This window comes from Perognathus longimembris, chromosome 17 (genome assembly GCF_023159225.1).
Source record: "Perognathus longimembris pacificus isolate PPM17 chromosome 17, ASM2315922v1, whole genome shotgun sequence".
In the NCBI taxonomy this organism is placed as follows: Eukaryota; Metazoa; Chordata; class Mammalia; order Rodentia; family Heteromyidae; genus Perognathus; species Perognathus longimembris.
In genome coordinates, this window is record NC_063177.1 from 5,261,812 (window position 1) to 5,333,900 (window position 72,089).

General features: G+C 45.5%; 1 protein-coding gene across 2 annotated transcripts; it reads right to left on the minus strand.

The window, feature by feature from the left end:
• Nucleotides 1-2,825: 2,825 nt before the first annotated feature.
• Nucleotides 2,826-34,984, minus strand: Pmp22 (peripheral myelin protein 22). 2 transcript variants are annotated; one of them, XM_048366083.1, is made up of 5 exons: nucleotides 34,852-34,984; nucleotides 29,715-29,828; nucleotides 27,727-27,826; nucleotides 11,368-11,508; nucleotides 2,826-4,158 (listed from the first exon to the last, which is right to left on the minus strand). In XM_048366083.1, exons 2-5 carry the CDS (start codon nucleotides 29,790-29,792, stop codon nucleotides 3,995-3,997), a joined length of 483 nt encoding a protein of 160 aa, XP_048222040.1. In that variant the 5' UTR covers nucleotides 29,793-29,828; nucleotides 34,852-34,984; the 3' UTR covers nucleotides 2,826-3,994. The 2 variants fall into 2 exon arrangements, with proteins under 2 accessions (XP_048222040.1, XP_048222039.1); XM_048366082.1 differs by lacking the exon at nucleotides 34,852-34,984 and adding an exon at nucleotides 31,445-31,571.
• Nucleotides 34,985-72,089: the final 37,105 nt, after the last annotated feature.

Consider the following 72,089-nt stretch of genomic DNA (forward strand, 5'->3'; position numbering starts at 1 on the left):
AGAAAGATTTACTATTCTCTGGAGAGGCACAGCTTGAAAGCGCCTCCCATGACACAAGATGACTGTGTGGACTAGAACCTTGTTGCTCTCTTTCCCTAAGCACACCCAGCTGTTAAACTACACTAATTTCCTACCCATGGCTCTGTTATTCTTGACAAGGCCCAGGTCACAAATGGCTTACTCCTTTAAAGGAATACTTTTCCTGGTGAATTCTTGATGTGGGCTCAGAACCCAGAGGCCTCCCACTGGATATACCATGATCTTCTCCTGCAAACATACCTAGAGTTTAGCTCACATCTGGAGTTTTCTCCCAGTTGTGCTTCACCATGACTTCCATTCTCTCTTCAATAGTGCCTTTAGTCTTGGATTTCCCCCACTTTGCTGCAAATGAAGTGAGTTTCTTGGAAAGTGATTAGGAGCTATCAGTCATACAGCCATCAGCTGTCAATCCGTGGGATGAAAGTGTAGGCTTTCAACACAGTCTTTATTGGAGTGAGCATTACTTATCCTCCCCCTGCATTGCCTGGCCATGTATGTCACCTTAACCCACCTGCCTGAGTCCAAAGCACAGCAGCACAGGTATTCAGAGAGAAGGAGAGCACCCGGCACCTACAGGAGGCCTCCTTCCTCCCTGAAGCATGCTCCATGCCCTAGAAGTGGCAGCGGCATCAACTAACTGGACATGCTGAATCTCAGGTCCCACTCAGCATTGGGAGGCTGCACTATCCAAGCTCCTGGTGAGTCAGGACCATGACAAATATGAGAAGCCCTGGACTAGCATTGAGGCACATTCCCAGCCATGTGCTACAACCACCATCACAGATGATTAGAATTCCAATATTTGGGATGGGCTCTTCATGAGCTACAGCCAGCAATAGAGGATCCTGGATGATGATCCCTATCTCCCTCTTCCATGCTCCTCCTAATTTTCCGCCATGGTAACCTCCGTGAGGAACACTATAACTCCCTGGGTTGGGGGGCTTTCGAGTTTCCCCATACCATCCTAAGCACTTTCTCCTCACCTGCTCCTTTAATCCCACCACCCTTAACCTTGGCTCCGGAATCCTCATGTTACAGATACGGATCTAGAGCTTCCTCCAGCTGGGACGTGATAGAGGGCAGGTCCCCACCCAGGCTGCCCTGCTTCTGTCTTCTTAACTTTTTTTCTGGATCTTTTTCACTAAAATCTAGCTCTCTATGTTGGGAATTTTATCATTCTTAATTGATCTCTTGAAATGCTGAAGGCTAAGCAATCCCTGGAAGGATGTAACGCATCACCAGCTCAAGACATTGTAGACCCTCAAAACAAAGGTGATGTGTAGACATTATGAAGGAAATCGCAGGGTGGGATGACAGGATGACCGGACCCTGTCTCCGGATAGTATTAGGAGCTCAGCTGGTGCTCAGCCATGTTTTCTTTCACCATATAGGCCTACATCTCCCTCACTCATGCCTTTCACCATGGCACATGTCAGCATTAGGGGTATGTGCTACTCTGTGAATCAGGGAAGTTCAGGCCATGCCTTTGTGCTCCTCTTGTGGGTCATCATGTAAGAGAGGCAACAGAAAAGCTGCTTTTACTCTGCTTGTGACTTAACTATGCTGGACACCCAGCTCCTCAAGTTTGCATTTGTGTTCTTTGACCTGAGTTCTTCTCTCCTGAGGTCACCTTGGGCTCCAGGAAAGACAGGATCCATCCATAAGCACCTTGTAACTAAAGGCAAAACTGTCACTCCTCAGGCAATACCTTCTTCTTACCACCTCAAAGAGAAAAGTCAAAAGCTATAATCTAGGCTGTGGGAAAGTCAAAGACAGCAAACAGTCCACCAGACTTGTGTCTTTGGACTGTGTTAATGATGCATTCCTTTCTCACCCAAAGAAGGTTGAAGATGAACTGAAGTGTGTCTTCTTCCCATGACAGCCATGAACTACATATCCTTTCTTTGCCTTCCTCCCTATCTCTTTGCTTGGGGTTTGGGAGTGAGTGGCCGAATCCAACATGGGACTCCCAGTCTTGGAGCCTGGTGGGCGTCTAAAAACCCAGTTTCCATCACAGAACATAACACAAGGGAAAAGGTGAGCTGAATCCACTCTCTCAGGTTCCTTCCAGTCTGTCCACAGCTATGATTGGCTACTTTATCTAACTGGTAGACATGGTACCATGGGGCTAGTTGGCTGTGAAGGGGGGAATGAAGAGTTAAAGTAAACCCCATTTTCAGGCAGCCCCCGTTTTGTTGTCTGTTTAAACTATGAGCAAACCCAGGGCAAGCTTATTAGGGCCCAGCCAGTCAAGAACTCTAATTGCCTGGGAATGCTTAACTCTAACCGTCCCCAGAATGTCTTGAGCCCTGAGCCAATCAGATTTGTACCCGTGTCCTAATCTTGCTTGCTTGAACACCTGATTGCTGTAACTTTGTTTTTTGTCTTGCTTGAACACCTGATTGCTGTAACTTTGTTTTTTGCCTTTATAAGCCCTGTGCAATCGCAGCTCGGGGCTTCCTCCTAACCTCCGCTGTGTCGGTGGGTAGGATGAGGCCCGGGCCGCGGCCCGCTTGAATAAAGCCTTGCCTTGCTTTTGCATTTCGGAACATCTGAGTCTCGGTGGTCTTCTTGGTGGTCGTTTCGCGACTTGGCATAACAGGCTGAAGGTATCATGGCATCCTGCCCTTTAACACAGCCATGAGCCTGTTCTCTTAACATCATCTGCCAATTCAAATCACCACTTCTACCCTCGTCGCTTTCTTTCACCTCACCTTGTGCCTCTACCCAGGTCCCACCAAAAAACAGAAACAAAAACAGACAAACAAAAAACCAAGAGAGATCAGTGAGTTACTCTGATGTTTATTTCCATGCATCTTAGTCCACACAGTTGGTATAAAATCAGATAAAGCAAAAGCAGCAGCATATAAAGGTCTGGAGTCTTAGCATCACAAGGCACCGTATATACATCTACAGTTGGTGGCCAATAGAAGTCATCGCCAGACAGTCCTTGAAGCCACAGAACATTCTAGACCCAGCCAAGCCTGGGATCTCAAGGGTCCCAAGGGTCTAGACATTTGTCCTGGTGCTCTGACCGTTAAGCAACATATGGAAGTGACTGGGGCTTTAAGATGTATTTATGATAGTAACAAAAGCAGCCTAGCTGGGAACAAAAGCGGTTATAAGTCATTTACACGACACAGAATTCTGCACGTCCCCATTCTGCTTTTCTGTGGTAAGATGGTTAATTGAATTTCCAGTGAGTCGTTTAGAGGATTAGTGAGAATAAGGAATGGTAAATCCATAGCACCATTTCACAGATTTCTTGCCACCCATGACTTCTTGTTTTAAATATGTGACCGAGCTATTCCGCCTGGAAGGGCAAATATTCCAAAGCCACAAGCCATGTTTCCACTGAGAGCTCAAGTCTGGGCATTTGGTTGGCTGCTGAGGGCCTCACAATGAGATTTAGGCAATGAATACCCTGGGCCCCAGGGCCTGCCCCCCAACACAAAGTATAAGGCTTTGGAAGGCTCTTGGGGTAAGTCCCTCACACTTTGGTTTACTACAGGGTGGCGTGGAGGGAGGTGTTTTCTTTCAGATGAAAGGGGGAGGGGTAAATTTATTTCTGGGCAAAAATAAGAGATTGAAAAACAAAAACAATACTGAGCTTGATTATACTGTTAGGATGTAAAAGTTCCTTAGCTTCTTCTTTAGGGTTCAACACGAAGGCTGATGGTCAACACACAAAGCAAACAATACTATGTACATATATGTAAAAAGTGTTATAAATAGGTTTTATAAACCGTAGATATTATATACATCTTCAATCGACAGCAATGCCCATTCCCCCCACCTTCTCAACTGCTTTGCGTTTGGTTTGGCTTTGAGTTGGGGTTTGGGGCTAGCTCAGATTTTGGTTTTTGTTGGTTTTCTTCTCCTGGTTTCCCTCTTCCCTCTCTCCCTGGCCACGCTCAGTGCCTCCCACGGACCCTCTGGGCCCTGTGGAGGTGCCTCATTCGCGTTTCCGCAAGATCACATAGATGACGCCACTGAGCAGGGCCAGCGGGAAAGCCACCCAGGCCAGGATGTAGGCAAAGCCATAGGAGTACTCGGTGTTGAGGTGCCACTCGGAGTGTCTCACCGTATAGATGGCGGCCGCGCTCATCACACACAGACCTGGGAGAGAGGACAGCAACAGTCAGTGAGGAAGGTCCTGGTGGGTGGTCCCTCAATACCATCCCCAGGGACAGTGTTGGGCAGGAAGCACATTTGGTTTTGTTTTGTCAGTCCTGGGGCTTGAACTCAGGGCCTGAGCACTGTCCCTGAGCTTCTTTTGCTCAAGGCTAGCACTCTACCACTTGCACCACAGCACCACTTCTGGCTTTTTCTGTTTATGGGTATTAAGGAATCAAACCCAGGGCTTCATGCATGCTAGGCAAGCACTCTACCACTAAGCCACATTCCCAGCCCAGGAAGCACATTCTAACCCCGGAAAGAACCTGCTTCTGGGTTTAAACCAGAGAGGAGTCTGCTGAAAACTATGAGAAAACAAGGCTGCCTCCCACTTCCAAACTCCAGCCACCTAAGCCATGACTCTGAGGGTCTTGACAGGTTCTCTGCCCCATTCCATTTCATTCCCCTCCATTCCTTCATTTCATTTCACTATCAGCAACCCCCAAACTACGCAAGGGGGCCAGTGAGTATGATAAGCCTGCTTACCTCCTTCCAAAAATGATCAGATATGGAACTTTCTAGAAACCACTCTATAGATGTGCAGCGGCATGACCAACACAGGGGGCCAGGCCCTCCCTGGCCCACCAAGGCTGCCCCTTAATGTAGAAAGTGGAAAGAACGTCCACATGACAGTCAGTCCCTCCATAGGGAGGGGTCTGGTGACATCAACAGCCCATCCTGGAACCACACACAAAGCCCAACTGTTCCCTCCTGAAAACAGGGTCTTTGAACAGCTCTGAGAGACTCTATTATACACCCAGAGGGCCGCGTGGGATGCGTGTGTTTCCAGAGCTCGCCATGCCTGGACCACCTACATCTAACCTCACTGCTATTCAGGCTAGTGTACAACGGACACTGCAACTTTGTTTGAACAAAGTGCAGAAGTGGGACTGTGTCACACCAGCTACCCTGATATGATGGTGCGTCTGCACCTCAGAACACAGAGAACTCCCACTCACCCGCCCCCCCTTAGGAAAAGCCACACAATTGTCTTAGAACAACAGTAGGATGGGATTTAGGACATGCTGCTACCTATAGAAAATGTCTGTTTGGAGAAAAATAGCAAGTTGAGCTGCTGGGAGATACTTGAGGCTAGACTCGAGGTCTAGCCAAACTCCCTGGCACACGCCATTCAAAAGCATTCCTTACTTTCTAAGAAATATTGAGAGCTGTTTGGGGAAGAGGGGAGGGGCTAGCATGCTCAAGGTTCTAGGTTTCATCCCCAGCACCCCCATAAAATTAAGAAAGCTGGGAGTTGTGGTACACATCTGTAATCCCAGCATTCAGGAGGCTGAGACAGGAAGATTTCAAGTTTGAGGCCAGTCTGTGCTACAGATGAGACCTCTCCTGCCCCAATCTCACAAAACAGATCAAAGTGAAGTTGTCTTTTGAGCTATGTCTCACTTATTTAATGAAGGCAGGACCTTAACGAAACTTCATGGTGCTAACAAGAAGGCAGAAAGGGCAGGACAAGGTCAGTGGTGTGGGCCGCCTTGAACCTCAGAAATGAATGAATCTCTATGAGTTTTGATCAATACCATCAAAAAACTTTTTCATTTGACATGCTATAAATTTTATCGACTGCCTATATCGGTGTCAGTACCTGCCTAAGGAGAATTACATTCCTGGTTCTGTGAGAAGGGTGTATAAAGCAACATGAAACATTTGCCCTTATTTTGTTTATAATTGCAAACTGATGTTCTCAGAACTGGATTTTCTTTCTCTCAAAATTAGAACTTTTTGTTGTTTTGGATTTAATGAAGTATTGCTAGCTGAAGCCAGTTTGACATAGAAGCAATGTCAGACTGATGAGAGGTGTGCAGCCTGATTAAAACCAAACCCTGAACCCTTATAAAGAACAATAAAACATATTTTACATGCAAAAAAAAGAGAAATGAATGAATCTAAACTCCTCTGTGATATACTCTGAGCTCAAGTGCTCACAAAGAAAGTGAAGAAACACACTTTCTAATTACCATTGTAAGGGGACGGACATTTTACAGGATGTATTGTTGTTGCTACAAGACTACTTGCCTGTGAAAGAGAATATGTGTTCCCAAATGTAGGAGAGAATGACTCAGACTGAGTACCCTCTGCCTGCACCCCAACTCTCATTTAAGGCCAGACAATATAGTTGTCCCCAAAGCCAACTCCTCCTTGCTGTGACTCACTTTCCCAGGAAAGAGCCAGAAGAGATGCATCATCAGGGTTCCCAAGGGACAGGTGAGGAGCTGGCTTGCAGCCAGGTGTCCCACCACCCCACAGATGAGAAACCCATGCTTTGGCAGTGACTGGGCCCCCTGAGTCTGGGAGTACAGGTCAGATGTGTGCAGAAGGTCAATAAGCCAGGGTAGACAACACAAAGGTGGCTGGGTATGCAAGTTTCACATATGTGTGCCTGTCCCAGGGAGGCTGGATCTATGGCACATCCCTGAGAAGCCTCCCAAGAGCCCTTTGCAAAAGAAGATGCTTTGTAACAACAACACCAGCCAGCCAACAGGAGCCCAGAATCTTCCAAAAACATGTGGCTGATGAGGGGACTCTTGGCTGCCTGATTAAGTGTTGTCTGTCTCACCCTAAATCACAGCCCAGACTTGCCACATCATTGCTTCTCAGTTGACACTGAGCCAGCCACATAGTCACGTGTTTCTTGGGACTAGGGATTTCTTGAAGACTAATTAAAAAGCAACCCTCTCTAGTTCAGTGCTTTTCAACCCTTGCACTCCATCAGAATAAATTGGAGCATTAAAAAAAAAATGCTCCACCTCTGGAGAGCTCCCTTTAATAGCTGCTTCCTGGTCACTCTGGCATGCACCCAGGTTTGGGAATGGTTTGGTACAGCCATGAACCTGCCCCCATCTCTGTGAGGTATTCTAGGACCTTCTTCATAGAAGAAGGTGATTCTTCTAAACCTCCTTCTTGGAGGAGCTGTATTCTGATCTCATATCTGAGTTTGAGTCATGTCTCCATTTTCTAGACCAAAAGCTGCTCATTCCCAGATAGGGAATGCCCCACCCTGGTCAGCTACACCATAATGAACTACATCAAGAAATTCCTACACGGGGCTGGGGATATAGCCTAGTGGCAAGAGTGCCTGCCTCGGATACACGAGGCCCTAGGTTCGATTCCCCAGCACCACATATACAGAAAACGGCCAGAAGCGGCGCTGTGGCTCAAGTGGCGGAGTGCTAGCCTTGAGCGGAAAGAAGCCAGGGACAGTGCTCAGGCCCGGAGTCCAAGGCCCAGGACTGGCCAAAAAAAAAAAAAAAAAGAAATTCCTACAGATAACAGAGTCCTGTGTTTTCATTGATCTGGGCACTTAGTACTGAGCAACTAGCTCAGGCATAGAAGACAGCTCCATTCACCTAGTGGATACTAGATAATTAATTGTGTTCCCAGGGAACAGGGCCAAATGCCAAGTTGCTAGGATTCAGGAGAACAGAAAAGACAGAAGGAAATTTCTGAGTCTCGTCTTGCTTCTTCTGATTGAGACAGATCAATCGAGACAGAGATACTGGGCTTTTAGAATAAATGCATTTTCCAGAGAGGTTAATGAAAGTACCATGACCCTCCCTGCGCTGAGGGATCTGAAGAAGATGGAAGCCAGACACCACATTTAGGAGCCCTCCTCAGGAGTGAATCACCCCAGACATTTAACTGCTAGCCATGCCAGAATTGAGGCCCAGTAATGCTGCAGGTGACTCTCAGGAAGTCTCTACATCTTAACTCAAAGTGTCTAATTCTTGGTTCTCAGCATTAGTGGAAAGACCAACAGCAAAAATTCCAGTTTAAATGAATTTCTTGGAAATCTGAAGATCCCAGGAGATCAACACAGATCATTTTGACTGGAATCAACTACTAAAACACAGAACATTCTTAGCACTTAGAAATGGCAGCGCTATTTGACTTTAACATTTCCAACTCCAGATAACTTGCTGTTTACTCAGCTGACAAAATCCTAACTGAAAATGAGGTCTCATGAGAGATAAGCAGCTAGATTTGTAAGGGGTAAAGGAGAAGCAAGTCATGTGTCTTTACATTCAGAAGCATTTTGTGGCACAAGTCTAAAATGCTTGCATTGAGTTCAGAGGAGAATGTGTGAGTGAAATAAATATGATTTAGTACACTAAGAATCTTTGCATCTCAGAGTATCTGGCTGAACTGAAATACCTTAACACATATCAGAGTTACACATGAAACCAAATGGTTCTCATCTTTGAACTTCCCAAGTTTTCCCCTAAAATGATGTTGCTTAAAAAAGACATTGATAGATAGGCTGGGTGTGGTAGGACATGCTTACAGTGTCAGCTACTGAGAGGAGGCAGAGCTGGGAGAATCTTAATCCAAGACAGGCCTCAGCAAAAGCCAGAGTCCTTGACTGGGGGAAAAAAAAGCTAGAAATAGAAGGACTAGAGGTATGTCTCAAGTAGCAGAGCACCTGCCTAACAATCATGAGGCCCTGAGTTCAAATCCCAGTACCACCATAAAAGAAATGATACTTTCATAGAATTTAAAGCAGGAATACTGAAGAGGAGTGTGCCGCCTGTTCTGAAAGCCCCTTCCATGGTGACTTAATTCTTCCCAGGCCAACACTCCCAGCTTGAGTTGTTCTGATGGCACTAGCACTATCATAAGTGAGTTCACCATGCTTGGGAACTTCAGAATGACAAATGCCATTGGAATTTAATATCCATGACAAGTCTTAAGTGTAACAGGATCATAGAAAGAACAGCATTTTGTGATCCTTAAAATACTGGCTGGATCCTGCGTCTCTCCATAGAAAAAGAGATATCTACTTTATATTCAGCCTACATGGTATAGAAGGAAACGGACCCACTCAGTGCTGGCCATCACGGACACGCTCTTGGTTCAGTTTATTCATCAGTAAAATGATAAACTTACACAGTTTAATATAAATACCTAGTGAACTCTAATTTCTAGAATGTTTGTTTGAAATTGCTATTGGGTCTGAGGAGTTGGAAAGAGGGACTTTACCTAGCTCCTTTCTTGTGAAAACTCTAAATGAACATTGCCATGCTGTTTCTCCAGCTATTAGGAAGGTGGAGTGGGGAGACAATGGTAGTAGGGTGGCTGGAGGGAGCTGGTGAGGAGCCAGAGGAAGGCACCACTCTGGGGTTGGTTTAATAATCAAATGCCTTCATCTCAATCCTATCTCTTCCTCAGGGTGGGGTAGAGGTGCAGAAGGAAGCTGGAAGGGCAGGGACCCTAAGAGGTCTGCTTCTGGTCCTGTTTCCACCATATCCAGCATCCACTTAACCCTGGAGATACATGGCTCCTAAGCCTACTTTAATTTATCTTGAGGGTACATGTGCTGTTATAACAGGTGCATGATCACCATTTGATTTGCTGTTCTCATTTCGTGTGTGTGCCAGTACTGAGGCCTGAACTCAGGACCTAGATGCTAGTCCTTCCCTTTGTTTGCTCAGAGCTAGCAGTCTACAACTTGCACCATAGCTCCACTTATGGCTTCTGGTGGTTAATTGGAGATAAGCCCCACAAATCTTCCTGCCTGGTCTGATTTCACACTGTGATCCTCAGATCTTAGCCTCCTGAGTAGCTAGGATTACAGACATGCACCTCCAGTGCCTGGCACTATTAAACCATTGAGTAATTTTCTGTATCTCATGGGGCTGAATAGCTGTGCTTTTCTTGTACCCAGCAATGGGGCCTCTGTGAAATCAGTGGTCTCACAAAGCAGTGATGTAGGAGAACCACTGGGTATGAACAAACCAGTGCCATAGCAAAGCACTGCTGGGTTTTCAACTCTAAACCATGAGCAGTGAAATACACTAAGCATTTGGTGCCAACGGTTCCTTAATGTCTTTCCTTGTTTCAGGAATGGGGAGCTCTCCCTAGCTTCTAAAAAAGTCATCACCACAGTCTGTTTTCTACGTGCAGCAGCCCATCTGCCCATCCATCCCCTAAATTCATGTGGGCTGCTTATAGCCCCAATGGCTTCTTCTGATCACAGGGCCATGGAGCAGTGCCATGGGCATCCTGATGACAGAATAAAACCTAAGCTACAACATTTACCTGTGCAGACAGCCAGGAGCAAGAACATGGCACGGTACCCAGACAGATGCTGGGACATCTGGAGTTTGTGACTTGTGAATTTAGACTCCAGGGGGCTGGAAATGTGGCCTAGTGGCAAGAGTGCTTGCCTTGTATACACAAAGCCCTGGGTTCAATTCCTCAGCACCACATATATAGAAAACGGCCAGAAGTGGCACTGTGGCTCAAGTGGCAGAGTGCTAGCCTTGAGCAAAGAGAAGCCAGGGACAGTGCTCAGGCCCTGAGTTCAAGGCCCAGGACTGGCAAAAAAAAAAAAAAAAAAGACTGAATTTAGACTCCAGATCCATCATGCGCCCTTTCTTCCCTCCAATGGCCTGCCGTGTCCATCAACTGGAAGTCACCACCACACAAAGAGTTAAGAGCCAACGAGGAAATATGGTGATCAGTCTAAAGTCAGAGTTGGAAGATGTCTCTCTCTATAACAGACAGAAGGTTCTAGAACTCTACATGCTGCCTATAAAAAACCTGTTACAGACAGTGTAGGCAACATGGGAAGGAGGCTTTTTGTGTGTTCGCAGGTGCTGTCACCATACGCAGGAGGGAAGGGGGTGAAGTGCAGAGACCAGAAGACACAAAAGGATAAGGGAAGCTCAGGGGAGTGATCAGGGAGAGGAGTGTGAGGATTTGTCTGACTTCATCAGCACTTGTATTTGAGGAAAACCTTGTTAGCCTTGAGCACATCACAGGCAAACTTCCTATCCTGAAACTGAACGATTTCACAGAGCAGAGCCATCCACGGGAAACAGCCCTCAGAACCAGTGGGGGCTCTACAGATAGCCTCGGGACTTACTGTCCAGGCAATGGCTCCATGCCTAGTAATAATAAGTCTGGCTTGATGGGGACCTTCCATTCAGAGTTCCCAAGATTCTTTCAGCTGAACATTATTCTGTAGAGAATGGGGAAAGTTCCCAAGTTCCAATATGCATGTGCATGCTCGCATATGAGCATCATACTTTATGCAAAGCATCGAATGGTCAGACTTACAAACCCCCATCATCTGAGCCACATCCTGTGGTGAGGCCCAGCTTCTGTGAGGACTTCCCCCCTCGCACAACTCACCAGCAAGGATTTGGAAGAAACCAGTGATGTAAAAGCGGCCTCCTTTGGCAAGGGTGAAGAGCTGGCAGAAAAACACAAACAGGGATATGACGCTGTAGATGATAGACAGGACCATGGTGGCCTGGACAGACTGCAGCCATCCTGGGGGAAGGAAAGAGGCACTTGGTTAGGAAGAGTGGGTAGGGCTAGGGGGATGGCCTGCCATGAGAGGTGTGGGGCCCAGGGAGGCCAATGGCTCACAAACACCATCCTCACCAGAAGAGCAAGTCCTTTCCTGGCAGAACTCAGGCAATTCGGTTTGGTTTGGTTTTGTGTTGGTATAAGGCTTGAACTCTGGGCCTTGTGCTTTTTCTCAGCTTTTTTTTTTTTTTGGCTAGTTTACTGGGCATACAGTTGCTCAAGTTTTTCTGTCCAGAAAGAGATCCTCAGATCTCACCCTCCTGAGTAGCTAGGATTACAGGTATGAGCCACCAGCACCTGGCTTTCTTGGACAGTCTTAACCCTGGCCTTTGACCTCAGTATAGAGCTGCTTTCAATCAGTCATGGTTTACACATTCTCACCTTGGTTCAACCCCAGCCCTCCATCAAATCTCCACACTTCCAATGGAAATTCAGGCCACAGAGAAAGACTCCAGTTCACAATCTGCTGCAAACTCATGTCATCTCAGCAAAGATGGAGGAGGAAATAATCTGAGGACTACACAGTAGAGAGAAAGCCCGTGATGTTCATCTAAGTGGGCTGCAATGGGCCCACCTGGGTGGGTACTGGTAGGCCCTGCTCTCTCTGCAGCATAGCAACTCATGGAGGAAGGATTCTGTCCTATCACCTCAGTAACTGGCCTGTGTGTGATGGTTGAAAAGCACACATATCTACTGAGCTATAATCCCAGCGAAGGAGGTAGAAGCTGTAGGATAATGAGTTCAAGGCCAGTTTGAGTTATGTAGCAAGACTCCATCTCAAACAAACAACAAATAAAGGTCACATCCAAGAAGTGGAGCTGTGGCTCAGGTGGGAGTGTACCAGCCTTAAGCAAAAAAGGCAAACCAGAAGCCAGGCACCAGTGGCTCATGCCTATAATCCAAGCTACTGAGAAGACTGAGAGATCTGAGGATTGTGGTTCAAAACCAGCCTGGGTAAAAAAAAAGTCCATGTGTCTCTTATCTCTAATTAATGATGAAAAATGGCTAGAAGTGGAGCTGTGGCTCAAGCAGTAGAGCGCTAGCCATGTGCATAAAAGGGGGGAGAGGATGCTCAAAAACAGTGACCAGGCCTCAAATTCAAGCCCCAGGACTGGCAACTCTGAGCCAACAAAATATCTTAAGTAAAAACTCCACAACACAAATAACTTTCATGCCCACATTTTTAAACATGATACAGAAAATTATCTTCAGTCCATGAGTAGAAGGTATATATATAAAACATAACTAAAAGCTCAGTTTCTGTAATCCCAGTTACTCGGGAGGCTGTACTCTCATGATCAGGCCAAACAGAAAAGTCTGTGAAACTTCATTTCCAATCAACCAGCAAAAAGATGGACTGGAGGTGCAACTCAAGTGGCAGAAAAGCTGAGTGAAAGCGCAAGGCTGAAATTCAAGCCCCAGTACCAACAAAAAAGACATACATACATACATACATACATACATGCATACATACATAAGATTTGGGTCTCATCCCTACAATAACTCATGTACATACAAATATTCTAAAATTACCAAAAAAAATCTAAATCTGAAATACTTCTAATCACAAACATTACAGATAAGGAATATTGAACCTGTCACTAATAAGTGAATAAGATAAAGCTGCTTTGATTTGCAAGTGGCTGGGGGCACAGTTTTCAGGTTTTTAGGTTACCTGCTAGTTGTTTCACATATGATTTTTCCAGACGCAAGCTGGAAGTGTCTGGGAGTTGGAAGAAACCAGAGAGATCAACTCATCTAGCTCCTTTGTACTAAAAGAAATTTCTGGATATTCAGATGAGCTTTGGTGACTGACCCAAGAGGCACAGTCTACTGCTCTCTCTGCCTTTACATTCTCTGCCTCTCTCTTCTCCTTTCTTTAGTCGATCAGGAAATAAAATAATGTTTAATGGGTCATGAGCCATCCTGATGCCTAAATCAAATTCTTATGTTTACTGGTACTGGTGGTCTCACTGGAGTTCTCGAGAACTCAATATTAATGCAAATGTGGCTATAATAGTATTAAAATTATCCAACATTCCAGCAGATGCAGCTAGAAATATAAAGAAATCTGAGCCCTCAATCTGAAATGAAACTGGTGAAATTCTCTCTGGCTAGTTTATTATGCACTGGGATAGTGGACGGGGCTGGTGAAGATAATGAAAATCCTGGATTTCTCTCTCTCTTTCTAAGATCCCTATCTTTTTTGTGCCAGTCCTGGGGTTTGAACCCAGGGCTAGGGCATTGTCCTTGAGTATTTTCTGTTTTATTTTGTTTTTTCTCCTTAGGACTGGTGATCTACCACTTGAGCCACAGTCCCACTTCTGACTTTTATTGTTTTTTGTTGTTTCTGGTGGTTAATTGGAGATATAAGTCTCCACAGACTTTGCTGCAAGGGCTGGCTTTGAACCTCGATCCTCAGATCACAGCCTCCTGAGCAGCTAAGATTGCAGGCATGAGCTACCAGCATCCCACTTTATGATCCCCAAGCCACCTTATTAGCATGAGCTACTACTAGATTACACAAAGGAAACTTAAAATCTCTATCTATATCTATACAAGTAGGCAAAGTACCTTAGGTCTAATAATGTCCTTATATCTTTCTCCCTCTGTTTGTGTATGGGTGTTCCTAGGGTAGAGGGAAGCCAAACACAAGGGGGAAGGCTATTGGTTACAAACCTGTTTCATATAGATCATGTATAAAACCTGGTTTGTATGGATGAATATAGATCGATATAGATGAAATGCACTAACAAGGCAAACCTGCAAGCCCCAGTGCAGCATTACTTCATCTTCCACAAGTCACCAGGCCAGCATGCACTCAGCAGAGACCATGCTGAGGCCCTGCTAGCCCTCCTCAGATCTCACTCAGCCCAGCACAGACTGTCCTGGTAAATATTTGTGCCCTAAGCCAATCTCTGACCTTGTGTCTGAGCTATGGAATGAACACCCTGAAGCTTGCAGCAGACTTGCTATTCCAATGAGACTGTCAACTCCAGGGACTGCTGACAGCTTTCTGTGGCTGTGGCTGTACAGGCCTAGCCTCCCCATCAAGGTAAGGGGAAATCAAAGCTCAGCAATGATTAAAACTCCCTTCAAAGTCAGGTTCCTGGCCAGGGGAAGGTGGGCCCTGAAGGAAATAATGTTTGCCCTCTCTGTTGTATTCTTAGCCCAGGGTCTACCTCTGGTGAGCTCAGAAAGCACAAGCCATTTATCTGTGTCTTTCTTTCCTTCCTTCCTTCCTTCCTTCCTTCCTTCCTTCCTTCCTTCCTTCCTTCCTTCCTTCCTTCCTTCCTTCCTTCCCTCCCTCCTTCCTTCCTTTCTGTTGTCAGACATGGGGCTTGAACTCAAGGCCTGGGTGCTTTCCCTGAGCTTTTCACTCAAAGCTAGTGCTCTACCACTTTAAGCCACAGCACCACTTCCTGTTTTTCCCCCTGGGGGCTAATTGGAGATGAGAGTCTCATAGACTTTCCTGCCTGGGATGGCTTTGAACAGGATCCTCAGATCTCTGCCTCCTGTGTAGCTAGGAGTACAGGTGTGAGCCACCAGCGCCTGGCTTCTTTCTTTCATTGCTAGCATTCCTCCCTCTCTATTTGACCTGTAGTCTTGCTGGGAAAACTGGACTCAAATCTGACTCAAGAAAACAGGAAAAAGGAAAGAAAGGTAGGTTCGAAGGCAGACTGTGATGAAGTATGCTATCAGAGGGGTGATTCCAAAAAGAAGAATCAATGTCTCCCCATTTGCACACTGCATTTTCACAACCACATGACACCCCTACACACACTGGGAGACTGGGCCATGCCAACACACTGCCATCACACAAGTATTGCTCTTTTCCACATTCCTCATTATGAATGCCATTCCAGAAACAGCTAAATTTCCAAGAGGCTGCCATCTGGTGTGGCCTTTGCCCTTAAACCTCACCCACCAGTTCAGCAAGCCCAGAGCCCGTGTCAGCTGTTATTATTTTGGTAGTAATGGGATTTGAACACAAGGTCTTCTGCTTGTGAGACAAGTGCTATACCACCTGAGCCACACCTCCAGTCCCATATGGGAGTTGTGAAGACCTCAGGCTAACTCTGTCTGTGACCTATGCAGAAAGAAAATCAACTGGAAACGTTCCCCATGGTCCTGGACACTCAGAGATGCTGAGGCCATGGGTGAAGCTCTTCATATAAGCCATTATAGGGATGTTTCTGCTAGAATATAAAAATAGGGCTGGGGACTAAAGAAGGCAAGTTGTTCAGTGGGTGGGAAGAACCTTCTTGTCAAGGCATTCTGGCCAAATGTGACATAAGTTGAATATCTTCTCATCCCCAAACCCCAAATCCAAAATGTTCTGCAACCAATAGGATGCCTCAAGCAGAATATTCTACCTCTGATCTGAAGTGGGCAGGTAACAGTCAAAATTCAGATGTACTGACAATGCTGTCTAAAACGGCTCTCAGGATATGCACACAAAATGTCTATGAAACATAAGTGAATTCCATGTTAGACTCGGGTACCATCCCCCAAAGTATTTCATTGTGTATATACAAAAGAGTCCACCATCTAAAAAGAATCCCCAATCTGATGCATTTCTGACCCCAAGTACTTAGGATGGGAGACACCCAGCCTGTACAATCAGTTACCTGCCCTCCTAGCCTGAGGCCTGTGATCGCTGCACAAACTAATTTCTTTTCTTTTCTTTTCTTTCTTTCTTTCTTTCTTTTTTTTTTTTTGCCAGTCCTGCAGCTTGAACTTAGGGTCTGGGCACTGTCCCTGAACTTCTTTTGCTCAAGGCTAGTGCTCTACCACTTGAGCCACAGCACCACTTCTGGCTTTTTCCTGTGTATGTGGTACTGAGGACTCAAACCCAGGGCTTCATGCACGCTAGATAAGCACTCTACCACTAAACCACATTCCCACCCCACCCCTTTTTTTGGTGCTAGTACTTTGGACTTGAGCTCAGTACTTCATGTTCTCACTTGGCGTTTTTACTCCAGGCTATTACTCCACCACTTGAACTCCAGTGGCTCACATCTATAATCCTATCTACTCAGGAGGCTGAGATAAAAGGATCACAAAGCCAGCCCAGGCAGAAACATCCATAAGATCCATCTACTAACCACTAGAAAGCCAAAAGTGGAAGGGTGGCTCAAGTGGTAGAGAACCAGTCGTTGAACAAAAAACACTAAGGGATAGAGCTCAGGCCTAGAGCTCAAGCCTCAGTACTGGTGTGCACACGCACACACATACACACACACACACACACACACACACACACACTGAGAACCACGAGGGCACCATCTCCACCCCAGCAGTCCAGCATACCACTGTTCTTCCTCAAGCACAAAGTCCCTCCCAGATCCCTCAGCCCACTGGAATTCCACCAATCCCAGAGCCCAGCTTACAGGCCACCTGCCTGTTGGTTCCTCCATGCTACCATCATACCCAGAATACCCACAGAAGCCCTGGCATTCATGCAATGGGTGGGCTCTGCTTCCACGCCCCACCTCAGCGCCCACTTTGCTGCTGGGAAACCAAGGGATCTGCCTCAGTGGACCCTATTTTGTTAGAGGTATAGAGCCTGTTCAGGAAAACAAGAACCCCAGATGCCAATTCCTCAACAAGAGAAGCCACCGGAACCAGGGAGTAGTCACCAGCAGAAGAGAAGAGGAACCCATAAGCTTCACCTCTGTATACAACTGGGGGTGGGGACATAGACTTTTGCCCCCTGGACTGACCTGCGGGTCACTACGAAGGCACCAGCAGGACTTGATCAGCCCAAGTCTCACCCAGCAGGAAGGCAATGAAAGAAACCAGCAAAGAGGAGGTGATCTGGTTTAACAAAGGGAAATCTTAAAGAACATCTCATGACCTTCCTCCCACATCCCGGCTGCTCCTCCTTAACCTCCCTCCTTCCAAAGCCCCCGTAACCACCGCCCATGCCCAGACTCCAGTCTCTCCTTCCTTCTTCTGATCTCTCTTTTCAGCACACTGGCATGGAAAACCCTTCCAGATGGACTCATGACTTCCTGAGCTGCCCATTTCTGACTCCAAGAGAGGCTTTGCCACCACCTCCGATGACCAGACTCCAACTGCTGCTTTCCATCCCCCAGACACCTTGTTCCATCTCTTCCAGCTCAGTCAAAGACCCCATTTCATACCCAGTTTCTGAGGCTACAAACCTAGAATCCATGTCCTCATTCTTTCCCTAAACCCCCACATCTAAACTAGCCGGAACACCAGTCATCAGCCATGTCTCCTTTCCCATTGCCCCCGCACCACCTGTCAAGTACCACTTCCCTCCTGCACCTCCAGTGAGAGCTAAACACAGGTCCCATGAGGCACCAGTAAGAGCTATGGTGTCATCATCATGCTCATCATCACCATCATCCTCACCTCCCTTCACCATCTTCATCATCAGGATCCCATTGTTATGATCACTCCCAGCTGGACCTGCATGGCACCAACTTCCCATTCCCGCCTCTCTCCTTAAACTTCATTTTCTTTTTCCATGCTGGTACTGGGCTCATGCTCTCACCTGACTTATTCGCTCAAGGTTGGAGGTCTTTTTGTTGGTTCATTGGAGATAAGAACCAGGCTTCCCTGCCTGAGTTGACTTCAAACCACAAACTTCAAATCTCAGCCTCCTGAGTAGCCCAGATTACAGGCATGAGCCACCAGCACCCAGCTCCAAATTCACTTTCAACAAAACAACCAGCATAAGGAAATCAAATCATTCCATTTCCTTGCTTCAAACCCTTCACAGCATCCCGGCTGTCCATCCCAGGAGAGCCTCTTAGGCCCTAGCAATTCAGTCCTATCCTCTCTCCCACCTCACCTTACCTCCTTTCTTCCAGCTAGTGCCACACCAAGCTCTTTTCCCTTGTGGAATTTTCTTTTCCTAGTTTTCTTCTCCTAGAGAGACCTGGCAGGTACCTCCCTGTCTTCAAAACTGTTCACATGGCTACGGAAGGAGGCCTGCTGGAACCAGCTCCTTCCACTCCAGGGATGACTTTCTGTGCTATCCTGCATGGCACTGTCCACTCTCAGGGATTTCTTACTGATGACATATTGCTTTCACCCACCAACGAATTAACTGTGTGAGCCCACAGGACTAGGCCTTGGTTGGTTTTTTGTTTGTTGTTTTAACCCAGCTCTGGGTATCCAAGTTTGAAAAGGAGCCTGGTACTTAGGATGGCTTTGATAAGATATCTGCAGAATCAATGAATGGCTCTCAATGGTACTTCCCAGAAATTAAGGGGCTTTGGTGAAGGTGAAAGCTTCCATCCCACTGGTACAATGAACATGAAGTGAGCACACTGCAGGGGTGCCCACAAATGCTGGTTCTTGTGCATCAAAACTCATCCTCGGAAAGCTTTCCCCCACACTCCCTCCTCTTGGCCCCTGAGATGGGTACCACTTTACTTGTTCCTGAGACTTAAGGATGCTTTCTAGGCTCTATCTTGTGAATTCTAAGGGATGTCATTAAAGGTTTTGAGATGAGATCTCTGCGTTGTTCAGGCTAGTCTCAAATTCTGCAATCCTCCCACCTCAGCTTTGCAACTGAAGTTTTCAAAAGCAAAAGTTCAAAGCCAGGTGCCAGTGGCTCATGCCTATAATCCTAGCTACTCAGGAGGCTGAGATCTGAAGATTGTAATTCAGTCAGTCCAGGCAGGAATGTCCATCAAACTCTTACTGCCAATAAACTTACTCAGAAAAATTCAGATGTAGCGCTATGCCTCAAGTGGTAGAGAGCTAGCCTGGAGCACAAAGAGGCTCAGGGACAGCATCCAGACCCTGAGTTCATGCCCCAGGACTGGCAAAAAATAAAAAGCAAAAATAAGAAAGCAAGAGTTCAAAGGGTAAATTTCTGATATAGGTCTGAAGAAGTGTGACAAATTGACGTCTGGATGCCGGCATCTGCTGATCTCTAGGTACTACATGCTGTTCTCCAGCATTCCTCTTGCCCACCAGGAGGCCAGGCCTTTGGCCTCCCAGGTCTCCCATGAAGTCGGGTAAACTCAAGAGCCATTGCCCAAGTAGAAATTATAGGTTGGCCCAGGGAGCCACAGAAATTTTAAATTGCAACACAGGAACCCACAAATGCAGAGTGCCTCCATGTGTCTGCTAAAGTATGACCCCAAAGCCCAGCCACAGATAAGGAAATGGCTAAGAGCCCCTGCCAAGGGAACAGGGCCACCCCGCAACAAAGCCTGGGGTCACTTCACAAACAGAGACAGAGGCAGGCCACCACCAAAGGCTCTCAGAGCAACACTGGTCATTTTCGTGTTTTCTCCAGCTAAGCTTTGCACTTACGCTACCCACAACCTATCAAAAGTGGTGAGCTTGCTGTTGTCATTTAGAATGGAAAGGAAAGGCCTGGAATGGATGCCTGGCCTGTGTCCTAGTCTACCCTCCTGCAGCCAGCAGGGAAATGAAGGCCAAAGCAGGCTCTGGACAAAGTAAAGAAGATCTCTCCCTGTTCCCATCATGCCTTGGGGCAGAACAGAGCTCCTCTCTACAGAAGTGAGTGTTTGGGAAATGCTAAAACTCAAGATACCCACGCTCTCAAGATGAAGTGCACTGGCTGGTTCCTTGCCTTGAGACGAGAGAGGGCCTCGCAAGCAGCAACAGGCATAGGATCTAGGTCCAGTACAAACAACTGGGTGCTTGGGCCCTGTTTCACTTTGGTTCTCCAAGGCTGATGAAAACTAGTCACTGACCTAATCTCAACCATTCTACTGCCAATCAGTGCCAGAAAGGTAAGTTGAGAGCATAAGAATGTTCATGGGTGCTTAAAAGTAGGCCTTAGATAAATGGACAAAGTCACATCTAAAAGCACTCCATACAAAACAAATGTTCTTTTGGTTATTGTTTTTAGTGTGGTTTTATTGTTGTTGATTCTTTGCCCAGACCCTTTGAATTGGTAGATTCTAAACTTTCACTCAGCAGATCCCGCCTCACCCCAAACTAGAGCCTCAAATCTAACCCCTCTGGAAAGCAGGACTCCCGGAACTGGCTCCCATGATCTCTGCTCCCGCTTGCTGTATGGACACGTGGGCTTGGTATACCCCAACCCGAAGCTCCATTATGAAGCAAGGCAGAGACTTCTTGCTGCTGAATACCCATTTTCCTGACATGAACTTGTGCGTGTAGCTATTTTCTGAAGGGTGACAATGAGACATCTCAGGGAAATCTAGAACATGGTATGAAAGCGATGTGAATCCTAGCACCCAAGACCTTAAGTGATTACCATACATCCTGCCTTATGAATGCATCTGGAGAGTTCTTCCAGCTTGAAATAACAAAGATCATTTGTGAGATGCCGGTGGCTCGTGTTTGCAACCCCAGCTACTCAGGAGGCTGAGATTTGAGGATTGCAGTTCGAAGCCAGATAAGGCAGGAAAGTCTGTAAGACTCTTATTTCCACTTAACTCTCAAAAAGCCAGAAGTGGAGCTGTAGCTCCAACAGTAGAGCACTAACCTTGAGTGAAAATGCTCAGAGCCAGCACCCAGGCCTGAGTTCAAGCCGCATACTGGCATGTGCACACGTGCACACACACACACACATCACTGAGCACTGAGAATTTAGGGTGGGTCTGAACACAATCAGAAAAGTTAGAACTGCATCCATAGGCACCAAAGTCCTTACTAGGTTCTGAAGAGACCATGGGGACAACCTGTGAGGCTCAACACTGGTTGCACCCCAGTACTTCTCTCTGTTCTTCACCTGTGCCAAGTTCCACCCCTCCTGGCCACCTGGTCCTGACAATGCCCCACCTGTAGTCTACCTGGATGTGCACAGTGTGGGCTCGGGGTCGGAGGGTGGGGCTCACAGGGCCTCCACATGGCACCACAGCCCCCATTGCTCCTTTGCCCCCTCGCTCTCTTCATAGCTTGTGACAGCACCCTCAACATTGCCCATGTTTACCAAGAGCTTTGCCCCATGCCCTGCGAGTCCTTGTCCACTCTGGTATCCTTAGAGCCTGCAAAAGCCTGTGGCATGTGGCAGACATACAAGAACTACTTCTGAAAGAGTAGAAGGAAGGGCCGAGTGAGGTAGCTCACACCTGTAATTCTACCTATGCAGGGGGCAGTGATCAGGGTGATGGTGGTTTGAGGTTAGCCCATAAATGACTTCAAAAGACCTTCATCTCAACCACTAGTGGGACACAATGGCTCTAGCCCATCATCCCAGCTCTGAGAGGCTGAGACTGGGAGGATCAAGGTTCCAGGCCAGCCCTAGTGAAAGGTCTGAGAGCTCCCCATCTCACAGAGAAAGAGCCAGGATGGAGGCATGAGTGGCACTCCAGCTATGATGGAAGTGTGAAATAGGGTAATTGTAGTCCTACCTGGCCTGGGCAAAAAAGTAAGAAGAGCCTGTCTCAAAAATAGCCAGAGCTGAAAAGCTGGAAGCATGGCTTGTGCAAGAGAGGGCCTACCTAGGAAGTGTGAGGCCCAGAGTTCAATGCCCCAGACTATAAAAATGAAAAATAAGAAGAGGGAGATGGAGAGAGAGAGAGAGAGAGAGAGAGAGAGAAACAGAGAGAGAGAAACAGAGAGAGAGAAACAGAGAGAGAGAGAGAAACAGAGAGAGAGAGAGAGAAACAGGGACAACAAAGGACAGAATCCCATATAAAGGAGAAGAAATAGGAAGGAAAAGACTCTTCAGTAGATTCCTGTGGGCCTCCTTAGCAATTCTCACCCAGAGATGAAAACCTGATAGGTTCAAAAACCAAGAGTGCTTCCAAACATCACACGGGGTTCAATATGAAAACGGAGCCAGAGGAAACAGGAAAGCAGCCAGCTCGTCAGAAGTGGCTATAGGAGCTCTGACAAAGGAGGAGCTAAACGTGGACCTGGAAATGCTGAGGTGGCTGGTGGGCCATGGAGAATGAAGGAGAGACGGGATCAGAATAGGCAGGCTCCAGACGCGGCTCACTGGCTAGTGATGTTGCTGGTGATCAGGAAGGCAGTAGAAAGCGGTGAATGGTAGATTGGAGGAAGAAGAAACAGATGGCTTGGAGAGGCTGTGTCTTGGGGAGGGACCCCTTAGACAGCCAGGGAATATCTAGGAGGGGCTGGAACCACAGGGCTGGGGGGAGGTGGCAGCTGGACTGGGAGGAAAAAAAGTGAATCAAAGACATTATTAAATGATCACCGATGACTGAGGAAGCAGGAGACAGAAGCTGAAGAAGTTTTTGATCCAAGTCTCTTCAAGATTTAGGGGTGTGTCATAGTCTAGAGTACCAGATGTATTAATTAATTTACTAATTAAATCCTGCTCTTTCACTGCAGAAGACGTGGCTGATGGCATAAGGGAGTATGAATAGGTTGGATGGAGCCTTGGAGGAGAGTGTATTAAGACATGCTAAGAGGAAGGTTCTTGCTTTGAAGTATCTAGGAAGTGAGATGTGATGTTTCCCTTGATGCCCAATGCCACCCTTAGAAACAGGTGTGGACATGCTGTGAGACTAAGTTCCAGTAAAAGATAGAAACAAATGTGTGGCCTTGCTGGAGACATTCCTTTAAATGGGAAATGGAGTGACATTATTAGATTCAGATGATTAAAAGTATCTTGATCTGGAGACTCACACCTGTGATCTCAGCTACTCAGGAGGCTGAGATGTGAGGTTTTAAAGCCAACCTAGACAGAAAAGTCTGAGAGACTCTTACTTCCAATGAACTACCAAAAAGCTAGAAACAGAGGTCTGTGTGGCTCAAGTGATAGAGTGCTAGCCTTGATGGATTAAAAAAAAAAAAAAACCCTCAGCAACAGCACCTAGGCCTTGAGTTTAAGCCCCATAACAACAATAATAAGAAAAACCATTCTGGATTCAATGTGTGAGTCCAGTGTGATTCAAACTAAATCACAGAGGACCAACAACAAGGAACAGGATGTGTCTTTCTGCCAACGGCTTAGTAGATTGATGACACGGCTGGAGTTCTAGCAGTCTTTTGCTCTATGAGGATAGGAGCCAAACCCAAAAGTTGGTGAAGATTTCAAGACATTAGCATTCCTCCCTTGGACTGCCTACTGACTTCTTTTACAGAGAGGAACGTAAACTTATCTAAGCCACTGCTACTTGAAGATGTGTTCTGTGCAGTCTATCCTGACACGAACTCTCTCTCAACTGCACTGTGCATCTCATGGTGAGGTCTTTACCCGGTCAGGGAGCATCCTGGCCCTTGCCTGTCCTCACTTAAATCCTGCCAGTCCTTTGGAGGAGGGGTTGGATTCCTCCGCCCACCAGAGACTTCCCTTCCACTTCCTCCCTGAACTCGATCACTGTCTGCCTGCCCCCACTCCCCGGTCATCTGACCCTAACCTTCACTGTGAGTGATTCAGCCTGCCACACTTAGCCCCACTCCTCCGGGAGGCTGGGTGTCATCAAGGATAGGCCCAGAATGCTGAGCACACACACATGGTCCTGAGGCACTGTGGAGATTTCCCCACCGATGCCTTCCCCTCTGTCTGCAGGGCCAGACAGTAGGCAAATATTTTTTTTTTTGGCGGGGGGAAGTAAGAAGGCAGCTAGTGAGCCATCTAACACTACTTCCAATGTCAAGAGATAGCTTGGGGGCCCCACAGCTGTGTGGTCGAACTCTACAGTGTAGAGGTCAGACTGCCTTCAAGTCCATACCAGCAGGTACCATTCATGGAGAAAACACCCAGGGAGAACACAACCCACAGAAAACCAGGTCCCTTCAGCCGAACACAGCAAGCCACAGCCAGCTCTGGGGTGCACACCTATTGTCCCAGCTTCTATGGCTCCAGTAGCACACAAATATTTAAATAAAATCTCCATTCAGTAAACACAAAAATCCACACAGCCTACAGAAAACAATATCAATAAGAAATTACTTTTGCCAGGCACTGATGGCTCATGCCTGTAGTCCTGGAAACTCAGGAAGCTGAGATCCAAAGGATCATAATATGAGGCCAACCTGAGTTTAAAAAAAGTCTGTGGGAGACTGTATCTCCAATTAACCAGCAAAAAGCTGGGCTGGAGGGATGGCTCAATTGGGAGAGTGACAGGTAAGACACCCCAAGTTTAAATCTTCATGCCAGCAAAAACCACAAAGAAATCACTTTTGATTGCTTCCAAAAATTTTGCTTCTAACCTCCTAAGAATAATCATTGGCCAGAGAAATGATTTCCTTTTGCATACATGGAAGCAGGCCGATCCTTTAATAAACACTTCCTATTATTCACCTCATCATTTACTGAGTGATGATCAAAAACACAGAGGGTTTCCCTAGAACTCCATACCCTGAGCTGAAGTTGAAGCACACACACACTCAGAAGGGAGGCCATGACAGCAGAGAGAATTACAGTGCAGCGGTTTAAGTGAAAGCATCTATCTGAGCGTGAAGCCCAAGAGGAAATAACCCAGGTCATTCTGTGGCCTGTCCAGAGTTCCCCAGAAATGCCCTCCCACTGGGAGCCGAGAAGATAGATGTGAAGGAGAGGGAACATTCTGGAAGTGTGGAAATCAACCAGGCAGATCTGCAGATGGCTCTCTATACTTCAAAGTGACCCCCAGAAAATAAGCATGCGTACAAGGAGTGAGTGGAGAGACCAGAAGTGTCCCCAGCATGACTCGGGAGCATCCCCCTGTAGCTGACCTGTAGGATCAGCTTGGACACCGGAAGGCCCAGCGCCCAGGTCAGGAACAGGCCACAGGCAGAGCTGCTCTTCTCACAGGCAGTTTGCCCACAATTTAGCAAATCCTCTGCCTCCTCTTTTCAGCTGAAACTCACCCTGGTTTTAACACACCTGCCAAAACCATTCCCTTCCGGGCCTGGGAGTCAAGGCCTCCCTGCCAACCCCACCCCTCCACCCTGCTTGGCCCAAGGCCACTTGGAGACAGCGCCTGTGGATGCAGGGGGAGGGCAAGATGCCACTCGTGGCCACCAGGGGTCAGCAGTGGGCAGGCTGACTCCTCCCCTCCCCAGCCTGCAGGGAATTTCTGCCAGACTCAGAAGGGGGGGGAACCACCGGATACTGTGGCTTTGGGGACAGCTATCACATGGCTTTGGGGACGGCACTGCCAGCGTTGGGCACTTGGATATTTCATTTACTTGGTTTCCATTTCACCATGAAACCTCTAGGATGGTTTTAAATGAATGCATCTCACATACTCAGAGAAAACATTAATGGGACCGGGGGGGCTTTTCCTATCCCCCACCCAAGAGAATGGAAATATAACGCAGAGGTTGTTTTTTTTTTTTAGCTGAGTGCTGCTGGTTCAGACCTGTAATCCTCCTTACTCGGGCAGGCTGAGATCTGAGGATCATAGCTCAAAGCCAGAAGTAAAGCTGGGGCTTAAATGGTAGAACATTAGCCTTGAGCAGATATGTTCAGGGACAGTGCCCAAACCCTAAGTTCAAGCCTCAGGACTAGACCCCAAGATTTTCTTTTTCTCTCCTTTTCTTTAGAGTTACCAACAGAATACGTTTTCGGTTTCTTCATTTTCTTTCTTTTTTTCTTTTTTGGTCTTGGTCCTGAGGCTAGCACTCAGGGCCTCCCACTCTCTCTTAGCTTTGTCACTCAAAGCTGGGGTTCTACCACTTGAGCTATAGCTTCATTTCTGGCTTTGTAGTGGCTAATTGAACATAAGAAGGATTGGCTTCTAACTTCCATCCTCAGATCTCGGCCTCCTCTGCCAGGATGACAGGTGTGAACCACCAGCACCCAGTTCGTGGTTCCTAAGTCTACTGACACTCAAGGTATTTAGTTTTCAATGCTTCAAGCAATACACTTGTGTACAGAGCCCCCAGGAAATAAAGTCCAACCAAGAAACTAGGCTATATAAAGCCACAGCCAGGGGCCACTTTACCAGCTTCAATGAATCTAAACTGGCCTCTCCTCTCTCTGAGGGCGGCATTCATATCAGAAACACCAGATTGACAAGAAAGTGCAAAAACACTGTTCCTCATCGGCCTTCGAAACCCAGGATGCCAGGAGAACTCTGCCACGATTTCCCCTTCCAAGCTAAGGCTGCATCCTTTGAAACACAGACCAAGCTGAGCCAGACCCTTGGGGGCCTCAGCTCTAACCTGGGTGACTGAGTACCAATTTATATCCAGCTATCAAAGCAGAACATCCTACAGAGCTCTGTGTGTCCAAAGACACAGGCTTCCGGGTTGAGCATTTTCCCCCTCTGAGGGGTGAGGGTGTTTCTAGTGGCTCTTCCACTGCCAATAACCCCTTCACATGACCCTCAGTAAGCCTGGATTCCAATGTCCCCTAGGCAAAGATGCTGAGGACAAAGTAGAAACGCAATCTTCTGAGTGAAGAACTCCACTATCCACTTAGGGCTTTGGGAATAGCTTTGTGTCCCCATCCTTTAACAAGGAAGCATTCAGGGCACAAAGCCCAAAGCCTGAGAGGGGAAGTGAGATCCCTGGAGAAGCCCAGACTGACTGGGCCATCTCAGGACAGCCCTGCCATCAAAGCAGCAGGAGAAAGCAGGGCATGTCCAGATGGACACAGCCACCAAACCAGTGATGCCCATGAGATCACACGTTCTGATGGAATCTGCTTCCGGCTCAGCTGTGAAACACTTGCTCTGCTCACCTGGGCTCAAGGCTTCACTCATGGAAAACACTACAGTAAGTGATTGGGGACCATTTCTGTTTTTCTTTTTCTCTTCTTTCTTCCTTCCACCCTCCCTTCCTCCCTCCTCCCTCCCTCCCTCCCTTCCTTTCTTTCCTTCTTTTACTGGTGTCCATACTAGGGCTTGAACTCAGGACCTGAACACTGTTCCTTAGACTGTTTTGCTCAAGACTAGTACTCTATCATTTCAGCCACACTTCCACTTGTCTCGTGTGTGTATATGTGTATGTATGTGTGTGTGGGCATGTGTGTATGTAGATGAGTCTCACAGACTTTCCTGTCCAGGCTGGCTCCCAACCCAATCCTGATCCTCACATCTCAGCCTCTTGGGCAGCTGGGATTCCAGACATAACTTGGGCTGAGGGGGTGGCCCTGACACCCAGGATCTCAGCTTCCCTTCAGAGGCAGTGGCTCCCTCCCTTTCACCTTAGATTCGTGGCTGTCTATGACATGCCACTGCACCCCCAGCAACAGCCAGAAAAGCTCCTGACTTCCCAGAACAGGTGCTCCCGGGTCAGGACTGAGCGCAACTGCTAAGGAGCAACTGTGAAGGAGAGAAGCAGTCTCACCGCTTGCTGATGATGAGAAGCAGTGTTGGACAGTCCCAGAGGAAGACGTGCTACAGTTCTGCCAGAGATCCGTGGCGTGTCCATTGCCCACCAGCCATTGCTAGAAAGAAGCAGAGGTCTCAAGTCATTGGAGGCAGTGAGGGGTAACAGGAAGGAGATGGAGAGGGAGGAAGATGGAGGAGGGCACACAGAAGCCTCATCCACTCATGCCTGCCCTGCCTCTACCTGCCCCATCCAGCACTGTGTAGGGGCAGCTGCTCCCCGGCAAGGCTCACTGTCAACATCCAAGAACAGTCTGGGCACTGTGACTCATGCTACTCAGGAGCTTGGGATTGTAGGATAGAGGTTCAAAGCCAGCTGGAGCAGGAAAACCCATGAGACATATCTCCAATTAACCACCAAAACAGAAAGCCAGAAGGGAGCTGTGGCTCAAATGGCAGAGTGCCAGCCTTGAGTGAAAAACCTAAGGGACAGTACCACCCCGGCACTGAATTCAAGCCCCAGCACTTTCAGTCACACACAGCGATATTAGAAACCATGTGCTCATCCCAGGACGCCCCTTATTCACCCAGCATTTTACCTAGCTGTCATTCTGAAGTTATCACCTCCAAGCTACTTCCTTACTCATAATTCCTTTGGGTCTAACAAGATTGGCACCAAACATCATTAAGATCTTGCAAAAATGCTTGCAAATGGTCAGACAATTCACAAATCTGCAACCTAACTATTCCTCAAATAAACCAGAAACTCACACTCGCACGCTGCCTATATTAAGACATTAAAGTCAAAGGCATGTGTCTGACTAGGTGCTCATCTTCATCTATAAGAAAGTTAAGTGTAAGAGCTAGGTGTTGGTGGCTCATACCTGCAATCTTAGCTACTCAGGCTAACTTTGATCAGCCAGGGCAGGAAAGTCTACGAGACCCTTATCTCCAATTAACCACCAAGAAGCTAGAAGTGGAGCTGGGGCTCAAGTGTAGAGTGTCAGACTTAAATGAAAAAGCTAAGGGACAGTGCCCAGGCCCTTAGTTCAAGACCAAGCACACACGCACACATGCACACACACATACACACATACACACACACACACACAGTAAGTTTAAAACTGGTCATTTTGTAAGTATTCTACCCAGTGGAGACTTGTCTATCACAGTGCTGTGGTCATGTCAGAAAGCCAACTTCTTCCAGAAAGACAATTCTCAGTTTCCAGTTTCAAGTTTCTAAAATGGTATTTCAGAACTCAGCTATCTGACCTATGCCTTGAATAAAGAAACATTATCTTCATAAAATACACTATACATCATGTCAGCAACGAGGCTGCATGGAAGAAAAAGAAATAGTGGAAGAATTTATCAAATGAAGACTGGAGGAACTGTGGATGGGCCTGGACACTACCCAGGTTACACAGAGCTAAACAGAGGCCCAGGTGGATAAACTAACTTATTCCATTGATAACTGAGTCCTAACCCTGAACCTGTTCTAGTGAAAGAAGAAGAAAAAGAGAGAGAAGTAGAGAAGAAGGAAGGAAGGGAAGAAAGGAGGGGAAAGAGGAAGGAAAGAAGGAAGGAAAAGAGCAAATTACTAGAATGTGTAAAAACTTCGTGTGTGTGTGTGTGTGTGTGTGTGTGTGTGTTTGTTGGTACTGGGGCTTGAACTCAGAGCCCGAGTCCTGAGTCTTGTCCCTAAGCTTTCTTTTCCCTAAAGGCTGGCACTCTACCACTTGAACCACAGCTCCAGCTTTTGGGTAATGAACTGGAGATAAGGGTTTTATGGACTTTCGTGTGTGTGTGTGGTGTGTGTGTGTGTGTGTGTGTGTGTGTGTGTGTGTGTGTGTGTGTGTGTGTGTGTGTATTGAAGAAATAATCATTGTGTCTGCCGGTAACAGCCCAGCCCTGGCCCTGGGAAGCCGGGACTGGGAGCCTAGGTGATCGGCCCCCGCTTCACGCCAGGGACCCTCCGACCCCTTGGATCCCCTTCCCCGCACTCACGCTGACGATGGTGGAGACAAACAGCAGCACCAGCACGGCGACGTGGAGCACGATGATTCCCAGCAGCAGGAGGAGCATGGTGGCGGCGGCAAGTAGAGCTCAGCGAGTCCCGGCCTGCGCACAGAGGAGAGGAGAGACAGCCGAGACTAAGCGATCGCCCGCGCGCTCGGGCCAGCGGGGCGCGACGGGTGGAGCGCGCGGGGCGGGGAAGGAGGGAGGGATCCGTCCGTGGCTAGCGGAACACCGGGCCCGGAGCCCGGTGCCCGCCCACCCGCGCCCCAGCGCCCTCCCGCCGCCCCAGCGCCCCATCACCGGGAGGGGGCGGCAGCCGACCGCAGGATCCCCGCCCAGAGGGCGGGGGTGGGGGGGGTAGCCGGCCTGCCTCCCAACAGCTCTTGGTTTGGGAACAAACAAGCGGCGCGCACGTCTAAAATCACCCGGGGTGGACAGGAGTTTCCAAAACGACAGCAGAGAGCCTCAGGGCGCCACCGCCCTCCCGGGGCGCCACCCACCCCCGCCCCTGAGAACAAGCCGGACTTGGGAAGGGGAAGAGAGAGGCCACGCTCCCGTGGACTCCCGGGTTCCGATGGCGAATTCCCTCCCTTCCGGCGCCCAGATCTCGGCAGGGCGCCTGGAGCCACCCACGGCCTGCAGGGGCTCGGGGCGCCACGGGGAGCTTGGCTTTCCCAGACCCCAGTGCGCGCTGCATTCCAGTAGTGCGCCTCCAAGTTTCCACCCAGTCTGGCCAGCACGGGGATCCTGCCGGGACTGTCCTCAGCGTGGCCGGGAGCGGGAGCCCGGGGCGTGGGCTCGGAGGGGGAGCTCGGCCCGGACCCCGCGCGTCCCGCCCATCGTGTGGAAGCAGTCCCCGGGGGCGGGGCGGGAGACATCCGCTCTCGGGTGACCCAATCCATTGGCCTAAGGGTGGCCAGAGCCCCCATGGAGACCCGATCCAGCCTCCCATCCAGCTTGCGCGCACCCAGACAGGAGCCCAGGAGCGAGGTCCGAAGGGTGGAGATGTGTGTTGGGAGGAAAGCCCCAGAGGAAAAGCTCTGATTCTAGCTAATCAGAGCTGATAGTAAATATAAAAATAAAATAAAATAAATAATAGTTTAATGTCTTGAAGTCCAAGACACTCCCTTTATAGACTTTGGGCGGGGGGGGGGGTCCGGTTGGGGCGACCTGTGAAAGCACTAGAGCCGGTGGCAAAAGCCTAACCACTCCCTGAACACCTTAACAGGCCAGGGGCCGGGGGACTGACGGCTCGGGCAGTTTTTAAAGTATCCAATCCCGCAAGCTTTCATTTGTCTCCACCAGCAACACATCCAAAAGTACCCTGGACGGCGCTCAAGAAACAAGCGAGGTTTGCTGATGACTTCGGAGACTGCAGTGGGATTCGACGCCTCCCGGAGGCTAGGAGTTCCAGGACCGGGATCCCGCCTGTGGCTAAGATCTAGGAGACCTCGAGAGTACGGACCCGGGGGAATCCCTTGCTGCCCCACCCTCCCCTGCCCTCTATGCTGCCTGGGTACCACCATCACCATCCCAGCCAGATTTGCAGAGCACAAAGCACTCTTTAAGGTGCCCCCCCTTCCCGCCCCGGGGCCACGGAATGAGGCCGGGGTCTGCGCGCTGGTGACAGGAGCTGGGGGGCCCGGCCACGCCGTCCACGACGGAAGACGCCCGCGTTTCTCCTCCATTTCCTCCACTCTGCCCATCGAATTACTTACAGCCCAAAAAGGAACAGCGGTCCCCCCGATCGGAGTGGCCTGGGCACACTTGGGGTGCGTCCGCTAAGTGTCCGGACTCCCCGAAGACGGCGGAGCGGCGAGGCTGCGCGCGCGCTCCAGGAGAGGGGGCAGTGGGAGGCTCCCGCGATCCTCTTTAACAGGAGCGACGCCCTGTTTACGTCGCTGCCTTTGGGTGTGTCCCAGGGTCAGCGTGTGCGGGAGGGCGGGACTCAGGGAGCCGAGGGGGCCGGAGGGAGGGAGGGAGAGCAAAGGGGGCCCGGCGAGAGGGAGGGAGGAAGGGAGGGCCGGCGGGGACACCTACCAGGTCCTAAGTGCTCCAAGGAAAAAGCCTATCTCGGCAAAACTGCTATGACTGACTTTTGCTCTCAGCTAGAGCTCCTCCCCCCCCCCCCCCCCGCCAGCCCACCTCCCCAAGTTTTCTCCCCTCTCTCTCCCCATTTTCTCCTGGTCCCCCCCACCCTGCCCTGGCACACCCGGTCTGCCAGAGGATCCCCCTCTGCTTCTGTGGATAAAACCAGCCAGATGTGGTCCCCACTGGATGTGGGCTGGGCGCTGAGCCTCGGGGCGCTGGCACTGTGCCCTTGCAGGGGTTGAGGCTGAATTCTTTTGCCGGGAGTCCCTCTCTGGGGTCCTGGCTCACTTGCCCTGCCCTGGCATCTTAGCTGGTCATGCCTGCACCACCCTACAATGTCTGTATGGAGCGTGTGCAGGTTCCTAGGGTTCCGGAGGACCAAGTGCCTGGCTTTGCTTGCAGGAGAATGAGAGGTGGATAAGGAACAGCCATCCCTGGGATCTGGCTCCTCCTAGGCAAGGCAAAAGCAGACTACAACAGAATATGTTCCAGGCAGAGTTTGCCTAAGGCAGCCTGGCTTGGCTCCCGGCCTTGGCTGGTATCCTGGCAGAGGGAAAAGAGGGTAAGGGAAGTGGCCATTTGAGGTGGGGGTGAAGAACAGCCAGGGAAATCAGCTGATTCATGGCCGCCTGAGTGTGGTCTGCCTGAGATTGGCTAGCCAGAAGCCCTTCCTGGCTGGGCACAGCTGTGCCAGAGCTGGTTGCAAGAAAGCCAGCCTGAGTGAGGTACACAGCTGGGAACAGGAATGTGGATGTGAGGGTCTTAAAACGTTCCTGCCCATTAACTGTAGCAGCACACACACACACACACACACACACACACACACACACACACCTCACCTGCCAGTGTCATCAAACCTTGTCTGTCATCAAACCCTGTCTGTCATCCTAACTGACCTCAACGTTTTCATATTACTTCATTGTTGGAAGATAGCTGCTATTATAGTGACTGTGTATTCTTATTCTTTAGAAAAAATCAGAGTAGGGCTGGGAATATGGCCTAGTGGTAACGTACTTGCCTTGTATACATGAAGCCCTGGGTTCGATTCCTCAGCACCACATATATAGAAAACGGCCAGAAGTGGTGCTGTGGCTCAAGTGGCAGAGTACTAGCCTTGAGCAAAAAGAAGCCAGGGACAGTGCTCAAGCCCTGAGTTCAAGGCCCAGGACTGGCAACAAAAACAAAACCAAACAAACAAACAAAAATCAGAGTAAAAAAATCTTCAAACAATAGCCTTTAAAAAACCCACCAGATTAAAAAGATGCCTATGAAATCTGTGATCACTGTCTGGCATATGCCAGGTACTTTACCAGGACCTGAACCCCTGCAAGGAGTAAGGTGTGTCCAAGGTTTAGCTGCTCTGGCTCCTGGTTAGACACACTGCTTACTCCTGTGGTGATTTGGGCTTTGGTTTGGTTTTGTCATCTCCAATGACCCTGCTAAGGGTTGCAGCCCTAATTTAAGGAGAGGACACCTGCATAGCAGTCAGCATGGCATCTGGAAGAAAATACCAGCTCAGAGATGTTTGTGCATCCCAGCATGTTTGTAATCCCAGCTGCTCAGGAGTCACAGAGAGGAAGATGGTGGTTAGAAGTGCACCTGGGCAAGATCTAAATGAAAACCAAACTAAAAGCAAAGGACTAGAGGTGTGTGTGTGTGTGTGTGTGTGTGTGTGTGTGTGTGTGTGTGTGTTATGCTGCCTAGTAAGTGTGAGGCTCTGAGTTCAATCCCCAGTACTGCCAAAAATAAATAAGCAAATAGCTGGTCCCCAAATTGTTTCCATTAGGATTAAACTCTTACCTTGAAGTGTCACATCAAGCCTTCAAGGTAGGCCTGGCTGCCTCAACACTAAAACAGCTTATAATCAGTGATTTGGCTACATAACAGTACATCCCAAGAGACTGATTAAAGAAAAGGAAATGCTTTCTCCAAGTGTGTGGGTCATTGTACGAGTTAAGTGTGTCCTAGAAATTATTACCTAGTGTTATGCCATTCTGACTTATTTAGGTAGTCAATATTTATGCATTTTCTGCACTCACTATTTGAAGCACTTTCCAAATATTAGTGTACTTAATTCAGGATTTTTTCCCTTTCTGTTTTTATTGTTGTTTGTTCTGTTAGTTTGTTTGACTGATTTTGGGGTTCCTGTACTGGGGTTTGAACTCAGGGCCTCATGCTCTTGCTTTTTGCACTGGAGGCTGACACTCCACTATGTGCGCCTCACCTCCACTTCCTGAGACTTGCTGGTTAATTGAAGAAACAAGTCTGCCAGGGCTGACTTCCAGCCTGGATCCTCAGATCTCAACTTCCTGAGTAAGCTAAGGTGACAGACATGAGCCACCAGGGCCTGGCTCTCTTTCTGGTTTCCAAGTTAGCTGTTTCTTGAGATATAATCTAAATCTAGAAAGGTACAGACATTGTACATAAGTACATACAGAGCCTGGGTCTCCCTTTTGTTTTGTTTTTGTTTTTGTTTTCAAGGAAGGAACACAATATTTCAAGCACATCTCCCAACTTGTAACCACACCAGAGTGTGCCAGACAGGGGACCCGCTCTATCCCTCCTCACTGCCTTTCACTTCCTGCCTGGCTCCCAGTGTGGAGAGGAAAGAGGACAAGACGCAGCACAATGCCAAGCAGATGCGGCCACACCCAGAGGCCACAGGTGGAAGCAGCACCTCACCGCTTACCAGCTTACCAGGATCCCTCCAGCTGTGCCCACACCACTCTTCCTACGGCTGTGCCCAGACCAGTGTTTCTCATGGCAGAAGCCGCTAGACCCCTTCCTTCCTTCCCCCCTGCTTCCAGAGCCAGAGTCTTATATCCTCTTAAACAAGATGTACAAAGTCTTCTGATTGTCTCATCCATTCCAAAACACACGCACAGGTCTCCCCTGTGGTCCTTCCATTTGTGGTTTGCATGGCCAGGAGAAGCAGGCAGTTCTCTCTAAACACACACACACACACACACACACACACACACACACACACACACACACCAGCCAGCCAGAGGCATCATTTGCCAATAAAACTCACCAGGCCAAGCAGCGTGACCCCTTCCTCCACACGGATTTCTTTGCAGCCAAATGTGAAGGCAAGGCCTTCCCCAAGTGTAGCCAGAAACCCACAGCCAGCAGACTCGAAGCCTTCTGCCTCTAACCAGGCTCCCCCAGACAGCTGCTCCCTGGTGTGACTTCTTGTAACTGAAGCCAGACCAGGCTTCTTTCCAGTTTATTCAGGGGCTGGTCCAATGCTGGGATATGTCATGGTGGCCTGAGAAGTTCTCATCCTCTACTATTTAAAGAGACAGTGTCCGGCTTTGTGTACTTTCCATGAGGGCACATTTCCCCAGTGGCCCCCGCATGGAAGGGAGAGCCTGGAATTCACTGGGCAAAGAGTTCTGGTTGTATTGGAAACCTAGGAAGCCCAGGATGGTTCTCCCTGGAAAGGCCAGTCTATGTCCTTAGCAAAGGGATCCACCCATTCGCAACTCTCCCTTTCATCCTCAGTGAGTTCTGCAGGAAGGGCTTCTGCCACTCTAAAGAGGCTGGGTGCCTCTGTGTGCAGGTACTTAAAATCATCTGCATGATTTACTGTTTGGAGCTTTTACAGAGCTCCAAATGGCCTCTCTCAGCATTACCCTAGAGAATCAAACACCCCAAAGGCATCAACTCAAGTCCATATGTGTCTGATGCTGATTGGCAGTCTCCATGCTCTGGTTTCTCTGCCTCATCCTATATCCCCAACCCACACGGATACAATGAAACCTAGAGAGATGACTCTTCCAGTTCTGTCTTCCACCGACCCTTCATCAAGTCATTATTAAATGTTGATTTCCAAGAGATAATTTGAGTAAACAAATCTCTATGAAAACCATTCCAACTTGCCAGGCATGATAAACTGGGAGAGCAATTGGAAACAAACATTGTGGCCAGGTTGGTCCACAATGTTCTTCAGGTTCTTCGTAGGTTTTATCTACCCTTCCAAGGCCTCAAAAGAGCCCCCATGCCTAGAGATTGCTCCCAAATGAATGCCCTAAGACAAAAAGATGTGGTGTCATCATTAGGTTTCTTGGAATCTTGCAATATTCACTCACCTCTGAGATCAGGGATCCCTAGGCCAAAGGGATACACAGAATCTGCAGAAGTCCTCTCTGCCTTGTTGAGCTTCTCATTCAAAAGCTGGTCTCCCATGCCTTTCACCAGTGACTCACATCTGTACTCAGCTACTCAGGAGGCTGAGATCTGAGGATCGCAGTTTGAAGCCAGTTTAGGCAGGAAAGTTTGTGAGACTTTTGTCCAATGGACCACCAAAAAGCCAGAAATTGAGGGTGCATCTCAAGTGGTAAAACATCAGCCTTGAGCAAAATAAAATCTAAGGGACAATGCCCAAGTCCTGAGTTCAAGCCCCAGTACTGGTACATACACACACACATAAACAAGAAAGTTTTGATGGCCCTCTCTGATTATTCTTCTCCAGTTCAAATGGAGCAATTTTCCCTTTCTCCTTTTCTTTTGCTATTTTCTACCTTTCCCAGCAGTGATTGTTCATTAGACCCATCTAGAAGCCACTGCTCTAGGCAGAGCCTGGGCCCAACAATGCTGACAGGGGTGGTCAGGGATGGGACTCAGGCATGGGTGATTTATGACAGCAATGCCTTCCCTGGAATGTCCTATCATCCAGTTGGGTTGTCTGGAGTTTGCATGTTTTCCATCCACCTTCCTGTTTGCTGTCCAGCTACCTTCTATGATGGAACTCAAATGGGAGCCAAGGCTCAGTGCAGTCTGCAGTGTTATGCAAGGCGTGCCTCAGCCTTGTGAGAGTTGAGAATTAGGAGGTGGGAGGATGGAACAGGGTGAGGGTGGAGTGCATGGATTTCACTTCCGGCTGGATTGGTCCAACCCAACTTGTCTTTCTAAGGCCTGCTTCCCTGTCCTGCATCCCATCAGCCACATCCTCTGGATGCCAATACTTCAGTCTCCATCCATCTGGGATGGGCTCCCTGCCTCCTCTTGGGGCCACCCAAATGGAAAACACTTTTCTGAGCCTCTCCCACTTCATGTCACCCTGTCCTCAGCCACATGGGACCCTTATCCCCTGCATCTGTGTTGAGCCATGGGGAATATCTCACCCAGCCATGTGTCTTAGTATTCTTGGAGAATGGTCACCCAATTGCGTTTGTCCCTATTATTATTTCTTTCATTACATAATAAGGAAAATAAGAATTGTTTGCTGAATCAGGCAATGGTAGTTCATGCTTGTAATCCTAGCTACTCTGGAGGCGGAGATCTTAATACCACAGTTGGAGCCAGCCACGGCAGAAAAGTCTGTGAGATTTTTATCTCCAACTAACCACAAAACGCTGGAAGTGGAGCTATAGCTTAAGTGGTAGAACACAAGCCTTGAGCACAAAAGCTCAGAGACAGTGTCCAGGCCCTAAGTTCAAGTCCCAGGACCTACAAAAAAGTAAATTGTTTACTGAGGGAACACAGTTAAAAATCCCATCACCCAGGACAGGCACTGACAGCACATTCAGAAGAGATCTGAGGATCATGGTTCAAAGCCAGTCTGAGCAAGAAAGTCTGTGAAACTCTATCTCCACTAAATTACCAAAATAATGGGAAGTGCTGCTGTGGTTCAAAGTGGTGGAGTGCTATCCTTGAGTGAAATAGCTAAAGGACAGTGCCAGGCCCCAAGTTCAAGCCCCACAACTGACAAAAAAAAAATCCCATCACACTGGTTAATAGCAGCACTTACTGTACTGCCTGATTAGCTTGGTGCAAGACATGGAGGGGCTTTCGCTCCACTATGGACCCTCCATTTGTGCCCTGTCCACCTCATTTCCTGCCTTTCTTCCAGGTGTGCACAGCATCTGTCTCACATATCTATGCCTTCATCAGTATACTTTCATAGACACTGCATTTTAATTTCTTTGTTCTATGAAAGATTCTGGAATATTATGCACATTTAGACTTTTTTGCCACCAAAACACAACACTGGGAGCTGGTGACTCACACCTATAATCCTAACTATTCAGCAGGCTGAGATCTGGAGGATTGAGGTTTGAAGACAGCATGAAAGATAAGTCCAAGAGATTTCATCTCCAAAATAATCAGCAAAAATCCAGGTTGGAAGTGTAGCTCAAGTAGTAGAGCACCACCCAAGCAAGCAAATCAAGCAAAATGTGAAGCCCTGAGTTCAAACTCCAACACTACCACTGGGGGGGAAAAAAAAGTCTTAAAACATCTGCCAACTGCCCCAGTCATCTTGGTATCCCTACCCAGCATCCTCCTTCATCTTGTCAACAGAGCCATGGACTCCTGTGAGCAAGGAGGCCCTCATCACACACACACACACACACACATCTCCTGGTCCCGCACTAGGACAACATCCCCACCTGGAAGTGACAATTAACTGCACAAGCTCCACAAGGTGGTCACTGCTGTCTACCTGCAATGCAATCCAAGCTGACTCTGGAGGAGGAAGAGGAGGAGGAGGAGGAGGAGGAGGAGGAGGAGGAGGAGGAGGAGGAGGAGGAGGAGGAGGAGGAGGAGGAGGAGGCAGCCTTTCTGCACTCCCTGGCTAATCAAAGCCCCTCCTGTTGCATCTCATCTTATGTGACAGGATCATGGGAACCACTTTCTAGGTGAAGGGGATGGGGCTTGAGGAATTTGTCTCATTTCCTCCGAGCCCAGGTAGTGAGGGGCAGGGGTGGAACTCAAAGCTACCTCCTCTGATGCCCTTACCCTAGATTTTTTTTTGTATCTGACAGACTCCCTAGGGAGCAAAGGAAGGGCATCTGAATGGGACTTGGGTTTCAGAGTGAAGTGCTCACTGAAGCCCAACCCACCAGGTACAGGGCTGCTTGCTGGGCCGAGTTACCAGAGGATGAACTGGTCCTGCCTCCCTGTAGCCTGTGTGGGAGTTGTTGGCGTAGCCTGGACACAGCTGGTCCTCAGAAGTAAGCTGAATGCCTCCTCTGGATGAGTCTAGATTGTTCTGACCTTGGGTGACAGCAGCTTCTTAAAAGGGCAGGCCAAGGGGTAGGGGTAGAGAGCAGGGGGAAGGAAACAAGAAAAGAAGAGAGGGAGCAAGGGGAGGCAGGAGAAAGACAGAGAGAAGAAAGAGAGAGAGAAAGGGAGGAAGAGAAGGAGCCAGCTTGAACTCCATGACAGATCCCTCCAGAAATAAATGAGTTTAAATGAATGTTGTATTCAGATCCCTAAAAGATATTCTCTATGGACAAGAACATGGGCAGAAAACAACTTGAACACACACACACACATTCACACACACACACATTCACACACACACTCACACAATTCATGCTGGCACAGGGCTATTCCCTGGATAACACCTTTGAAATGCACACAACTTTATCTTGGGATGCATGACATCTTCAGTATGTCCACCTGTGGGAGAGAAAAAGCACAGAATGATTGCATTGCAGTAGTGAAAAATGACAAAGGACAAAGGACACTTTGTCCTCTCTCCCACACTGCTGCTTAGGGAAGCCAGATTCCACAGACAGGAGGGGGCAAAGCTGCCTTTGCTCCAACATCGCACAGCTGAGCTCAGAAAGAGTTTGGGAGCCCTTTGCGCAAGAGAAGTTCTGAAATGCATTTGGGATGCAAACGCTGGAAGTTTTCTAATTATGAGGACTCCCAAGTGACAGGCTGCCTGATCAACGAAGGTGGAGAAGCGGAGCTGTTTTGGCCAAATGGGAATGGATGGAATGGGAAAGGAATGAATGAGTTTTTCTGCTACTGAAGACCAGGTCAAGTCTCACTGTGAAGAACAGGCTGAAGTTAATGCAAGAGGTTGTGCTTGCCAGGCAGTGGTGGCTCACACCTATAATCCTAGCTACTCAGGAATCTGAGGTCTGAGGATCACAGTTTGAAGCCAGTCTGGGCAGGAAGTCTATGAGATTCTTATCTCCAATGAACCACCAGAAGATGTGTGGCTCAAAGTGGTAGACTACTAGCCTTGAGCACAAAGAGCTCAGGGACAGTGCCCAGGCCCTGAGTTCAAGTCCCACAACCAACAAAATAAAAGAAGAGGTGGTATTTACAGAAGGTGGAAAGGCCAGCCACTGACCCAAGGGAATGCTTGATTCTGGCACATAGGAATTGAGGCCTTTACGTCCAGCAAGAAAGAGAACATTGTGGATGGGGACCAAGGGGACAGCCCCATCTTCATTCCCACTATATGTCATTCTATGTGCACCTCCAAGCCTGAAAAGCAGCAGCTACACTTAACAATGAGCTTGGGAGCAGATGTTTTCTGCATCTCCAGGTCTGGGAATCACTTCTCAAGTGTGAAACCTCAGCTAAACCAGAGAAGGTCACAGGCAAAGGTCAAATCCTTCTGAGAAGTTCAAACAAAAACTGGGCAAAGCTTCAAGCCAGTTTCCTCTTCATTGTTAAAGACTAGGAAATATCTAATCCAGAGGACTTCAGCAATGATCCTGAGTCTCGTGTGAAAATGGTTTTTAAATTGGGGCTCAGAAGTTTTCAAAATTGGTCTTAAAATAGTCTTGGAGGGACCAAAATTTAACTTTGAAGGTGTATAGTATGACACACTTTTTATAAGGAAGGAAAATATGAACTTCCTAACTCTCAAACAATAGGGGAGTGGCTGAGTAATGGAAATCTTAAAAATAGTGTGAATCCGGGTTATGGTGCTCATACCTATAATCCTAGTTACTCAGGAGGCTGAGATCTGAGCATGGAGGTTCAAAACCAGCTTAGACAGAAAAGTCCTCAAGGCCCTCTCTCCAAAATAATCAGCAAAATTCAGGCCTGGGGCTGTAACTCACGTGGTAGAGCAACGGCCAAGCAAGCAAGTGGAGCAAGTATGAGGTCCTAAATTCAAACCCTGATACCAGCAATAAAATACAGTAAGATAAATATGCAGTAATAATGTTGATGAATATTTAAAGAAATGAGAAGACATTCATGACATGTATGCAATACTGTACTGTACATGTACGCTACTGTACTGTAGCTTATTGTGCATTTCCTACATGCCAGGCACTGTGCTAAAACTCTCATTTAATACCTACAACAATCTGACAAAGGGAGGACAATTAAAGACCTCTAAACTACTCACCCATCAGGGAAATGCAGCTCAGATGTAAACTTTGATCACCTAAAGCCAAGACCACATGTTCATAACCACTCAACTCAACCAAACAGCAACACTAAAAACAGAACATGAAAGACTATGAAGCTAGGAGAATATGAAGCAATAGAGTTTTCTTAAACATTGTATCCTGTGGTTTATTTGGATCCTCAGAGTTCCCCAAAGTCCTGAATGCTAAGTCCTTGATTGCCAGTCTGTGATGCTATTGGTTAACTGTGGAATCTTTAAGAACTTGTTAAAGGTATAATTGCCAGCCTGTAGCACCACTGGGAAGCAGTAGAACTTGAAGGAGGCGGGGCCTAGTGGAAAGGAGTTATGTCATTGGGGGCATGGCCTTTGAAGGGATATTGGAATCCTAGACCCTTCCTGCTTCTCTTTTTGCTTCCTGGCTGCAAGGAAGTAAGCAGCTCTCCTCTGCCTTGTGCTCCCCACCATGATGTTCTGCCTCATTACAGGCCCCAATGGACTGAAACTTCTACAACGATGCATTGAAATAAACCTTAGTTCCTTCCTTAGAGGTTATTTATTTCAAGTCACTGTAATAGAATACTGACCATCATACTGTGTGTCCAAGTTCTAACATCAACGGGCAAAATAGCATGGAACTGGACCACATACCAGACTAATTGTGATGAGTAATGATGCATCTCAGCCTCAGGCCTCCATGAGAAGAAATCTCGGACTTTCTGACTTAAATAGAGAAACTCTTCACTGGATCTTTGCCAGCAAAGAGCTGAGAAGGCCACAAGCCAGGCCTTGCTTCATCTTTTTGCACTGTCTCCAAATGGAGTCCCAAACCCAGGCACAAAGTTAGGATAACAGTACTGAACTAACTAGTGTGTCTCACAATGTTCACATAGACTTTGATGACCTTATTTGGTATACGTATTTTAAAATATATCAAGGGACCAGCTCAAAGGAAGTGGCTTGAATTTCTTTGTCTCTGATGACCTGAAGTGTGTTCGAATTATAGATATGTGATTTTGAATACAAGAAGCTCTGTAACCACAGCAAAAGTACAGTGAGACATATAATTAAATGCACAGATAATAATGCACAGATAATTAAATGTACAATGAAGATTGTGGCCAGTCTGACCAAGGGAGAAAGCCCTGTGTGGTTATGCTACCATTTACCATCACACCCATTTATTCTCAGAATCTTTCTTTTTCTCTCCTCCTTTATTCCTTTTATCCATCCCTTTCTCCTATGCACTCATAATAAAATTTAGATAAATTACTATCTGAATCCTACTATTTTGTAAGCACCTCAAACTATACCTCACGACTTTTTGGAATTTCCCATACTGGCAAGGTATTTCCATGTATCTTCCCCAGGGAACTCTGTATGACAGTCTCTCATGCCTCTCACCTCTGTAATCTTGGGTAAATGTGTCTTGTGCATCTCTAGGAGAGTGGATTGCACTGCATTTCCTAACTGTGTTGCTCTATGGAACTTTTTTTTCCAGATCTCTGTGACTTAGGATCCCTGGGCTTTCCAGGGCTGACATTCCTCTTCCTCCCAGGAAGAAACAGGCTGTAGCAAAACCTTCATGTCCAAGGAGACCATGCTGTGGGAGAACCATGCATGCCTAGGATACATGTGTTACAGATACCATTTTCCCATAATGCTGCCCACCTTCTACTAAAGACATGAGACCCATCAACACACCTACAATTTCACTTTACCATCTTCATCTTGCTTTGGAGCGTCATTTTTGGAAGCAAATTTGCATGAAGTTAAGGGTAGGGAAATGCTCAGCAGATCACATGGTGACAACTTCAACCCAACTGACAATAATGTGGGACTGACAGAGAGACCTTCTCCACATCAACAGAGCCGTGGAACACATGTGCAGGAATTTCAAGTCCTGTTGTTGTTTTCAAAATTTAAAATTTTTTAAATTTAATGTTATTGTCCAAGTGATGTACAGAAGGGTTACAGTTAAAATTTCTTGTCAGACTTGTTAACCTCCTCCTTCATTTTTCTCCCAGCTTCCCTCCTCCTCAATCCCTTCCCCCCAGTTGTACAGTTAATTTCCAACATATTTTCTTGTGAGTATCACTGTTGCATTGGTTCACCTTTTATCCTGTTTCTCACCATTTTGAGGTTCCCCTTCCCTAATTCAGATAAATGTATATACAATACCGAGGGTACCAAAGTCAAATACAGTGACAATAGGGACTAAACACAAGAAAAAAGAAATAATTTCACATAGTACATTAAAAACAACAACAACAATGAAAAACCTCTTGTTTCCATATCTTGGAGTTCATTTTGCTTAGCATAATCTTATATGGTCATATGTACATAGCTATTATGATCCTCTGCTAGGACTATTCTAGACATATACTAATTATTACCAATGAGGGAAACCATATAGTCTGTTTCCTTGGGTCTGGCTCATTTCACTTAACATGATTTTTTCCAAGTCTTACCATTTCCTTATGAATGGGAAAATGCCATTCTTTTTGACAGAAGCATAGAATTCCATTGTGTATGTATACCATATTTCCTTGATCCATTCATCTACTGAGGGGCATCTGGATTTGTTCCATATTTTAGCTATGGTAAATAATGCTGCAATGAACATGATTGTGTTGGTATCTTTAATATGCTCTTATCTGTGATCCTTTGGGTAAATGACCACAAGTAGGGGTGATGGGTCATAGGAGAGCTCTATTTTTAGCCTTCTGAGGAAATGAAAAGGACAGATCTGAAGGCAGGTGGCATCCACAGAGAGCTCGCAGCCAGCTAAATTTTCCAAACAGGGAACAGAACACTGCAGCAGTGGTCTCAGACGATGAGGACACATCTCGAGGAGATTTGTTGCTGGGCTCCTAAGTGAGATGCTGGGGGGTTGTAGGCTGAGGTTGCACAGCGCTTTGCAATGAGCCGCACTGCTCCCAGGGCTTCCCAGGCTTGCCTTTGTCTCATGTTTGCTCTTCTTCTAGGGAGGAACACAGTGTTTCAGTCTTGCCCTGCTCTCTGGAAGAACTCTGCAGAACTCAGTTAAGGTGTTATATAAATGACCCAAAGATAGCCTCTGCCTGTCAGATTGGCTATTTCCTCACTACAAGCTGAGACCTGTTAGCTCAAATGCTCTTGGTATCAAATTCAAATGTTTTACCCCTGGGTTTTTTTTATGCACTTGCTTTATAAGTGCATGAATCCTTTTTGTTGTTGGTGGTGGTGTTTGTTTTTCTTTTTTTAGTTGTTGGAGAGGAGAGAAGAGGAGGCACAGAATGACACAGGAAGGATAAACAAATGCAATCATGCTATTCAGTATATGTAGAAAATGAATCATATACCTTGTAGGCTGGAATAGGAGGAGGAAACTGAGGAAAAGTGAAGGAAGGGGTGGTATTGTCCATAAAAAGCAATGTACTCAATACCTGACTTACAAAATGGTAACATCTCTGTACAACACCTTAATAATAACAATAACAGGTGCATGAATCCTCAGCCCACATTCACTGATGGATTAGTCAAAGCCTCATGGTTATAAAATGCCAGGCTGCTAGGACCTTTAAGATTCTCTGACCCAGAGAACTATGGTGTGTCTTTGGCATATGCCAGCTATGTATGTCCCCCTCTGGTGTCCCATTCCCCCAGAACTTCCTTTCCCCTCCTCCTCCTGTAGTCAGCAGTTTTAGGATTGTATCCCCTGAAGAAAGATTTTGTGCTGTGATGATCTTCCCTCCACTGCCAGCGAAGTCGAGCTAGACGTGTTTTTCCATCTCTTCTTGTCACAGAGCTTTCTCCCACCAGTTCCCAAGACCAACCAATGAACCTCCATGCTGTCCATGGACAGGGAGAGAGGGAGACGGGCTACAGAGGAGCACTGGACCTGGGGCACAGGAGCCAGATGAGGAAACACGTACACACTCATATTCACACACACACACACACACACACAGTGGGGGGAGGACGACAGGAAACACTTCAGAGCAACAGAAGCATTAGGCCAGATCATCGCAGAGGCCACTCCAGCTTTCTCATCCAGCCAAAGGGTTCTAGCAGAAAAACCAAATAATGGATAGCACTCGGGGATCCTTTGGACAAAGGACCTTCATTCCCCTCCAGCTGAGAAAGAGCGCCTGTGAAGCACAGCATGCATAGGCTCCTCAGCTATGCAAGGCAAAGAACAGCCTGGCACCCATGCCACTGGGTAGCACTGGCAGTCTGAACCCAGGTGGCATAGCAGGTGTGCCCTGTGCCAGAGGCAGGGGTGGCCATTTCCACTCTATGATGTCAGTATCTGATTTCCAAGCCATCCTCCTCCCACACTCATCATGCATGAACACCTGGGTCAATCCACAATGGCAGGTCAGGGCTCAGCAAGTTCACACTGAAGTATCCATTCCCTGCGACAGCAGTGCTGTCTTGCATCAAAGCAGGGAAGCCAGGAGACTCCTCTTTCTGAGGAGAAAGCCCAACTCCAGGAAAAGTGCATTTTCAACATCTTGACTCCTGTTATGTAGTAAAGAGGAGAACGGAAGGCCTTATTGAGTAGTAGTGGTAGGTAAGAACAAACACTATTGCAGGGTGTCAATGGCTCATACCTGTAATCCTGGCTACTCAGGAGGCTGAGACCTGAGGACCTCAATATGAAGCCACCAGGCAGCAAAGTCTGTGAGACTCTTATCTCCAATTAAGCACCAGAAAACTGGAAGTGGTGCTGTGGCTCAAAATGGTAGAGTGCTAGCCTTGAGCAAAAAAGCTTGGGGACAGTGCTCAGGCTCTTAATTCAAGCCTTATGACTGCAAAAACAATAAGAAGAAAAGAAAAGAAATAAGATTAAAAAGCCATAAAAGCTTCCCAATCCTACATGCATGACTTTCACTACACACATGGGTCTCATGCAGTGGAGTTATTCTGTCTCCCTGATAAGAGGTGGAGTCAATTCCTCCATTTGGCCATGCTCTGACTAGGGAGCCATTCACAGAGTGACCGGAACAGAGGTTGTGGAAGGACTTGCTCCTCCTGTCTTGCCAATGACACCTTCCCACCTCCTTAAAGAAGCCGAGGCAAGCGCTGCTGGAGATTAATTAAAAGAGACCCCAACTTCTTCAATTACCTTAGCTAAAGTCTTAGATAGGTAAGCCATCTAAGGAGATAATTTTAGGACCTGGATCTGAAAGAACACCGTGTTTTTTGTTGTTGGTATCATTTTTTTTTTTTTAAACTCAGGGCCTCGGGCACTGTCACTGAGCTTTTTTTTTCTTTGCACAAGGCTTAGCACTCTACCACTTGAACCACAGCGCCACTTCTGGTGCTTTTTTTTTTTTTTTTTTGATAGTTTAGTGGCAATAAGAGTCTCATGGACTTTCATGCCCAGACTGCCCTTGACCTGTGATCCTGAGATCTCAGCCTCCTGAATAGCTAGGATAATAGGTATGCGCCACCAGCACCTGGCCACAATTTGTTGTTTTAAGCTGGTAAATTTGGGGATGGTTTGTTATCCAGCACATGCTAGCTGATATACTAACAATCCTAAAGTTTGACTTAGATGCCAACCATGTAATAATTTGAAGCAGGACTTCAGGCCAACTGAATAGAGGCCATATATATCCCTTCATTTGTGAGCTCACTCCTAGCTACTTCCACTGACACTTGGTGGCCTGAAAAATTAACTTTAGTAGTTGTCTTAACTGAGTTTCCAAAGAAAGAGGTGAGGCCTGAGAAAGTTCCCGAGGCTCTGCAGGAGCTGCCTGATTCAGGAAACTCTAAGATATTTTCTGAAAATCATGCTCTGTGGAGAATTCTGGGAATCTAGAAAAATCCTGTGGACTTATGGGTACATGGTGAGGTACAGTGTAGAGGGGACCAATGTGCCACACCAGCATGCGTGTTCTTTATTTCTTTTTTCCATCTCAATAAATATTATTTTATCTGGTCAGAGGCACAGAGGTATTGACCCTTCGTGTTCCTCCCCTCAGAGCATGTTCCTCTGCTATGTCTTTCATTTCCAACTTATCGCATTTGCATTTAATTCTGTGGCCTACAGGACATGGGACAAAGATAGCCCCATGGATTGTGCCCTTGGGTGCCATGGAAACATCAAAATGCCATAAAAACGTGTGACTTCTTCCCTGTGTCTGGACTTCCCTCCAGGCTGGCATGGAAAAGTCTGTGAGCCGGCACGGGTCTCACAAAGAGTGCACACCTTGAGTGGCTTTGCTGCAGGGCAAGCAGCACACGTGAAGTTCCCAGCCTACCATCGAGGGCCCCCACAACAACAGGCAACCTGACCTGGAACTCAGGTCTTTGCACTCTTGCTCAGCCTTCTTGCTCTGTGCTGGCATTCTACCACTTGAGCCATGCTTCCAGTCCAGTATTTTACTGAAAATGGAATGTATTGAAAATGGAATGGTGAACCAAATAGCAGGAAAACGTGTTATGAAGAACAGACCCCTTGTCCCACCCTTCCCTTTCTGTGCCCCTCTTGCCCTCCCCAAACAGGTAAACTTACAGATTCCTTAACCTCCCCAAAACAGATAAACTTACAAGCAAGACAAAATGTACAGAAAGCAGAAACAGCAACCAAGGGGGGAAAGACAACATAAAACCTCTTGTTTCTATTTCTTGGAATTAATTTCCATAAATATTATTTCATAAGATGAGATGCACATAGCTATTGAGCCCTTGTCAACCTCTCCTAATGTGAATGCTTGTATAATTTATCATGTCCCCATATATGTTTTGTCTTTTACCAGACAGTGTGTTTACTTGTAGATTTATAGCCCAAAGCATCCTTCCTGAGGACCCCTGGTACTCTTCCTTGACAATCTGGACTTCGAAGAATGACTCTTACAAAGAAGGGCTAGAGGAAAGGTCATCCTCCTCTCCATGAGGCGGTGACCCAAGGCCACACCATCATCATTCACAAGCATACAACAGATGTGGGCTTCGAGAAGCTGCCTCAGCTAATCTGAAAAGACAGAATGTGAGGAGATGTTTGCCAATGGCTCGATATCTAAAATATACAATGAGCTTAAGAAACTATCCCCCCAAAGAATCAATCACCTGATTAATAAATGGACATTGAGCTAAATAGAAACTTCTTGGGAGGAGTAAAAATGGCCAACAGACTCACAAAGTAGTACTCATTGTGGCCATAAAGGAAATGCAAATCAAAAACAACACTGAGAATCAATCCCACCCAGTTAGAATGGCCATCATCAAGAATAAAAACAACAAACTGAGGAAATGAGTAGAATGCAGGCAAGAATGCGTTGTACATGCCACAGAGCTGAGAAACATAAGGGAAGAAGTAGGTGGAAGCGGGGGGGGGGGGTGAACATGTTGAAGGGATGGCACAGGTCAAGACAGTCACTATACATAAATGGCTGTAAGTGGCAAACTAAATCAATACATAACCCCAAAATTAAGAAAAGCAAGGAAAGTGGGTGGGAGGAATGGGTGAGAATGTTGAAAGAGGCACTGTACTCATAAAATGCTCTGTTGACTGGTAACTCCTTTGTACAACTACCCAGAGAAAATAAAAATACATTTTTAAAAATACAAATAATAAATGCTGGTGGTGATGTGGGAATGTAAACTTATATAACCACTACAGAACTTATAGAACCACTACAGAACCACTACAGTTTGGAGATTCCTTAAAAAACTAAATATAGAACTACCCTATGATCCAGCCATACCACTTCTGGGCATTTACCCAAAGGATTACAAGCCAGGATAAAGTAAAGTCACTTGTACATCCATATCTACTCCTGCACTGCTCACCACAGCCAAGATGTAGACAGCCCAAGTGCCCTCCAGCAGACAATGGGTCAAAAAATGTGATATGTATGTATCAAAATAAGGTTAAAAATATATAAAATATAATCCCATTCTATATGTTATGTATAATTACACATATAATGCCATTATTACATATGTATATACACAGTGTATATATACACCGTGTGTATAATGGCATTATATGTGTAGTTATATGTAAATTATACATAATGCAATTATATGTGTGTGTGTAATGGAATTTTACTTATCTTTCAGGAAGAATAATATGTCACTTGCAGGGAAATAGAAGGACCTGGAAAAATTATATTAAATGAAGAAAGCCAGTCTTAGACTAAGGGCATATAATTTCGATGCTAGATCTACATTATAATACATAAAACAAATATGGGGCCATATACATATGTGCATAAGCATACTGTTCTAAAGTATAGTATATGCAGGGGGTGTTTGCAATGGTGTAACTCCTGTTTAAACTAACTTACAGTTTGACAAATGAATGGCAGGAAGCCAGATCATGTGCTGTCAGGCGGGAGGAGGCCGAGAGTGGGGAACAGACAAATGGAGACAGGAAGGGTGGGTGAATGCACTCGTAATATTCATTGTACATAAGCAAAAATGGAACTTGGTAACTTGAGGGGATGGGTGGGGATTGGAGAGATGAGAGAATTCTGGAAGGGGTGACACTGATGGAGATTCACTGTACTCACAAATTGATATGTTGAATTGAAACTCCTTTGTACAACTACTTAAAGATAATTTTTTAAAAAATTTAAGTAGAGGGGCTGGGGATATAGCCTAGTGGCAAGAGTGCCTGCCTCGGATACACGAGGCCCTAGGTTCGATTCCCCAGCACCACATATACAGAAAAACGGCCAGAAGCGGCGCTGTGGCTCAAGTGGCAGAGTGCTAGCCTTGAGCGGGAAGAAGCCAGGGACAGTGCTCAGGCCCTGAGTCCAAGGCCCAGGACTGGCCAAAAAAAAAAAAAATTTAAGTAGAAAAAAGAAAGGAGCCTGTCTCAGAAACTCAAAAGATAATTGGAAATTTGGTCTGAAGGAGACGGGGGACTCAGGTGTATGCACCAGGCTGAACAAAGCCATCCAGGCTGACCAGTAAGGAATATCCTGTATTGTATCCATGTGAATGAGGATCCGCCAGTCTCTATACTTCGGTTACCTATGGTCTCCTTACCTCTTTAAGAAATCTACAGTCCAGCTGGGAGCTGGTGACTCACACCTATAATTCTAACTACTTAGGAAGCTGAGATCTGAGGATAGTGGTTCAAAGGCAGCCCAGACAGGAAAGTCTGTGAGACCCTTATCTCCAATTAACCACCAGAGAACTGGAAATGGAGCTGTGGTTCAAAGTGGTAGAGTACTAGCTAAGAGCAAAAGAGATCAAGGGCAGCAGTGCCCAGGCCCTAAATTCAAGCCCTATGACTGGCAAAAAAAAAGAAAGAAAGAAAAGATATTTCCAGTCCAACAGTCTAGATGATAACTAACCTCTGATTATCCAAACCACCCCCAGAAGTTCTATTTCCAACTCATAGCAGGGCTCTCCACCAACCCACAGCTCTGAGCAGAAAGTAAGTGGCCCAGACATGAGTCCTGGGTCAGACTTCTTACACATGTTTTTGCACAATACAAAACTGTAAACATGGTAACCATGTCACTGGACATGACAGGGTGTGTGTGCAAGGAGCCCATGTCCAGCTGTTACTTGCACAGTCACTGATTAAAATGGGTGGGGACACCTCCTGTTGGTTGCTGACCTCTGTCACAGCCTGACCTAGAGGACAGGAGTGACAGAGACGATAGAGAGATAAAGAGTGGCTGCCTCTAATCTTTCCCTCTCTTTATGATTCCAGTTCTTCAGTTCACATGTTCTTCCTCTGTTGCTATGTGTGACAATCCAAATGCCTAGTTGGCACTAGATTTTGAACACTCTTCTGTCATGCTGAAGAGCTATTCATCTAGCCATTAAGACCAGCATGCTTGGTGTTAACCAGCCCTTCCAGTGGGGGAAAAAAAATCAATCTACAGTTCTTTTGCTGTGGGTTGGGCAATTTTGATGGCTACTTTCCCACTTCCCCCCACCTTAGTGCTCCCTATTGGAACAGGATAAGGATACCTTCTGCAGAATTCCACCCCACCTTGTGCTCTCACTTGGCTCCTTCTCCCTCCCTGCTTCCTCCAACCCTTTATCAGACCACCCTGGAGGCTTCATGGACCACTTGCTCAGGCATTCTCTTCGCTCTGTACTCCGGAGGACCCTGATCCAAGGCAAGGGCTCAGTTGTTTTTTTCCTGAAGGTACTAGAAAATGAAAGGAACAAAAAGAAGAATAGGGAGAAAAGGAAAAAGGAAAACTATTCTTGCCTTGCATAACTCTTCATTGGCTATGGTCTCATAACAGGTCTGTTTTGGTTTCCTGGACATTTCTTTGCAGACCACTGTTTCACTTAATGTTACCATTATATCTCAAATTATTTAAAAAATATATGGCATTTGTGGTTCACAAAATACATAAATAAACTGAAATGGTCTTAGAAATTGGAAACTGGCAGCCAATAGGCAGAACTCTACCCATCCATGTATTTGGCTCAGCTTTGGCCACAGTGTTTTAAAATTGATTTTACTGGCAGCATTTGATGCCTGGAGTTACATGAAAATCCCTAATTCCAGGCTTTTTTGAAATATCAGGGTATTTGATTTGCAATTGCCAAGTCTACATTCACTCATGGCAGTTATTGTTTGGAGGTGAGTAATGGCTTATAGTTAAACAATATATTACTGAAGGGAGACCAGGCTCTGCTGAGGCAGCAAATAAAACCCCAAATCTCAGTGGCTTAATCCAGTGAAAGATTACTTCTCATTCAATCAAAGTCCAGAGAGTGCTGGTGAGGGGTGGATTGCAAGCAGTGACTCAGAGATGGATTATTTCTCCATGTGATTCACTTTATCAGTGAGTCTCATCTAAGGTGGGAAGCTAAGAGAGACTAGGCAGGTTAGCTCTTAGTCACCTGGACCAACATTTTTTTTTTTTTTTTTTGGCCAGTCCTGGGCCTTGGACTCAGGACCTGAGCACTGTCCCTGGCTTCTTCCCGCTCAAGGCTAGCACTCTGCCACTTGAGCCACAGCGCCGCTTCTGGCCGTTTTCTGTATATGTGGTGCTGGGGAATCGAACCCAGGGCCTCATGTATCCGAGGCAGGCACTCTTGCCACTAGGCCATATCCCCAGCCCCTGGACCAACATTTTTCTTCCCATTCTATGAACCAAAATCAATTTAGTGGACCTGAGATAACTGAACCTGAGATACCTGAATAGATGCAAGCGAGCATCATTTTTACCATACATGGATATGTGTATGTGTGTACTGTTTTGCCAATTACCCAGAGACCCCATTGGCTACCTGACAGTCATTTATCATCTTATACAATTTTTTCTCCCTAAATTATGGTAATCTGGAATTGGTATAAAAGTGAGAAGTCTCGCCAGGCACTGGTGGCTCAGGCTGAAATCTAAGGATGGAGGTTCAAAGCCATTAGAGGCAGAAAAAAACTATGAGATTTTTATCTCCAATTAACTAGCAAAAAGCTGGCATTGGAGATATGACTCAAGTGGTAGGGTGCCAGCTTTGAGTAAACACACACACACAGTCACACACTGAAGCCTCAATACTGGCAGAATAGAATAGGCAAGTCTCTGGGTCCCTAAAAAGATGCTTCTTCCTGCTTTAGACATGTGTCCTCAGGGAGGGAAAAGCTCTCCCAGTCTTCTGACAGGCTCTCTACCCACTGACCTGAAGATGCCTTTTGCTGGATTGAGACTGTGCCCGGTTGCTTGAAGAGGCCTGTCCCATCACAGGCATCCTTTTCCATCTGGACAGACACATGTCTCCAGGGAAAGAATTGCTGGGCAAACCTGATTTCTTTCCTCTGAGTGTCACCCTACATCTCACCCAGGAAGACAATAAGGACAGTGATGACTGAGTCCTCAAGTCAGGCCACAAAACCACTAACCACAGAAAGTAGTGGAAATTTCCCCCAGGTGGCTGAAATAAGCTATTGTGGACTAGCTAGGGATGAAATTATTACTTCAAATTGATTCTGTACAGAATGGAATCATAAGAACCAAGAGAGAGCTTGTGAGCCTATCTAATAACTACTACTAAAAACTGGAGTAAGCAATTATCTGTATTGATATTTTGCATTAAAATTAGGTTTCAGCCCTGGCGCCAGTGGCTCATGCTATTCAGGAGTCTGAGATCTGAGGCTCACAGTTAGAAGCCATCTCAAACAGGAAAGTCTATGAGACTCTTATCCTCAATTAGCACCAAAAAGCCAGAAGTAGAGCTGTGCCTCAAATGGTAGAACACTAGTTTGAGCACAAAAAAAAAGTTCAGGGACAGTGCCCAGGCCTTGAGTTCAAGCCCCAGGATGGGCACCAAAACAAATAACAACAATAAAAAACCCTTTTATCATCTATCTCAAGTATTTTGTTATAATGATAGCCAGGACTTGTCTTACCATTTAGGATATGTCTAATTATGATATGTGGCATAAAATAAATATTTTGGATGGGTGGATGAATGAATAAATGAAAGCACAGTTAGAAAACCTCACAAATATCCACACATTACTAGAATCCTTGAATCTGAAGACTCTGGGTTCGTATGCATCGCACCTTGGCTGTTCATGTTGCTTATTTATTTTATCTCAAACATTTTAAATTTCCTGCCTAGTGTTCATTGTGCCACTTAGACTCCAAGACTAGATTAAAAATAAGAAGACTGTGGTACCACTATGCCATGGAGTGACCAGAGAACAAGCATCCAAAGGTGCTCATCACTCAGTATCACTTTTCCACCATCAGCTCTGATGCTTCCTGAAAGCTACTGGTGTGCAGAGACTTGGAGAACTTTCCAATGGTAAAGTCCTTTCCTGATTTTCAATCTGATTAAACACAACTTCATGGATACAAAGACACATGTCTGTTATGATTCTCACTGTAGGCATCAGGACAAGGAGAGTATAGAGAGCCCCCCAAATTCAGTGACAATTCAAATGGTCCAAGGACCCTTCTCTGTGAGCACAGCACATGGTGCCAGTTAATTCTTTAACTCACTTTCTCACTGGCTCACTTTTATCTCAGAAGGATAAGCTTTGTGGTGTTGGGTTACAAGAACAGTGGATCCAACACTTGATCCTGAAGCAGGAGCGGGATTTTCTGTGCACTATTTGAAGGCCTCTGATGAAGGTCCGCACAGTATGCAAAACATCTAAGGGCTGAACTATGTTTATCCAGACCTGGCAATTCGTGCTCTCCAAAGTATTTTCCTGGAGCACACAGGAGGGGCTAAGTCTCTGCCAGAGAACGTTCCTGAGACAGTTCTCAGAAGGAAGCCCTGGGCTGGCTTGGTGTGAGGGGATCGTGGGAGGGCAGCTCCTGGCCTGTGGTTCCCAGACAGGATCAGAGGGACGTGGGAACACACAAATTTCATCTTGATGTTTACAAACACCTCATTCAGCCAGCATGCATATGGGGTCCCACCAGCATAGGAATCCCCTGTATGTCCAACCTGAGTTTGGTACAAGCCTGTGGCTGTCACAATCTGGACCTTTGCTGTTTCTTTCCTGGCCATGAACCCAGCCACAGGCCATGTCCCCACCCTAGTCTCTATATTGGTTTACCAGGGCAGCCATAACAAAGTACCATAGACTCTGTGGGTCCAACAAGAGAAATTGGTTTTCTCCTAATTCTGGAGCATAGAGTCCAAAATCAAAGATGTTGATAGTTTGCCTTCTACCGTGGCCTCCCTCCTCCTGTAAGGAACTGTCTTCACCCTAGAGCATCTTTCCTCTGTGTTTATGTCCTTATCTCTTCTTGTAAGGACTGCATTCAGATTGGATTTAAACCCAACCTTGTTACCTCATGACAGCCTAAGCTTATTCACTTCTGTAAAGGGCCAGGTACTATTGGCTCACATCTATAATCCTAGCTTTTCAAGAGGCTGAAATCTGAGGATCTCAGTTCAAAGCCAAGCCTGGAAGACAAATACAAGAGACTCTAATCTCCAACTTCCCAACAAAAAGCCAGAAGGTGGGGTGGGGAAGTGAAAGATCCCAACCCCGAAGGGAAAAAAAAGCTAAGTAAGAGCACAAGGCCCTGAGTTCAAGCCCCAGTACTCACACAAAAACTTAAAGTAAGAGCTGGGCACTGGTGGAACATGCCTGTAATCCTAACTACATATAAGGCTGAGATCTGAGGATTGTGGCACAAAGCCAGCCCAGTCAGGAAAGTCAGTGAGATTCTTACCTCCAATTAATCAGAGAAAAAGCTGGCATTGTGGCTCTAACCTTGAGAAAAAGAAGCTCAAGGACCAGCCAAAAACTAAAAAATAAGTTAAAATAAACATCTCTTTCTAAACACAGTCACTTTTTTTAATTTTTAAAATTATTATAAAGGTGATGTACAGAGAAGTTACAGTTACATAAATCAGGTAAGCAGTGCATTTCTTTTTTTTTTTTTTTTTTTTTTTTTTTTTTGGCCAGTCCTGGGGCTTGGACTCTGGGCCTGAGCACTGTCCCTGGCTTCTTTTTGCTCAAGGCTAGCACTCTGCCACTTGAGCCACAGCACCACTTCGGGCCATTTTCTGTATATGTGGTGCTGGGGAATTGAACCCAGGGCCTCATGTATACGGGGCAAGCACTCTTGCCACTAGGCCATATCCCCAGCCCCAGCAGTACATTTCTTTTCAGACAATGTCTCCCTTCACAGCCACATTCTGAAGAACTGAAGGGTTAGGATTCCAACATGTGAATTCTGAGATGACACCCTCAACCCGTGACACCCCCCTACATAGGACAGGGCGGTGCTGCTCTGACAGTAACAAGGGTTCCCCAAGTGAAAGGAGGTTGGGGAGAAAAGACAGCTTCGAGTATGGCCTTCTTTTCTCCAAAATGAAGTTTCCTTCCAAATCAACCCTGGAGTGTCTGGTTCCCTCTTTATTCTTGAGTCAGTTTTCTTTTCAGTCTATTTCTCAGCCAAAATCACTTTCTGTCAAATCTTATACTACCCATCACTAGCTGAATCTCCCCCCAGCCCTCCCGCCTCCTGCAGACCCCACACACCACAGCCTCTTCCCCAAGCACAGCTCCAGGCCTTGATGTCTCCTCATGGACTCATTTGTAAGGTTCAGATGACTTTACCACATGGTCCCAATATTCTCCTAAGTCAGGCCGGCCATGGCCTCCCTGCCTGATCCCTTCACCCCAGCAAGTAGACAAGTCACCAGCATAACACAATGCTTTGTGGCAAATGGGACACCATTTTTGAAGCTGTCATTTTCTTCTTCAGAAGTCTCCTTCCTTGGGGGTGATTCTGTACACATTACCAAAGCTCCAGTACCCTTTTCTGTGTGGGACTGTGTAGAGTTGAATTGTGTCACCCCCAAATTCATATATCAAAGCCCTCACCTCCAGGGCCTTCCTTTTTTTTACCATCACTCACACTAATCTGTTTATACTTTCTGATGATCGTAATTCATCCTACTCATCTGTCGTCTATCTCCCAAATTATCTGACTCAAAAAATAAGAGCACATATCTGCCCTACTTGAAAGGGTGGCTCCCGTGTACCACCCTAGCTACTCACGAGGTTGAGTTACAGATGATCACAGTTTAAAGCCAGGAAAAAAAGCAGGGTTGGGGGTGTGGCGCAAGTGGTAGAGCACCAACCAAGCATGCAAGCCAAGCTAAGTTCAAACCTCAGTACTACCAAAAAGAGGGCAAGTATGTAATGAAAATAGCAATACAAATATTACAGCTCAAAATAGCAATAAATATAAATAGAAAACTCCAGTCTAGTTCCAATATAACCCGTGAAAATACATGTGCTAGAACAAGTGATAGCCAAGTGCATTTCCTACAAACAAGCTCACTGCAAAGCTGAATGAGAATTTTAAATTTTTTAATGGATTTTCCTGGACCAAAGCATTGGCTTCTATTCTCTAAATATTTGTCTGTTTAGATACTTTAATAATGTTATGAAGACTTTGCATCATTTTCTACAGTGACATTTCTCCTTCCTTCTGTCCTTCCTTCCTTCCTTCCTTCTTTCCTTCCTTCCTTCCTTCCTTCCTTCCTTCCTTCCTTCCTTCCTTCCTTCCTTTCTTTCTTTCTTTCTTTCTTTCTTTCTTTCTTTCTTTCTTCTTTCTTTCTTTCTTTCTTTCTTTCTTTCTTTCTTTCTTTCTTTCTTTCTTTCTTTCTTTCTTTCTTTCTTTCTTTTCTGTCTGGTACTAGGGCTTGAACACAGTGGCCTCAAGCTTATTTATTTTATTTTATTAATTAATTGATTTTTCTCAAGAATGGTGCTCTTCCACTTGAACTACATTTCCAGTCTAGCCTTTTGCTGATTAATGGGAGATGGAGTCTTAAGGACTTTCCTCCTGGGCTGATCTCTAACCATGATCCTCCAGAGCTTACCCTAAACTACAGGCATGAGCCACCAGTAGCCTGGCTATTTTTCAACAGTGACATTTTAAATAAACCCACTGAGGTTGTTTTTAATCCTCGAAAAAGCACAAGATGTGGTTTCTTCTGTTATTTTTTAATCTATGGAATCTAAAACACAAAGCCAACAATCAATGTCATCTCCAAAGCATAAATGGGTTTGGATCAAAATATTCCTCCAAAGTTTGTAAAACCAGTTCTGTAGTTTTTGATATTTAAGTTAAAAAAGGACATACAATAAGTACGTGTAGGTCATTTTTTACTGTTCCCTGCCTATTTCCAGCTCTTCACTTTCTAAATGTACCATAGGATTGTATGTCTCTCCTACCTGTGATGTTAGCCTTGGCCATGACCCATTTCCATCAGGAAATGAGAAGGGAAGAGCAGTGAGGGAGTCACCCTGTTCCCTCTCCCCTGTGGCTGTGACATGGTGGCACTGTCCCCTGAGGACTATTTCTCCATGCTGGGTCACAGCAGGAGGAAGGCATGGCAAGGCTTTCAGGTGACCTGTACAGGAAATGATGTTTTCTGAATAAGATTTACAGTTGACTGGGCATGGTGGCTTATCTCTGTAATCTCAGCTACTCAGGAGCTTACCTAGCTCCTGAGTGAGACCCTGGGTCCAAACGCTAGTACTGGAAAACAGAGTATTCGGGAGTTGTTACTAGAGCGTAATTTAACCTTTCCCAAAGATACACAGTGACCCACAGAATTCTTTAACATTGAATGTAAGTTGAATGATGCATAGTTTTAATATAAAATATGTACCCATGAGTAACATATAACAAGCAAGATTATGTGATGTGGTGGGAAGGGCTTGTGTTTGCTTTTGGTTTATGGATGGATTAAACCACAGTCTCAGCCCATTTATGCTCCTATACCACAGACTGGGTGATTTATAATGAACAAATACTTCTGTGGTTAATGATTCTGTAGGTTAGAAAAATTAAGGCTGCCAGTGAAGGCCTTCTTGCTGCCCTCATCCCATGGCAGAAGGCAGACAGGCAAGAGAGAGAACAAGAGAGGGTGGAACTTCCCTTTATAATAAACCAATGGCAAACTGACTCCTCCTAGAATGACACAAATTTATTCCTGGGGGGAAGATCAGCTTTCCTTAATGGCACTGCCTCTCAATGCTGCTGCACTGGGGCTGATGTTTCAAGCACATGAACTCCGGGGACACGTTCAAACCATGGAGGCCACATACATAGCACCTTCTGCATTTATTCTTGAAGTAAAGAGTGATGTATATTCAAACAAAAAAAGGGAAGCTGGTGACATTTTCCTGTTGGAAACAGGTTACAGGAGAAGTGTTTGTTTTATTTAGCAATTATTGTGTGACTTGTGAAAATGAAAAAAATGTGCTGGCTCCTCAGTGTCAATCTCCTCACTACTGAGGTTTATCATCATGGGAACTAATTATGATGCAATAATGAAGGTAATGAGCACAAGTTAGAAGTTTAAACCAAGCAGTACTCCTGAGAATTTATACAAAAGATGACAGACAATTCAGGATACAATAAAGACTCTTGCATACCCATATGGATCCATGTTACTACTCAGTAAAGATATGGAGACAGCCCAGATGCCCTACAGTCGTGGATAAATGAATTTAAAAAATGGGATGTGCCAGATGTTGAGGGCTCACACTTGTAATCCTAGCTACTCAGGAGGCTGATATCTGTGGATAGTGGTTTGAAGACAGTCCAGGCAGGAAACTTTGTGAGACTCTAATCTCCAATAAACCACCAAAAGGCTAGAAGTAGAGCTGTGGCTCAAATGCTAAAGTGCTAGCCTTGAGCAAAAACAAAGCTCAGGGAGAGTATCCAGCCCCCAAGTTCTAGCCTCAGGACCAGTAAACAAAGAAAAGAAAATAAATATATGGAGATATGTGTGTGATGGAATTTTACTCATCCATTAAGAAGAATAATATTTTGTCATTTGCAGGGAAATGGAAGAACCTGGAAGAAAGTTATGTTAAATGAAGTAAGTCAGGCTCAGAGAGACAAAGGGTGTTTTCTCTCCTGTGTGCAAACTAGATCTAAATTATAAACATATACAAAAACATGTACAGGGTGATACACACGCATGCACAAACAAATTTAAAGTGTGATCTACACAAGTGGGGATTCTACAGGTATAACTCTTTTGAACAACTTATAGTTTAGCAACATGAATGTTCAGAACTGGAACACATATTGTCAAAGGGGAAGAAAGGTATAGGGGAGGGGGATCAAACAAATGGAGAGAGGAAGGGTGGGAGAGGACAGTTGTAATATTCAATGTATGTGTGTGAAAATAAAATCAGGAAACCTGAGGGGTAGAGCTGGGAGAGATGGAGGAGAATGGTGGAAGGGGTGACACTGACTAAGGTGCATTATACTCATAAATTGAAATGATATGTTGAACTGAAACTCCTTTTTATAACTACTAAAAGATAATAAAAATAAATAAATGAAATTATATCCATTTGGCCTATGCCTTGCCTTTTTAACAAGTGATATGAAGGTATGAGACTAGATCTAGTATAAGACACAAGATTGAATAAAATGCACTGGAATGAGTGTTTGAAATTAGTAACCGATTTCTTGATTTTTTTTTAAGCATCACTTTATGACACGGATAAGATCAATTATGCTCAACTAAAATAATAATTTGTCTGGCAGCATTTGAAGTTACCTTAGCTAAATAACAGGCAATTGTGAAGACTATTTTATTTTTTTTTCTACTATTAGGATTTCAACTCAGGGCCTAGAGCACAGGGCTGATGCTCTATCAGACTTTTTGCTGTTTAATTGGTAATGAAGTCTTAAAGACTTTTATTCCCAAGCTGGCTTTGAACCAAGATCCTTGAAATCTCAACTTCTTGAATACTTGGGACTAAGGCACAAGCCACAAACACACTGCTGTAAATGTTCTTTAAAAGATGACCTCAGGTACAAATGAATCACTAAGAATTTGACTTCTTCCAATATTCCATTAGGTTTTCTTAATACTAAAGGAAGAGACTGTGTTTTGTTGGATGGACAGTAGCTTGTAACAGCAATCGAGTGACATTACAGCTTTGAAAAGAAATTCCAAAGCCCAATTCAATTAAAACACATAGTGGGAACCATCCGCTGCTCTGCTCCACTTTGAAGTTTACACTTTCTTCTTGTGCTTCCAAATGTTTAAATGGATCCAGGCTTCACTTGGTTCTCCCTGGCAAAGCTTCCCATGATTGATTTACTTTCTCAATGGTCTCTTTCACCCAGTTAGGACTTGATGCTTTTGATATGTTTTGACTATTATTAATATGACACATTTTCTTTTCTGTAAGTGTCTGGAACATAGGCTGGCATCTAACACGTTACATTCTCACCATAGCCAACAATGGAGCAGTCCATCTTTCTTCTATTTACAAGCTTGATTTTACTGACTCTACAAACATGTGAGACTTTCTTTGGAATTTCCATCCCATTGATCTGTCTGCCTATCCCAGTTTTAATTACCACAGTTAAAAATATTGTTTCTGGAATAATTAAATAAGCATGGATGAAAAGCAATTTTTAAAGGATAATGAAAGGGGCTGGGGATATAGCCTAGTGGCAAGAGTGCCTGCCTCGGATACACGAGGCCCTAGGTTCGATTCCCCAGCACCACATATACAGAAAACGGCCAGAAGCGGCGCTGTGGCTCAAGCGGCAGAGTGCTAGCCTTGAGCGGGAAGAAGCCAGGGACAGTGCTCAGGCCCGGAGTCCAAGGCCCAGGACTGGCCAAAAAAAAAAAAAAAAAAAAAAAAAAAAAAAAAAAAAAACAATAAAGGATAATGAAAGAGGTCTTACCTTTAAAAATAACTTGTCTTATGGTCAGCTATTTCATCTATCAATAGAAGGTAATGCTTGCCATTTGACTCTTCCAGCACATTTAATTTCTCACTCCATACTAATAAATGTGAATAGCTTTTCTCTTTATGGGAGAAATTTGCATTGACTCCATTGTGTTTCACTGATTGTTTTTTATCTCATTACTTTCATAACATGTCAACCCATCACCTGTGGATCTAGCCATCTTTTCCTTAAATTCTTGTGTCATCTGGCTACACTGCACTACACTAAGAAAACTAAAAAGTTATCAGGCCAGGCACTGGCTCACACTACTCAGGAGGCTGAGATCCAAACCATCTCAGTTCTAAGCCAGCCTGGGGAGACAAATTAGAGAGACTTTTATCGCCAATCAGCCAGCAAAAAGCTGGAAGTGGAGCTGTGGCTCACATGGTAGAGCATCAGCGTTGAGTGAAAAGCTAAGAGACAACACCCAGGCCCTGACTTCAAGCCCTGGGACTAACACATACACACACACACACACACACACACACACACACACACACACACACACACACACAGAGTTATCAGTGACCCTCCTGTGTACATCAAGTCTATTTCTGATCTCTAGCCTCTCATGTCATGTGACACTCACCCCTGAGCTGCCTGGACCCACCTCCAACCCCTCCCTCCACTATCCCCAGAACTTTGACTTGGCAGTTTCTGACTCTTCTCGCTTCTTGGTTTTCTGCATGCACATGTGACAGGAGGATACTTAACCTCCTCTCCCCAAAGACTCTCAGGTCATGTGACCAGCATAGACCAAGCACCTTCTGAATATTTTCTCAGCTTGGCCTGGCATCGCTCAACAGGGTTTCAGTGTGAACTTAGTCTCATGCCTTCTCCTCCTTTACCCTGCAGTGCCAGCACTGTCCCCAGAACATCTAGATGCGAGGGAAGGGGGCCCCCTAAGACACAGGTCTCACTGCATGGCTTCCAGGGGAAGCCCTTCTTTCCACTCTCACCCACCACCACCATGTTCTTGCTCTTTCTGGCTTCCTCTGTATCTCCTACTGATAAACTCATTAAAAGCTTCCTATTTCCAACTGGACCATCCCATATGTCTTCCCCCAGCACTAATGCCACTAGAGCCAGTGCACAGATTGTTGCACACAGAGGCAAGGCATGTACAAGCCATGTGACACAAGGACAGAGACAGCAGCTCTGGGCCCTAGGGAGTGAACAGAAGGCCTCTCCCTTCTGCCACAGATCCCTGAGTGGTTAGCACAGGGACTCTGTTCTTCTTGATTCCTGGAGGTCAACAAGATATTTCTTCTTTCCTTATACACACGTGTGTGTGTGTGTGTGTGTGTGTGTGTGTGTGTGCGTATGTGTGTGCGTTGACACTGGGTCTTTTTCCACTCAAGGCTGGTGCTCTACCACTTGAACCACAACTCCACTTCTGGCCTTCGAGTGAATCATTGGAGATAGGAGTCTCACAGGCTTTCCTCCTGGGCTGTCTTTGAATCTATGATACTCAGGTCTAAGCCTCCTGAGTAGCTAGGATTTCAGGCATGAGCCTGAAAGAAAATGAGCTTCACCCATTTTTGACCCAATGGCATCAATTATTTTATTTCTTGGGATTATTCAAATACTTATTATATTTAATAGGTGTCCCATAAAATGTTTGCAAACCAATGGTGTATAAGAACCACTTACTCATGATATAAAGAAAAAAAATCACTCAGAGCTAGTGGAACTGGGTTCATGTAGGCTTCTCCCTATTCTGGATTCATGGACTTGAGCAACCCTCCATCGGAGGGCAAGTGCCCAAAATTTTCACATGGGGTTCTTGTCAAGAGCTACTGTGACTGGAAGCTGTTAGATAGAGAAACTATAGAACATTCACATCATTGCAGAAAATTCTACTGGACATCACTGAAAGATAAAACACCACAAGGAGGATGGCGTGCTTGCCAATGATGTCATAATTGTATTTATGGGAAAGGCCTGGAACAGAAGCTCCACCAACAACAGAAATACGGTTCTGCTAAATGGAGGAGACAGCCAGCCATCTTTGGGATGTACTTATGTGAGTCTGTGAAATTAGATTAGTGGCATTCAGACAAGTAAGTGCACACTCTCACTGTAATTATCTATGCACATGGGAGGAAGAGGAGGAAGAGGGAAGTTTTATAATGGGAAAGGAGCTCCTCCCTGGTTCGAGGGTTTCCAATACTCACTCAAAGGTACAAAAGCAATTCCAAAAGCTTTTTTTTTTTTTTTTTTTTTTTTTTTTTTTGCGCCAGTCCTGGGCCTTGGACTCAGGGCCTGAGCACTGTCCCTGGCTTCTTTTTGCTCAAGGCTAGCACTCTGCCACTTGAGCCACAGCGCCACTTCTGGCCATTTTCTGTATATGTGGTGCTGGGGAATTGAACCCAGGGCCTCATGTATACGAGGCAAGCACTCTTGCCACTAGGCCATATTCCCAGCCCCCCAAAAGCTTTTTTGAGGCTTCATACGGGAAGTGGGGGCTTTCAATAGCTAAGCTTTCTAAGTCAATTTAAGAACTTAAGTCTTATCTGAGCGCTGGTGGCTCACGCTCATAATACCACCTACTCTGGAAGCTGAGGTCTGAGGATCTAAGGTTCTAAGGCAGCCTAGGCAGGAAAGACTGTGAGATTCTTATCTTTTGTTAACCAGCAAAAAGCTCAAAGTAGATCTGTGGCTAAGTGGTAGAGTGCTAGCCTTGAGTGGAAAAATAAAAGCTAAGGAATAGAACCCAAGCAGGAGTCTATACTCAAACACATGATTATCAAGATAACGACAATTGAAACCAGTGCTAGTGGCTCACACCTGTAATCCTAGCTACTCAAGAAGCTAATATTTAAGGATCTCAGTTCAAATCCAGCCTGGGAAGACAAATCCAAGCGACGCATAGCTCCAAATTAAGGAGCAAAAAAGCAGAAAGTAGAGTACCAGGCCTTGAACCATGAGAGAGCACAAGATCCTCAATTCAAGCCCCACTACCAGAATCAAAAGAGAGAGAGAAAGAGAGAGGCAGTGAGAGAGAGGTGATTAAACCAGCTATGTCTCTCCTTAGTGCAAGGCCCTGTCTACCTGCACAGGTCAAGCACAAGGCCCACCATGTAGGCACTTTCCATATCAAGAAGTAGATTATATACAGCCATTCAAATGTCCCATCTTTGAAAATGTGTTTCTCTCTACTTGGCACATAGCATGGCATATTGACTTGTTGCCTTTCAATAACATCATTTCAATGACAACTTCAAGAAAGTTTTAAAAGGTCCACTGTTTCATATGAATTCTCATAATTAGCTTCTTTCTGGGTATGACTTGGGGATTAGCATCCCTCTAATTCCCTGAGCACATGCTTCAAGAGGGAAGGGTACATTTCAATATTACATAAATGACCTCCAAGATCTAATACAGAACTAGCACATAGAATGCCCTTAATAAAAATGAATTTATTACCAGTCATGGCTGGCTCATGCTTATATAATCTTCGCTACTTGGGAGACAGAGATCTGGAGAATCAAGGTTCAAAATGCAGTCTGGCAGAAAAGTTTGTAAGACTCTCATTTTATAATTTGTAGTTTCCCCTTAATAATCCAATTCTCCATTTTCTGCTGGGCTGTTTTACTGGTGCTGTTACGTTAAGACAACATCATGTTGCCTTCCCTCAATTGGTGCCTTCTTATGTTTCAGGCCCAAGTAGGCCATGAATGCTAGTTTGAAGAATGAACTAAATTGAGGCTCTTTGATCCCTCTCTTATATTTAAGCTGTGTTGTAAAATTAGCATCTGAACATATCATAGGAGTATTTCCTCCTGTCTTCTCTCATTTCCCCAAGCCAGAGTCTCTTGACTGTTACTTGGGTTTAAATGAACTCAGCAGCAGGGGACTGCAGTTCCAGCCACCCAACAGTGCCATGTCCCTGCACGGCAGTAACCAGCCAGCGCAGAATAGCAGGTTCCTCTTTTGATCTGGGTACTGTGTCTTCAGTGTATTCTTGCTCCCCACTTCTTCGACACTCCTTCAACTCTGAATTCCAGCTGCCAGTTACACTTTTGATTGCACTGTTGGTTCTTAGTTGGGCCATGCCAAGAAAGCTAAATAGCCTTTACTATGTCTACGGGCTAGTCCTGTGGGTATTTGAGTTTGCCATCCCAGCTCTTCATCCTTTGAGAGTTTTGATACTTGTGCAGTGCTTTGGGTAGCTTTGGCTCTCAGAAGTGGAAATGCCTGCACCTCTAGGCTATCTGTTCCATGTTCAGAACTCTCAACTTGTTCTAGTTCCCACATAAGTAGTCTTAGCTCTAAAGATAAGGCGAGTATACACTCCATTCTCTAGCCAACATTGTAGTTTGCCTTGTGGGAAAGTAAAGAGCTTGGATTCCACATTGTAAAATAGCTATTCACCATTCAATCTCTGCGCATTGCAGTTTCTGTTGCTTATGTACCAGTTAGTGTAGGCTAAGTCAAGCTTCAGTAACAAATCGCCCCAAGGTGTTAGCAGCTTAAAGCTCCACAGATACTCTTATTCGTTCTATGGCCACAGTAGTCATCAGGAAAAAGCCTAGTGTGGTCACTCAAGAATATCTTAAGAAGTTTCTGGTTGTAACATAAACAGAAAAAAAGAATATAATTTCCCACTGGCAATTAAATATGTAAGCCTGAAGTGACTCGCAGCCCTTCTGCTCAGTCACAGGGATCTGTGTATCCCCAGGGGATGGGGAGGTGCAGTTCTGGAAATAAGTGGATGCGTGGTGCTAATGACACTGGGATTGATTCCCAAGGATAGTTTAGTATGTCCTCAAGTCCTTTACTGGACATAGCTTCCACTCTGCATGTAGAACAGATCTTCATATACTTACCTCATTCTGGACTGTGCCCAGAGGATTTCTTCACCCCAAATTGTTTTTATACTTTATAAATACAGTCCTCTGTAGTTGTGAAATCCACATCTGCCACCAACTATGGATTAAAATATTTTAAAAACTGCATCTGCATTAAACATGTACAGATATTTTACTTGTTTTTATTTCTTGATCAATACAGTATAACAATGATTTACATGCTACTTACATATAGCACTTATATTGCATTTTGGTGTTATAAGTCTTCTAGAAATGATTTAAAAGTCCATAGAAAGAAGTTCTTATTTGTTCTGTTTGTTAATTTGTTTGTTTGTATTTGTGCCAATCCTGGGGCTTGAACACAGGGCCTGGGCACTGTCTGAGCCTCTTTGTGCTCTAGGATAGCACTCTACCACTTGGGCCACAGTACCACTTCCAGCTTTATCTGAGTAGTTTATCGGAGATGAGTCTCATGGACTTTCCTGACTGGGCTGGCTTTGAACTGTGATCCTCAGATCTCAGCCTCTGGAGTACCTAGGATTACAGGTGTGAGCTACCAGTGCCCAGCTAGACCATTTTATATAAGGGACCTGAGCATCCATTAACTTTGGTACTGGAGAAGGCTATGGACCTCGCCTACCCCAAACACTGAGAGACCTATCTTAACCTGACTCATGCAAAAATTCTTTCTTATGAGAACAAATCATTTGTCTTTCCTCAAAATGCATCTCACTGAAGGAAACTAGAAAAGTAATCAAATAGACTTCTGGCTTGTAGCTCAATGGCATGTTGCTGGTGGGTGACTTTTTTTTGTTTTCTCTTCTGGAAATAAAGACAATTTCTACCCATTATTCCTTTGGTATATAGTGACTCCCATGAGTAGGTGTGACAGGAGAATTGAGTGAAAACAAACGTTATATCTTATATATGTGTTTGTCTTCAGACAGTGGCCTCCTAAGGAAGACCAGTAATCAAAGCAGTATTCTCTTCTTTCTTACCAACTGCATTCATCCATTCTAAGTGTTGGTGAACTCTCTCCAAAGCAAGTCCGTGCCCCTAACTGTGGTCAGCTGGTTTAGACTAATCTCTTACCAGATGATATGCCTTGGTTACCTCAGTATCTCCTCAAATCTCTAAATCTCTGAAAGTATGCTCTGCTTTACAATAGAGGCTCAAAGGCTTTTTTTTTTTTTTTTTTTTTTTGGCATTCGTGGGGCTTGAATTCAGGGTCTGGGTGCTGCTCCTGTGCTCTTTTTGCTCAAGGCTAGAACTCTGGCACTTTGAGACACAGTGCCACTTCCATTTTTCTGGTAGCTAATTGGAGATAAGTGTCTCATGGACTTTTCTGCCCTGGCTGATTTGGAACCACAATCCTCAGATCTCAGCCTCCTAAGTAGTAAGGATTACAATCATGAGCCACCTGTGCCCAGCTCAGAGGCTTAAAAGACATTTCAGCCAGATACTGATTACTCATGCCTATGATACTAGATACTCAGAAGGCTAAAATCTGAGGACCACAGTTTGAAGTCAACCTGGGCAGAAAAGCTCCTGAGATTCTTATCTCCAGTTAATCAGCAAAATGTTGGAAGTGGAAATACATGGTTCAAAGTGGTAGAGCACCAGCCATGAGTGAAAGAGGCTCTGAGTTCAAGACCCAGCACTGGCACCATAAGTGAATAAATAAATAATCATATTTTCTTGACTGCCTTGAAGCTCAGATCCTGGATATGACTTAGGTTTCCCTGATTAGATTCTACTTATGGAGGGCTTAAATTTGGATTCAGCTTTTTTGGAAGAGAGGAAAGGTGTGAGATTTACATTGCTTCTGTGAGTGACAAGCTTAGACTCAGCTTTGTCATCTCACATGGTATCAGCTGAGGCACTGAAGGAACAGAAAGGTCCCACTGCCATGCTAACCACTGGTGACAACCTAGCCTGAGAGCTTACTTAGGAGCACTAGTTTTCTTCCCCCTGAGCCTCTCTAGGTGGCTGATTGAACTTCCTAACAACATGGTAATTCCAGGCCACACAACACTTAGTTTCCAAAAGCATAAAAGCAGAAGCTGCCAGGCCTTCTCAGCACAGCATTGCTGTCACTGCATTCTGTTGATTCAAGTGATCAAAACCAGCTACCTTCAAGGAAGAGAGATTTTGCAAGGACATAAACATTGGGATGTATGGTTCTTTTCCCTCAAGAAAATTATTTGACTAGCATTTATCTTAAGGAACAGAGAACCTCTTTCAACCCACCCAGCCCCAGTGCAAAGTATCATATCAGTGCTTTTGTTTTTCACACTAAGGTGTATTCAGTGCCCTTGGTTGTTGTATAGAAGACCTTTAGGTTGCCTGGCATTTTCTTTCTGAAGGACCTTCTATCTTTGCTTCACATGTGAAGTAGGCTAGAGTAAGGAGACAAAGACCACCAGATAAATGAATATTCCTCAATACAAAAGAGAATTTTATGCATTTTATTGTGATGGTAAAGCTGATGTATAGAAGGGTTATAGTTACATAATCAGGTAAAGAGTACATTTCTTTTTGGACAGTGTCACACCTTCTCTCATGCTCTCCCAGTTTTCCCCACCCACAAGTTATACAGTTCATTTTCCACATAGTGAGTACCACTGCTGCATTTGTTCACCTGTTCTCTCTCCATTTCTGTGTCCCCCTATTACCCTCAGAAATACAGACAAATAAGACAAAAGGAGAAGAAACAAAAACAGAAATAAATAAATGTTTTTCCATTTCCTGGAGCTCATTTTGATATATTATTTTATATGATCAGATGCACATAGGTACTGTGCCTTTGTGTTCCTTTCCTAAGAATATCCTCCTTTGGTCTTACTGTGTGTGAATACCTAAAGACCTGTATAATTTATTATATCCCACTGTGTTGTTGTTTTTAAATTTTACCATCCAGTGTGTTTACTCGTAGATTTACAGGCACATTCTAGCTATCACAAATGAGGAAAACTGTCGACCTATATTTCTCTGGATCTGACTTACTTCACTTCATATAATTTTTTCCAAGTATTTCTGTTTCTTTACTAGTTGTACAATATCTTTCTTTCTGGTGGATGAATAGAATTCCATTGTGTATGCATACCACATTTTCTTGATTTATTTGTCTACTGAAGAGCATTTAGGCTGATTCCATATCTTGGCTATGATCAACAATGCTTCAATGAACAGGATTATGCTTGTGACTTCAGTGTGGCCTTGTTTGTGGTTCATTGGATAAATACCCAAGAGAAGAATTGATGGGCTAGGGGACCTCTATGTATAGTCTTACAAAAGAGAATTTTTGTTAGCAAAAAACACATAGTTTTCCCTTAGGAGAAAGTTCTTAAGGAAACAGGGCCTGTGTTTGTGGAAGTGGAGAAGGTTACATGTGTCAAATGACTGGGAATGGAGAAGGAGATAAAATGCCATAAGAACTTTGAAATTAGTCCACAGTTGTCACTTTCAAGTTAACCTTACTTTGAGGGAAAAGTGATTGAGAAATGAAAAGTTTTGTATTATTGGGGTTTGTTTTTCTGGTTCCCACATCTTATCTACACACAGGCGACTTCATTGGGAATGGCTATGAAGGACTCCCATGCCCATCAGGCTCATTCTCTATCACACCAGGATTCCATCTGAATTGCTTTGGGGGTGGTGATGCTGTCTTGCAATAGCTGAAATATTTTACATGCAACAGTGTCTCATGTTAGCTGTAATCAAAACTCGCCAACAGTAATGTCCCAGAAGAGTGTGCCATACATCAGACAAGTCCTTCTGGACAATGAAAGGTAAGGACCCCAGCTGAGGATGAGCTCAGGCCATTTAGAAAGCCAGCGAGCAGGATGGCAGTGTGTGCTGACATTCTCTTATCCCAGAAGAAGGAGGCATTATCAGTCAATCCTTTGGGTTCTGAAAGCTCACATGTGGCCTCAGGGTCTTCCTTCACATCCCCAATAGACCAGGTCTGATCCCCAATGACCTCACCCCTGGTGAAGAGATTGAAATACTGTACATGTACAGTATTCTTTCTTCCCCATGGATGCAAAACAAATTACTACATCAGGCATACTAGCATATATAGGGTTATAAAATATTATCACAGCACTGGTCCTGGAAGGCTGGCCTTGAGGATGTGAGTCAGTAGAAGGGTCAGGGCTGAACGATGGGAGGATAGAAAGGAAGACAAGAGTACACAAGGATGAAGAGCAGTGCTACTTTCCCCAGGTGTTCCAAGTCAGTGTGTAGAAAAAGAGAAGGACCCATGCTGGTTCTCAGCTCACAACAAAAATTACAACCTAAAACCAGACCCCACAGTTCAGCTATTTATAGCATGAACTCAGGAGGAAAAAAATAAAAGGCCAGGCGAGAGGTGTTTATGACAACACTCTCAAGAGCCATAAGTAGAAATTACTAAAATTACAGGTGGCTTAGCTATTTTAGGGACAATTGTACACATTTCTAAATCTGAAGGATGCTTATGTCAGTGGATGCCTTGGACATTCCAGCGACCTATCCAAAGCCACACAATATTAAAGATAGTTTCCACCCAAATAGGTAAAGCCACAGCATGTGCCGATATTTGTAGACCTGAGGTTCTAAAACATGAGCACGCATTCTGACCCTCTGGACTGGAGCCTTATGTGATTTGCTCTCATGCGATGCTTCAATATTTTAGACTAGAAACCAAATGTTTATTTGCAGAATTTAGCCTTGACCACAGTTTACTAAAATAACAAGAAAAGTAGGCTTTTCTATGTCTGAATTACATTTTCTTCCCATTAGTCTTGCAATGCCAGGAATATAGGCTTAAGTAAAAAGACTACATAAGTATGTATTTTTTTTGACATTTTTTAATGGAAAAAGTCAGGATGATAACCCCACAAACACATAATAACAGATACACCAAATTTGTGCTTTTAAAAACCAATACGATTGGGCTGGGGATATGGCCTAGTGGCAAGAGCGCTTGCCTCGTATACATGAGGCCCTGGGTTCGATTCCCCAGCACCACATATACAGAAAACGGCCAGAAGTGGCGCTGTGGCTCAAGTGGCAGAGTGCTAGTCTTGAGCAAAAGGAAGCCAGGGACAGAGCTCAGGCCCTGAGTCCAAGGCCCAGGACTGGCAAAAAAAAAAAAAAGATGAAAAACCAATACGATCATGACTACTCTAAATGCTAAACGTTTTAGGGGTATTCCTATATCTCTGTTTCCATTAGAAACAAAGGGAAAATAACACAACCTACAATTTGATTTCTAAAATGATTTACGGAACCCACAAAAATAGCCCAGTACAAGTTTATCGTGCAGATGTCAGTTCCTCTGGCATTTGAAGATGTTTTGTGAAATTGACTCACCAAGGTCTTAAAACATTTCAAAGAAACAGTGAAGGATGGAAAAGAGAGTGGGAGAAACAGAGACAGAGAAAAGGACAGAGAGACAGACACACGCGGTGGGTGGGCGGGAGAAAGTGGGAGGAGAAAGAAGAGGAGGAAGTGTACTTTGCTGTTACTAGACAATGGTTAAGCCAAAGCAAAGGGAACACTAGAGACACTAAAAGCAAGAGAGAGACAAATGTGGAGATAGAAAAAATTAGGAGAGAAAATCTTTCCGTCCTTTAGTCCTCTTTCCAGAGCCAAAAGATTCAAAGTTTTCATCAGCTGCAGAAGATTAAGTGTAATCCCAGATATCATAAAATAATTAGAAATGCTTTCTGACCATATCCACCAAAGTATAAATCATACAGAAAACATTTGACGTTTTGCTTCTATATTTTTAGAAATGTTCTCAAGTAACATTTAGCAGAATGATTCCAAATGCTGTTACTCCTGTATTTAAATACAAATGCGGTAGGTTATTTTTTGAAATACATAGGAATATTATATGTTACCTTCTAGGCAGATAAATACTATATAGATGTCTGAAAGGACAGAAAAATAGACAACAGAACTGACAAACTTCAGTTGTCATTGCTGTTTCATTTTCAGAAACTTTTTTCCAAGAAATTCTTACATGTGTGTATTGTGGATTTTTCTCTAATTCCTAAAATATGCACTGTTTCTCATCTGTAATAGGAAAAAGAAACCCAGTTGCTTAGTGTTTTCTACTGCTATAACTAAATACCACAGACTGAGTAATTTGTAAAGAAAAGAGGTTAGTTTAGCTCAT

Excerpts from the sequence above, each read along its gene's own strand:
- Pmp22 (XM_048366083.1), bottom strand. The coding sequence starts at position 29,792 with ATGCTCCTCCTGCTGCTGGGAATCATCGTGCTCCACGTCGCCGTGCTG. Across the intron at positions 27,827-29,714 it reads TTGTCTCCACCATCGTCAGC|CAATGGCTGGTGGGCAATGG; the intron begins GTGAGTGCGGGG and ends GCTTCTTTCTAG. Across the intron at positions 4,159-11,367 it reads TTTCTTCCAAATCCTTGCTG|GTCTGTGTGTGATGAGCGCG; the intron begins GTGAGTTGTGCG and ends CCTCTCTCCCAG.